General features: G+C 44.1%; 1 long non-coding RNA gene across 1 annotated transcript; it reads left to right on the forward strand.

Annotated features, from left to right (window-relative positions):
* The first annotated feature begins 28,239 nt into the window (after nt 1–28,239).
* On the forward strand, nt 28,240–42,907 carry LOC141132884 (uncharacterized). The gene is made up of 3 exons (XR_012242976.1): nt 28,240–28,595; nt 40,206–40,303; nt 41,174–42,907. It is a non-coding gene; the product is annotated as an uncharacterized lncRNA (long non-coding RNA).
* Nucleotides 42,908–72,089: the final 29,182 nt, after the last annotated feature.

Raw genomic sequence — 72,089 nt, forward strand, 5'->3', positions numbered from 1 at the left:
CAAAAAGTTGGGAGGTATGAAATTGGCTATGTATTCACATAGAGCAGTGGTGGTCAATGTTCTCAATACATGGGGTCTCAAGTGTGAGGCCTTGGGTATGCTCAAGTGTGGCCTCCTGGGTTTGCTACAAGTGATAGCAGACATCCCAAGTCTCCCACGAGTTGCGGGAGTCTCCCACATTTGGCTGTGGGCTCATGGACACCGGCGAGTGCCTGGCGATCTCCCGGCTGGGCCTGTCACTCAGCCACACACAGAAGACAGAGCAGCCAGAGCGGCCAAATGGAGTACGGCCGCCACGGCCACTGGGGCTGCTCTGTCTTCTGTCTGTGGCTGAGTGACAGGTGGATGTGATGATGTCCCCGTCTGTGCGAGGTTCAGGACTGTAACAAAGTCCCACCTTCTAGATGGACGGAACACTGATCCAATGATACATTAATTCAGTGTGACATGTATCATAGGAGGCAGGAATTTGTTATAGTTGCCGCCGGGATATTCAAATCTGTTTCAGAGCTCTGTGTGATCAGGCTGTATTTCATGGGCACTGGTAAGGCTGTATTTCATGGGCACTGGTTAGGCTGTATTTCATGGGCACTGGTATAGCTGCATTTAATTGTCACTGGTAAAGCTGCATTTAATTGGCACTGGTAAGTCTGCTTTAATTTGTACTGGTATAGCTGCATTTAATTGGCACTGATCGGGCTGCATTTAATTGGCACTGGTAAGGCTGCATTTCATTGGCACTGGTAAGTCTGCATTTAATCGGGGGGGGGGGGGGGGGGCGTTGGCTTAGTTTTTTCAGGTTGGGCTGTCTGTGATAGTCAGAGAGTGCAAGCGTGCAACAGGAGATAACCAGAAACTAGAGAGATGCAACAGGAGATTGTCAATGACCATGGCCTTACTGCAAAAGATAGAGACTGCAGACAAAGAAAGCAAAAACAGGCGAGAGATGCACCAACCTATAAATTTTGGATGAACCCTCTGCACACTGCTATATACCCTTTCTAGCAAGCTTTTCAATTAAAAAAACAGGGGTTTTTAGTTCACACATATTGCAACACATGTTTAACCACTTAAGGACTACTCCATGTACATTTACTGCGGCAGGGCGACCCTTAAGTGCAAAATCACGTACCTGTATGTGATTCTCATGCACGGCTCTGGGGCACGCACACGCTCACGCTGTGATTGCACACAGCGGGAGCCAATCAGCGGGTCCGGTGGCTGCGATCGCTCTCATGAGAGATAGCAAGAACGGTGGTCTGCCTATGTAAACAAGGCAGACCGTTGTTCTGTCAGACAGGAAGAGAGACATCTGTGATTCCTGCTAATCAGGAACACAGGTGTCCCTCTTTCTCCAGTCAGTACATCCCCCACACAGTAATAAAGCACTCCCAGGGAACACAGTTAACCCTTTGATTGCCCCTGTTGTTAACCCATTCCCTGCCAGTGTCATTTATACAGTGTCAGTACTTTTTTTTTTTTTTTACCACTGATCACTGTATTGGTGTCACTGGCCCCCAAAAAGTGTCACTTAGTGTCAGATTTGTCCGATGCAGTGTCGCAGTCCCACTAAAAATCACTGATCGCTGCCATTACTAGTAAAAAAAAAAGTCCATAAATCTATCCCATAGTTTGTAGATGCTATAACTTTTGTGAAAATATGCTTTTTTGGATTTTTCTCACCAAAAATATGTAGCAGAATACAAATTGGCCTAAATTGATGAAGAAATTAGATTTTTATTTTTTTTTTTTTTTATTGAGAATGTTTTATAGCAGAAAGTAAAAACTTTTTTTTTCAAAATTGTCAGTCTTTTTTTTATTTATAGCGCAAAAAATAAAGACCGCAGAGGCGATCAAATACCACCAAAAGAAAGCTCTATTTGTGGGGAAAAATTGACAATTTTATTCAGGTACAGCATTGCACGAACGCGCAATTGTCAGTTAAAGCAACACAGTGCCGTATCGCAAAAAAATGGCAGGGTCAGGAAGGGAGTAAAACCTTCAGGAGTTGAAGTGGTTAAGCTGGCCAACTGGCCACGTATTACCTCTATGACCAGTCCCTGACCTGCTCTGCAAAATGGAGATGCTACAGTGGACACAATGCAAACATGCTGCAAACAGACATAAATTGGGGGAGAGCCACTAGGTTCAGGTCTGGTCACTGACCTGCAACGCAGCAGAAATAGGATATACCTGTGCATAGCTCCCAACTGCCCTGATTTTGAGGGACTGTCCCTGATTTGGAACAAAGTCCCTCTGTCACTCTTTCCTCCTCATTTGTCCCTCATTTTGGTCTGATCTATATAATTGTATATAAAATGCATTATTTATCTTTCAAAAAGTGTTTCCCAGTGCTAAGCCTTTCAACCAAATAGTAGTGGTAAAAAAAAAGCACTTGTGGGTATAACTAATCTTTTTTTTGTTAATTTATCCTTTAAGGGGGCATGGCAAGGGTGAGTGTCCTATGCCTACATACTTTTGCTAATAGGTGTCCCTCATTTCCATCTCAAAAAGTTGGGAGGTATGCCTGTGTTTAGATCCCAATAGCTTGTACATGTGTATAATCAATCAGGTAACCACGTGCTAACAACAGAAATTCTGGATGAACCCTCTGCACACTGTTCTATAGCCTTTCTAGCAAGCTTCGCAATAAAAATTAGAACAGGTCTGGGACTGGCCATAGAGGCATTACTTTGACGCAGTTGGCCAGCTTAAACATGTATTGCAATTAAAAATCCCTGTTTTTTTATTGCAAAGCTTGCTAGAAAGGGTAAAAACAGTGTGCAAAGGGTTCATCCAGAATTTCTAGTGTTAACATGTGGTCACACCCCTTTAGTACCTAATGGAGTATGTACATGTACAATAGGGTGACCAGATGTCCCGGGGCTGAGGACACTGTCCCCGGAGCCAGTCTGTCCCCTGATTGCAAGGGCGGCGCTAGGAGCAGGCCGATCCTGGCCTGGTGCTGAGGCGGGGGGGGGTCCACCTCGGGTGCCACACACTGGGGGGGGGGTGTCAGCTTTAATTTAAATCACTGTGTGCTCCCTGTCACACAAGTCCCGCCTCATGGTTTAGACAGGCAGCACACTTGTCCAATGCCGGGACATGTGCTTCTACCATAGGTCCATAGGTAGAAGCCGTTCCAGGAGCCGATTCAAATTAAAGCTGACACAGCGGGAGACGCCGGCCTGACACCCCCCCCCCCCCCCCCCCCCAGTGTATGGCACCCAGGGTGGACTACCCCCACTCTGCCTCAGCACCTGCCCAGGATCTGTGTGATGACTCGCATCTCCTCTCAGGTCTCCTGCACAGGTGAGGCCCCATTCCTGGGCACAGGTGAGGCTTTATAGATGGGCACTGGTGAGGCTTCATAGACGGGCACTGGTGAGGCTGCATTGCTGAGCATTGGTCGGGCTGCATAGATGGGCACAGCTGAACCCTGCATTCTTTATGTAGCGCACTGCTGAGCCCTGCATTCTTTATGTAGCGCACTCCTGAGCCCTGCATTCTTTATGTAGCACACTCCTGAGCCCTGCATTCTTTATGTATTGCACTCCTGAGCTCTGCATTCTTTATGTAGTATGCTCCTTAGCCCTGCATTCTTTAAGTAACACACTCTGCACTCTGTTTTTCTTTGTCTTATATTCATAACATTTGGTAGTCATATTTTAAAAAATTCTAAGAAGTATCTTTTTTTTATCTTTATTTATAAACAAAATGTGAGAAATAACGTATATATCATACAATCATTCCATAAATAGATACCACATATACTGCATGTATAATTTTAGGAAAATATGCTTATAAAATTGTTTACCATTTGCCAATAAAAAAAAAAAAAAAAAAAAGTCCCCGGATTTCATTTTAAAAATCTGGTCATAATGTACAAGCTAGTGGGATCTGAGCACATGTTTATCTTATTTCAGATGCAGCAGTCTAGTGTGGCATAATGAGAAGTGAAAAAAGTAGTGCGTTGTGGTGCACTACAATGCACATTTATTGGCAAGGTGCATTGGAGTGCCATTCAAATGTATTGCTTGAGTGTCACTCTTCGTTCATAGTTATGGTGGTTGTTCCTGAGGCTTGTGAGGCTTCAAACATTTATCTGCGGGCCAAAGGTTGTCTGTACTATTGAGGAGCTTACTCAGCCTAAAAAGGAGTCTGGTTCATACAAACAATCTTCAGTGTCACAGATAGGTCTTTGATTCCTTATACTTTGTATGCCTCTCTCCTTTTCCTTCTGTATTCACTTCCACTTGTGGGCTGCAATACCTATATAGGGTATCTTCATTCATCTAAATCTAAATTAGATTGCAGAAACTGCATGTTATTGGTCACTTTTCCTCACTTTTCCTACACATTTGACTTTGAAGGCTGATCATGCTATTGTACTGTGTTATTGCAACACACAGTAACACGTTACACTGGTTTTTGCGATGCAGTGCTATACATTCTGACTGGGACACCAATGCAACTTACCAGTGGATGGCACCACAAAGTACATTAATGCACCATGCATTGTAATGTGCTGTGTTATAAAAAAAATACTTAATGCTTCTTTTTTAGTGCATTAGACAGTCCATTAAAATAAATTTGCTCCCCTGACATAGCGCATGTTAATGCAAGGCATAATGCACACTAATGCACATGCACTAATACAGAGCAACAGTGTGAATGAAGCCTAAGGGGCCGATCTATAAATATTTTCACAAAAACAATTACACAGCTTTCACTCAGGATTTACACATTTTCTAATTTTATTTTCCTGGATGAAACTTGTGTGAAAACATTTAGAAATAGACCCCTGACTGATTTTTTTGCATCTTAAATGATTTCTTTCTTTGAGAAACTGCACATATGCTGAAGGAGACGGTTAGAAACTTCCGACCTGCAGCAAAAGATGGTCAGAGACTGCCGACCTGCAGCAAGAGATGGTCAGAGACTGCCGACCTGCAGCAAAATATGGTCAGAGACTACCGACCTGCAGCAAGAGATGATCAGAGACTGCCGACCTGCAGCAAGAGATGATCAGAGACTGCCGACCTGCAGCAAGAGATAGTCAGAGACTGCCGACCTGCAGCAAAACATGGTCAGAGACTGCCTACCTGCAGCAAGAGATGGTCAGAGTCTGCCGACCTGCAGCAAGAGATGGTCAGAGTCTGCCAACCTGCAGCAAGAGATGGTCAGAGTCTGCTGACCTGCTGCAAGAGATGGTCAGAGTCTGCCGACCTGCTGCAAGAGATGGTCAGAGACTGCCGACCTGCAGCAAGAGATGGTCAGAGACTGCCGACCTGCTGCAAGAGATGGTCAGAGACTGCCAACCTGCAGCAAGAGATGGTCAGAGACTGCCGACCTGCAGCAAGAGATGGTCAGAGACTGCTGACCTGCAGCAAGAGATGGTCAGAGACTGCTGACCTGCAACAAGAGATGATCAGAGACTGCACATCTGCAACAAGAGATGGTCAGAGACTGCACACCTGCAACAAGAGATGATCAGAGACTGCACATCTGCAACAAGAGATGGTCAGAGACTGCACACCTGCAACAAGAGATGATCAGAGACTGCACATCTGCAACAAGAGATGATCAGAGACTGCACATCTGCAACAAGAGATGATCAGAGACTGCACACCTGCAACAAGAGATGGTCAGAGACCATTTATTTTGCAGAGATTCAAGAGAACATTTTCAAAGACTACAAGCACGCTACAAGAGGTGAATAGAGACTTCAGATCTGGTAAATGAGATAGTCAGAGCTTGTAGAGATGCAACAGGAGATTGTCAGTGTTTATAGACATGCTAAAGAGATGGTGCAGATATGCTGAAAGAGCTATACAGGGTGAAAACATGCTACAAGGGTTGGAGACTGGTACATGCTTCAGGAGACAGTTTTAGACAGGAGACACAATCCTTTTTTTATTAGTCCTGGATAATATTTTTGTGACCGTGTATAAATACACAGTACTTATATAAGATAACTGTTTTTCTACTGATGATAGAAAAAAATATGCGTCTATAGCCACCTCTTTGGCTATGGTGTCTACTGTGCCTAGTGGTAAATATGGCCCCGGTCATACATTGTTTCAAGATTGCTGAATTGCAATTGCACACTGCAATTGTGCTATAATTATATAGTATATGAAACATAAATAGTAGGACTGTCATTGATGTTATAGGAGATTTACATGGCTGCCCATGATTCCTTACACCTATGTTTATATACAGTAATGAACCAGCATAACCCAGAATGACTCTAGAACTTTGATGCTTCTGCTATGGCGGGGGAATTCCTCCATTCACCTCATTTGTGTGGATCAAGGAATCCTGCTGGCTGAGCAATAAAAAAAGGAAACATTGATGACCAGCTTAAAGAGGTTGTAACCCTGAAACAAAAAAAGATTCTGTTCCTTTAAAACACGTTAAATTGCTTAGTGCCTAGGTGGTGTCACTTGTCCCTTTGTATGCTGTAAAAACCTGGTTTATCCTGCATGTTCCTGTGTCCCCCTAGGTGTGCTGACCATGGTAATCATGGCTGCTGATCCATGATACCGTGGTCAGTTTAAGTGCCTCCATCAGCCTGCAGTCTCTCCCTCCCCCCCACCCCCCCTACATGTCAGCTCCTAGTGTGTGAGCCACCCTTCCCCCTCCCCCCGCTTTTCTATGTGGTAGTAAATTTAGTGCTCACAATTACTGCCAGCCTCTCTGTTATAACAAGATATAGTATACCAAGGGCTCAAAATTTCAAGTCCTGAGCTACTAGCCAGGCCTTAAGGGTTACTCGCCACCAGTTGCCCCACCCAACCCCTACCATGCCCCGCCCCTAATCCTGCCCCTAAACACGCCCTCATAAATCATCTCATGAAGTGACACTTAAATGTTTTATGCAGAATTAAGTTACAAAAATAAATATTAGCAACAACTTTATCAGTGCTCATCAGTGCCCATCAGCACAGCTTCACTAGTGCTCATCAATGCAGCCCCACCAGTGCCCATCAATGCAGCGTGTCTAGTGCCCATCAATGCAGCATAACCAGTGCCCATCAATGCAGCCTGACCTGCGCCCATCAATGCAGCGTAACAAGTGCCCATCAATGCAGCCTGACTTGTGCCCATCAATGCAGCCTGACTTGTGCCCATCAATGCAGCATAACCAGTGCCCATCAATGCAGCATGACCAGTGCCCATCAATGCAGCATAACCAGTGCCCATCAATGCAGCATGACCTGTGTCCATCAATGCAGCATAACCAGTGCCCATCAATGCAGCATAACCAGTGCCCATCAATGCAGCATAACCAGTGCCCATCAATGCAGCCTGACCTGTGCCCACCAATGCAACATAACCAGTGCCCACCAATGCAGCATGACCTGTGCCCATCAATACAGCATAACCAGTGCCCATCAATGCAGTGTAACCAGTGCCCATCAATGCAGCATAACCAGTGCCCATCAATGCAGCATGACCTGTACCCATCAATGCAGCATGAACTGTACCCATCAATGCAGCATGACCTGTGCCCATCAGTGAAGCGTAACCAGTGCCCATCAATGCAGCGTGACCAGTACCTATCAATGCAGCATAACCAGTGCCCATCAATGCAGCAGCAGCATGACCAGTGCCCATCAATGCAGCATAAACAGTGCTCATCAATGCAGCATAACCAGCGCCCATCAATGCAGCATGACCTGCGGCCATCAGTGCACCATGACCTGTGCCCATCAATAAAGCATAACCAGTGCCCATCAATACAGCGTAACCAGTGCCCATCAATGCAGTGTAATCAGTGCCCATCAATGCATCCTGACCTTTGCCCATAAACGTAGCATAACCAGTGCCCATCAATGCAGCATGACCTGTACCCATCAATGCAGATGAACTGTGCCTATCAATGTAGCATGACCTGTGACCATCAATGGAGCGTAACCAGTTTACATCAATGCAGCATGACCAGTGCCCATCAATGCAGCATAACCAGTGGCCATCAATGCAGAATAACCATTGCCCATCAATGCAGCCTCACCTGTGCAGAGGAAGAGGCGAGCCGGATCATCACAGAGCAGGGGTTGCCCGCTGTAACAGCTTTCATTTGAATTGCCCGTTGTTCTCGGGGCTCACCGTCACACAGTCCCGCCTCCTGGCCTGGTGCTTTTGATGACGTCACACATCACACATTTTTTATTAAGCACATTATTAGAGCCTGAGGCTCTAATTGGCTTTAAAAAAGGGTGGGCTCAGAGCACTGCGTCCTGAGCCCACCCAGTTGTGGGACAATAGCAAATTAACCACTTGACGACCGCCTCACGCTGATATACGTCAGCAGAATGGCACGGGCAGGCAAAATCACGTACCTGGTATGTGATTGCCTTCCCGCGGGCGGGGGGTCCGATCGGACCCCCCCCAGTGCCCGAGGCGGTCGGCTTTGGTCTGTGAGCGTTCAGAGATGAGGGGGAGGCCATCCATTCGTGGCCCCCCCCCTCGCGATCGCTCCCAGCCAATGAGAATCTTCCCCTGCCTCTGTGTAGTACACAGAGGCAGGGGATGTGATGTCATCTCTCCTCGGCTCGGCAGTTTCCATTCCGGTGCCAAGGAGAGAAGACTGCAATGTGAGTGCACTAACACTACACACACAGTAGAACATGCCAGGCACACATTACACCCCCCTTTACCCCCCTCCCCCCCCCGATCACCCCTCCCCCCCCCCCCCGTCACACTGACACCAAGCAGTTTTTTTTTTTCCTGATTACTGCATGGTGTCAGTTTGTGACAGTTAGTGTGGTAGGGCAGTTAGTATTAGCCCCCTTTAGGTCTAGGGTACCCCCCTAACCCCACCTAATAAAGTTTTAACCCCTTGATCACCCCCCGTCGCCAGTGTCACTAAGCGATCATTTTTCTGATTGCTGTATTAGTGTCGCTGGTGACGCTAGTTAGGGAGGTAAATATTTAGGTTCGCCGTCAGCGTTTTATAGCGACAGGGACCCCCATATACTACCTAATAAAGGTTTTAACCCCTTGATTGCCCCCTAGTTAACCCTTTCACCACTGATCACTGTATAAGTGTTACGGGTGACGCTGGTTAGTTTGTTTATTTTTTATAGTGTCAGGGCACCCGCCGTTTATTACCGAATAAAGGTTTAGCCCCCTGATTGCCCGGCGGTGATATGCGTCGCCCCAGGCAGCGTCAGATTAGCGCCAGTACCGCTAACACCCACGCACGCAGCATACGCCTCCCTTAGTGGTATAGTATCTGAACGGATCAATATCTGATCCAATCAGATCTATACTAGCGTCCCCAGCAGTTTAGGGTTCCCAAAAACGCAGTGTTAGCGGAATCAGCCCAGATACCTGCTAGCATCTGCGTTTTGCCCCTCCGCCCGGCCCAGCCCACCCAAGTGCAGTATCGATCGATCACTGTCACTTACAAAACACTAAACACATAACTGTAGCGTTCGCAGAGTCAGGCCTGATCCCTGCGATCGCTAACAGTTTTTTTGGTAGCGTTTTGGTGAACTGGCAAGCACCAGCAGCCTAGTACACCCCGGTCGTAGTCAAACCAGCACTGCAGTAACACTTGGTGACGTGGCGAGTCCCATAAGTGCAGTTCAAGCTGGTGAGGTGGCAAGCACAAGTAGTGTCCCGCTGCCACCAAGAAGAAGACAAACAGGCCTGTCGTGCCCATAATGCCCTTCCTGCTGCATTCGCCAATCCTAATTGGGAACCCACCACTTCTGCAGCACCCGTACTTCCCCCATTCACATCCCCAACCAAATGCAGTTGGCTGCATGAGAGGCATTTTTATGTCCTCCCGAGTACCCCTACCCAACGAACCCCCCCAAAAAAGATGTAGTGTCTGCAGCAAGCGCGGATATAGGCGTGACACCCGCTATTATTGTCCCTCCTGTCCTGACAATCCTGATCTTTGCATTGGTTAATGTTTTGAACGCTACCATACACTAGTTGAGTATTAGGGTCTCCCAAGATGCCATCACATTTTGAGAGACCCGAACCTGGAACCGGTTACAGTTATAAAAGTTAGTTACAAAAAAAAGTGTAAAAAAAAAAAATATATATATATATATATAAAATAAAAAAAAAAATAGTTGTCGTTTTATTGTTCTCTCTCTATTCTCTCTATATTGTTCTGCTCTTTTTTACTGTATTCTATTCTGCAATGTTTTATTGTTATTATGTTTTATCATGTTTGCTTTTCAAGTATGCAATTTTTTATACTTTACCGTTTACTGTGTTTTATTGTTAACCATTTTTTTTGTCTGGTACGCCATTCACGACTTTGAGTGGTTATACCAGAATGATGCCTGCAGGTTTAGGTATCATCTTGGTATCATTCTTTTCAGCCAACGGTCGGCTTTCATGTAAAAGTAATCCTAGCGGCTAATTAGCCTCTAGACTGCTTTTACAAGCAGTGGGAGGGAATGCCCCCCCCCCCCCCCCACCGTCTTCCGTGTTTTTCTCTGGCTCTCCTGTCTCAACAGGGAACCTGAGAATGCAGACGGTGATTCAGCCAGCTGACCATAGAGCTGATCAGAGACCAGAGTGGCTCCAAACATCTCTATGGCCTAAGAAACCGGAAGCTACGAGCATTTCATGACTTAGATTTCGCCGGATGTAAACAGCGCCATTGGGAAATTGGGAAAGCATTTTATCACACCGATCTTGGTGTGGTCATATGCTTTGAGGGCAGAGGAGAGATCTAGGGTCTAATAGACCCCAATTTTTTCAAAAAAGAGTACCTGTCACTACCTATTGCTATTATAGGGGATATTTACATTCCCTGAGATAAAAAAAAAATGAAAGGAACAGTTTAAAAATAAGATAAAAAAGCAAAAAAAAATAAAGAAAAAAAAAAAAGCACCCCTGTCGCCCCCTGCTCTCGCGCTAAGGCGAACGCAAGCATCGGTCTGTTGTCAAATGTAAACAGCAATTGTACCATGCATGTGAGGTATCACCGCGAAGAGATCGTGGGCAGTAATTTTAGCAGTAGACCTCCTCTGTAAATCTAAAGTGGTAACCTGTAAAGGCTTTTAAAGGCTTTTAAAAATGTATTTATTTTGTTGCCACTGCACGTTTGTGCGTAATTGTAAAGCATGTCATGTTTGGTATCCATGTACTCGGCCTAAGATCATCTTTTTTATTTCATCAAACATTTGGGCAATATAGTGTGTTTTAGTGCATTAAAATTTAAAAAAGTGTGTTTTTTCCCAAAAAAATGCGTTTGAAAAATCGCTGCGCAAATACTGTGTGAAAAAAAAAATGAAACACCCACCATTTTAATCTTTAGGGCATTTGCTTTAAAAAAAATATATAATGTTTGGGGGTTCAAAGTAATTTTCTTGCAAAAAAAAAAATGTTTTCATGTAAACAAAAAGTGTTAGAAAGGGCTTTGTCTTCAAGTGGTTAGAAGAGTGGGTGATGTGTGACATAAGCTTCTAAATGTTGTGCATAAAATGCCAGGACAGTTCAAAACCCCCCCAAATGACCCCATTTTGGAAAGTAGACACCCCAAGCTATTTGCTGAGAGTCATGTCGAGTCCATGGAATATTTTATATTGTGACACAAGTTGCGGGAAAGAGACAAATTATTTATTTATTTTTTTGCACAAAGTTGTCACTAAATGATATATTGCTCGAACATGCCATGGGAATATGTGAAATTACACCCCAAAATACATTCTGTTGCTTCTCCTGAGTACGAGGGATACCACATGTGTGAGACTTTTTGGGAGCCTAGCCGCGTACGGGACCCCGAAAACCAAGCACTGCCTTCAGGCTTTCTAAGGGCGTAAATTTTTGATTTCACTGTTCACTGCCTATCACAGTTTTGGAGGCCATGGAATGCCCAGGTGGCACAAAACCCCCCCAAATTACCCCATTTTGGAAAGTAGACACCCCAAGCTATTTGCTGAGAGGTATAGTGAGTATTTTGCAGACCTCACTTTTTGTCACAAAGTTTTGAAAATTGAAAAAAAAAAAAAAATGTTTTTTCTTGTCTTTCTTCATTTTCAAAAACAAATGAGAGCTGCAAAATACTCACCATGCCTCTCAGCAAATAGCTTGGGGTGTCTACTTTCCAAAATTGGGTCATTTGGGGGGGGGGGTTTGTGCCACCTGGGCATTCCATGGCCTCTGAAATTGTGATAGGCAGTGAAGAGTGAAATAAAAAATTTACACCCTTAGAAACCCTGAAGGCGGTGATTGGTTTTCGGGGCCCCGTACGCGGCTAGGCTCCCAAAAAGTCCCACACATGTGGTATCCCCATACTCAGGAGAAGCAGCTAAATGTATTTTGGGGTGCAATTCCACATATGCCCATGGCCTGTGTGAGCAATATATCATTTAGTGACAACTTTGTGCAAAAAAAATAAAAAATTGTCACTTTCCCGCAACTTGTATCAAAATATAAAATATTCCATGGACTCAACATGCCTCTCAGCAAATAGCTTGGGGTGTCTACTTTCCAAAATGGGGTCATTTGGGGGGGGGTTGTGCCATCTGGGCATTTTATGGCCTTCAAAATTGTGATAGGTAGTGAGCAGTGAAATCAAAAATTTACGCCCTTAGAAATCCTGAAGGCGGTGATTGGTTTTCGGGGCCCCGTACCCGGCTAATCTCCAAAAAAGTCCCACACATGTGGTATCCCTGTACTCAGCAGAAGCAGCTGAATGTATTTTGGGGTGCAATTCCACATATGCCCATGGCCTGTGTGAGCAATATATCATTTAGTGACAACTTTTTGTCATTTTTTTTTTTTTGTCATTATTCAATCACTTGGGACAAAAAAAATTAATATTCAATGGGCTCAACATGCCTCTCAGCAATTTCCTTGGGGTGTCTACTTTCCAAAATGGGGTCATTTGGGGGGGGGTTGTACTGCCCTGACATTTTAGCACCTCAAGAAATGACATAGGCAGTCATAAACTAAAAGCTCTGTAAATTCCAGAAAATGTACCCTAGCTTGTAGACGCTATAACTTTTGCGCAAACCAATAAATATACGCTTATTGACATTTTTTTTACCAAAGACATGTGGCCGAATACATTTTGGCCTAAATGTATGACTAAAATTGAGTTTATTGGATTTTTTTAATAACAAAAAGTAGAAAATATCATTTTTTTTCAAAATTTTCGGTCTTTTTCCGTTTATAGCGCAAAAAATAAAAACCGCAGAGGTGATCAAATACCATCAAAAGAAAGCTCTATTTGTGGGAAGAAAAGGACGCAAATTTTGTTTGGGTACAGCATTGCATGACCATGCAATTAGGAGTTAAAGCGACGCAGTGCCAAATTGGAAAAAGTCCTCTGGTCTTTAGGCAGCCAAATGGTCCGGGGCAGAAGTGGTTAATATTCACTATTGTCTTCCTAAATTCTCCTCAGGACGCTCTTCCTGTTTGGCCGGGAGGAGAAGCAACGGCACAGCTCTTCCTTTCTCCTGCCTCCTAAGGTAAGGCCTCTGATCGCTGCTCTCCCATCCATCTCCCGTTGGGGGGGGGGGGGGGCCTGGTGTGGGTTGATGAATTCCCTTCCATCTCCCACGTGGGGTGTTGATCGCCGCAGTCCTGTCCATCACCTGCGGGGTGGGGGCGTTAGTTTGCCCCCTCCCCCCCCCCCCCCAAAAATATTGATCACCGGCCGCCACTGGCCATCAAATAACCAAAAAAAAGACTTGCTTAATGCTAAATGCTTAATCTAAATGCCCTTTTTTACTCACTTTATATCAGATTACACTCCAGTTCCCAAATGGACGCTTCCTATTGGATGTCCAGTCCTATCAGGATTCAGAAGAGGAGTCTGCTGCGGTGACTCCATTGTTAGGGGACAGGAGGACGCAGGCAGCACTGAATTAGCAGTCCCCTGTAGTCAGAAATGGTGCAAGTGAGGTATCCCAACAGGTGAATATATCTTTCTTAACAAGGTTAGGTTTAAAAAAAAAAAAAAAAAAAACTGTACAGGATGAGTTAGAGGTGGTGAAATGGGAGTTATATATTTGCTCAAAGTCAAGCTTTAATACATGACTGGGAAAAATGGGGGGTTATGATTTTTTTTTAAAAATCACTGACGCTGCTCTTTTTTTTTAAAGCCTACCCCACTGGGACTGATGATTCAGTTTTGTACGCATGCTGGTAAACTGTATCTTTTGCTGTCTTTTACCCATCTAGCCATCAATGCCCAGCCCAAATTGAAACACCAGTTTTGAGTGGTGTTGACCTTGGGCTTTAATTCAAGCTGTACATCTTTTTTTTTTTTTTCCAAAATTTCTTCTATGGATATTTCCAGAATAAAGTAAAATAAAATTATGCTGCATTTAATTGATTCTGAAATAGACTTTCCTCTGCTGGAAGCCTGGTATAAAATAATCAGTAGCTGCAGGATTAGGAGAGGAGAAAACTGCAGCGCAGGCAGAAAATACAATAAATCCAGTATAGGAAAAGAGGAGATTTTGTTCGAAGTAACACAGAGTGTGTCTGGGAGACACAGAACTGGGCTATCTGCATTCGCCTGATAAGACAGCCAGAGAGGGAATAATTCCCTTCTTATTGTAGAGGGGAACAGCATTGCAGATCCTTCCATCATTCAGAGCATCTCTTTCACAAGATGTCACATTTCTGCAGCCTTTCTGTCCTTGTGTCCAAGCCAGAGCACGATATTATGCTGCTTGTTTTATAGGGAATGGATGGGGATTTCAGTCTTCACTGTAAAACTGTCAGGACCTACTGCAGGTATGCAGCATCCAATATAGGCTTGTTTATCGCAGCTCACAGTCCAACAATGGCAGACTGGGTCCCTTAATGAAGGCTAGGAGGATGGATAGAAATATTGGGAGCTGACTTTTATTCAAAGGTACAGGCTTCACGGCTGTCATTCTGATGCTTGTTTCAAAACCTAGTGAGGCCTGACAAATAAAAAGCATTACTTTTAAAGCTGAAATCCAGGAAAGAAAATTTTAGAACAGTGAAGTAAAATGACCTTCAAACTGTCACCAAAGCTGTCCCCAAAGTAGCAGTAGTTCTCTTCTGCCACTAGATGTCCTCAGGCTTCTGGGTTGAATAATGTCCAAGGTCATTAAAGTGTTACTAAACCCACAACAGTTTAATCAGTCTGTATATGCAGTAATGCATGCTTGTTTTATTTACTGTGAAACCAAAGGGGTTAATCCTCCGCATTGTGTAAAAAGGTTGTTTCCTGTCCTCTCTGATCCTCCCCTTCTTTTACTGTCCCCAATCCATCTGTTGATAGAACAGAATCCCACAAGGCACTCTGCACATGCTCAGTTTGGCATGTATTGCTAGTGAGTTTGTCTTTTTTTTTTTGGGAGGGTACATGTGATGAGCACAGCGCCAATCAGCACTGCACTGTCCGGAACTCAAGGTATTGTGCAGTGCTTCCCAGTCTTTTGTTAAATAAGTTGGCTACGCAGTTACTACCAATCATTTATTGCTATGATAATTGCAGCTCCTGATTTCTATAGATTGTATGCCTATGCAATTGTACCATATAATGCCTTGTGTTCTACTCAATAAAAATCTATTTTGTTGATTAAAAAAAAATCAGCACTGTTCAGACAAAGGGTCAAGAGTCATGCAGCTTCATAGAACAGTCAGAGGAGAATGAAAAATATGTCTACAAGCTTTAACCAGTGCTCAACTGGACACTGATAGAAGTCACAAGACTGCTATATACTGCTGATGACAAAAGGTATTTAGCAGTTTATATTTACTAAAATAATTGCATTTCCATGTTCTGTGTACTGTGGGAGACCAGATCTATTGAATGCAGGGTTTTAGTAACACTTTAAGTTCACTTCCTGTGAGCCCAGGCTGTCATGGATCTGCTTCCTGGGGTTTTCACGTTATGCAAATGAAAAAAATTAGACTCAATGTACTACTGCAATAAATGGCACATGTCATGCCATATGGTGTGAGTTCAGGTAAAGCGAAATTAAACCCTTCTATCCTTTACATCAAGGAAGCTGCTTTTAGTTAAAAAGGTTCGTCAGTCTGTGTGGTTGCTGACTTTTAATAAAAAGACACCTACTCAGGGATCCAAGGCTGTCCTCACTCGGGCAGGTTCTTCATCAGTCTTCAGGTCCCTGGTGCCGCCATGTTTACCATGGGAAACCAGTTGTGACTGCTTGCGGCTTCACAGCTGGCTCCCTACTGTGCATGTGAGTCGCACTGCACTTTGTAAATGGACCCATAGCCTTTTTGGACCTGTGACGTGTCCCAGGAGGTTGCGGGGGAGTGGGGTAGGAGTTTAAAATTCTACTCCCTTTCTCTCCATGGGGATACCACAAAATTGGGACCATGTCCCTATGTAGCTCTACCCCTGCAGGAGCCACTGTAATGCAGCCAGATTTCCCTAGAATCAGTGCAGAGGCAACCAGGCACCCAGCAACATTTCACCATTTCTAGCTCAATAATCAGTCTATGGTTGGTCATTTTTTTGGATTTTTATTTTTTAAGAACTTGGGATGGGAAGGGGTGGTATTGTATACCCCAAATTTTCTATTTGCTTGTATGAGGACACTTCACTTTGCTCAGTATCTGTGACTAGTCTGAATGCAGATTCAAGTACAGGAAGCATTACTAAATCCTCTCTTTGGAAGCTAACCAAGCCAGGAATTCTATAGACTCATATCTCAAACTATTTATAAGCCTCTTCAGCGAACTACTGGGCACACCTTCCCAGGGATTGGCTGGAACACTATAAATATTAAGGCTGAGATTTGGCTTGCCCAACCCACTATGTTCCAGAAGTCTTAGGGAGATAGGGGAAAGCAATCAAACCCATCATTTGTGAGACCCAGAGCAGCCAAAAGCAACCAACAACTGCTCCACTGACTAAAGAAGAACCAAAAATAATTAAATTTGCCTAGCTTCCTAGCAACATACAGTAACTAAGAGAGTACTACGCCTATGTATACTAAGTCCACAGCATTAAGCTTCCATCACCAAGTGACAGGACCTGCAGCTGAAGGTCAAAGGAAACAAGGTGTTTCCTTTAGTATACCAGTTTCTACCCAATGCCCCTTCTATAGCTCTGCACAGATGGTCACGCTCCCAGATGACATACTCATTTTCAGGCTTCCATCACTACTCACATAATGGGACTCTGTCAATGCTTTACATACCCCACTACATCCCCCCCCCCCCAGCCACTGTGAGATGCCAGCTGGACTGTTTTTCCCCCTTCTCGTAGCCGCCACACTGGAGATCAGAGTAACTGTGCTGGACAGAGGGGAGAAATGTAGCTGAAGGCTCTGTTTAATCCCCCACTCGCCCCCCTCCCTCATCCTGTCAGTAGCAGTAGTGGCGAGACTGACGGGGAAATGGATGGAAAGTGGCTGCTCATTTTTTCTTTCCTCCCTTCTGGTGATGCAAACAAGCAAACTACATTGAGATATGTAGTCCTCTCACGAGCACTACAACTCACAGAGAACCCTGCTTGAAGAGGAGGGGAAAGCAAGAAGTTTGCCCAGGCAAATTCCACTGGAGGAGTTCAGTGGAATGGAGGCAGAGAGTGAGCCCATGCTGCGGGGTGCAATCCCAAAGAGACTGCTACTGTGCAATTGAAAGCCAGACCGTGCAGAGCTATGACCTGAGTGTGGAGAGCTGGAGCCACTGCCAGGATACAGACTTTGCTGCACTGTCTACCGAAGTTGCCACGGGCAATCCAGAGTAAGGAGATACCAAACCAGTGGCACCACTGCTGCTGTGTCACTGGGACAGGTAAGAGGGCCTTTCCGGCCATTGCTAAATACCACCACTAGGGACTGTTATATTAGGAACTACCTCACCAGCTACCTTATAGCTATAGTTTTGCCTGCATGCCTTGTTGACTGCCTTCAAGCGCACCAGTGGTTACTGGGCCCCAACATTTAGCCATCTGAAGAGTCAGGACTAAAGACTGCCCTTAAACGTTGCTATCCAGAGACCTTTTTTCCCTTTGCTTAGTTATAGAGGTACCGCTTAGGAGACGCTGCACCATACCCCAGTGCACTCTAAATCAGTGTATCATTTCTACTGGATTTAATGATTATTTACATTGTTTACTACTGATTTGCTAATTCACATATTGAATTCAGTTAGTAGTATAGAACCCGATCCTAGTTACTTTGGCGTAGTTTTACCAAATAGATATACTTTATTGTCATTGTATACATACAACAAAATTTTTCCGTAGTTATTACTCTGTCTAGCAGACTGTGTTCAGTTTTACCTGTGTGCTCATTTATGTTCCACTGCCATTTATCCCAAACCTGTATCGATAGATTAAGTGCATTTATCACTAAAGTTTCTAGTAGCAACCCATGCCCAGGTAATAGGCGTGTATATTTGAGGCTCTATACATGCTTGCAGTGATTTTTATTCAACCAGGTGTGTCAGAGGGGCTGAGGTTGTTCTTGGAGTTGAGGCATAGAACAGAGAACCCAAAATTACCAAGCGGCTCCTTTTGGAGTGGTGCTACACACTGAAATATAGATTGTAGGGCCAAAAAATAGTGAATGTGTATGGATTATTTTTAGAGAATAAAGATATCGTTTTGTGTCACTTTAATACTTCCACTGGTAACATTGTCACCAGGACAGGAAGTGAGGTCCTCCAACTGGGGCCTATTACCACAATAATTTTTTTTTTTAGTAGAGTAAAGCAAAGCTAGATCTCCCATCACTTTCCCCTCGCTTCCTTTCCCAGCGGTAATGTTGTTGAGGGAAAACTCCCAGGGACACAGTCAACGGACTATGAGAAAATAATGCAAAGTATATAGAATTGTATATAGTTTCCTGTTGAAATATTTCAATTACTCAAATATTTTATGTATTTTTAATATCTATATTACTTTACTTTGTATTATTTGCTTTCTAGTAAATAAGCTGATAGTTCAGTATAAATAATGAAAGCAGTAGGTTAGGCCTCATACACACTGAGTGTTTGCTCAGCTTCTCTAAATGCCTTTTCTCATAGTGCATAGTCCGGACTAGGTGAGTTGTTACACAGTCAATATTCCTTTAGGATAAATTATTTGATTTAGCCTCTAAAGTGGTTGGGAGAGTCCGGTGAAACCGGTCAGGCGGTTTTTCGTGACCAACTCTGATACAATATCACCCTGAGGATTTGAAGCATGGGATAACCGGTAATGACTAAGCATTGAATTTGATGAAGTACCCGAGGACCCGATAAGTACCTGTTCATAATTTATCTTATTGGAATATTGACTGTGTAACAACTCACCTAGTCCGGGCTATGCACTCAGCAAGGACCCCATGGGATTCTGATTGGTAGCCCAGTGCTTTATAGACTGTGATTTTACTTTTAGTGCGAGAGAGGAAGGGAGTCTAGGATATAGAGTGATCCTACTGTTGAATATATGAAAGACATTTTACTTTAACATCTTGTTCCTGACGTTTGAACCTCCTCTAGACCAGGGTTTCTCAACTCCAGTCCTCAAGGTGCCCCAACAGGTCATGTTTTCAGGCTTGCCATTAGTTTGCACAGGTGATTTGATCAGTTTCAATGCCTTAGTAATTACCACAGCTGTTTCATCTGAGGGAAATCCTGAAAACATGACCTGTTGGGGTGCCTTGAGGACTGGAGTTGAGAAACACTGCTCTAGACCACTATTACCAGCTTCCTGATACGTTTAATCCAGTGTTTGATTGCTTTCACCACTGCCATCATCATTGCAACATTCATGTTTTCTGTGGATCACCTCTAATTCTTTACCTTACAGGACAATTTTGTCCACTGCCAGGGTGTATTATTCCATCTATGTCTCTTCCTCCAAGCAGCCTAGTGCTTATATAGAGGACATTATATACAATGAGGACGGAAAGTATTCAGACCCCCTTACATTTTTCACTCTTTGTTATATTGCAGCCATTTGCTAAAATCATTTAAGTTCATTTTTTTCCTCATTAATTTACACACAGCGCCCCATATTGACAGAAAAACACAGAATTGTTGACATTTTTGCATATTTATTAAAAAAGAAAAACTGAAATATCACATGGTCCTAAGTATTCAGACCCTTTGCTGTGACACTCATATATTTAACTCAGGTGCTGTCCATTTCTTCTGATCATCCTTGAGATGGTTCTACACCTTCATTTGAGTCCAGCTGTGTTTGATTATACTGATTGGACTTGATTAGGAAAGCCTCACACCTGTCTATATAAGACCTTACAGCTCACAGTGCATGTCAGAGCAAATGAGAATCATGAGGTCAAAGGAACTGCCTGAAGAGCTCAGAGACAGAATTGTGGCAAGGCACAGACCTGACCAAGGTTACAAAAAAATTTCTGCTGCACTTAAGGTTCCTAAGAGCACAATGGCCTTCATAATCCTTAAATGGAAGACGTTTGGTATGACCAGAACCCTTCCTAGAGCTGGCCGTCCAGCCAAAATGAGCTATCGGAGGAGAAGAGCCTTGGTGAGAGAGGTAAAGAAGAACCCAAAGATCACTGTGGCTGAGCTCCAGAGATGCAATCGGGAGATGGGAGAAAGTTGTAGAAAGTCAACCATCACTGCAGCCCTCCACCAGTCGGGGCTTTATGGCAGAGTGGCCCGACGGAAGCCTCTCCTCAGTGCAAGACACATGAAAGCCCACATGGAGTTTGCTAAAAAAACACCTGAAGGACTCCAAGATGGTGAGAAATAAGATTTTTTAGTCTGATGAGACCAAGATAGAACTTTTTGGCCTTAATTCTAAGCGGTATGTGTAGAGACCAGGCACTGCTCATCACCTGTCCAATACAGTCCCAACAGTGAAGCATGGTGGTGGCAGAATCATGCTGTGGGGGTGTTTTTCAGCTGCAGGGACAGGATGACTGGTTGCAATCGAGGGAAAGATGAATGCGGCCAAGTACAGGGATATCCTGGACGAAAACCTTCTCCGGAGTGCTCAGGACATCAGACTGGGCCGAAGGTTTACCTTCTAAGACAATGACCCTAAGCACACAGCTAAAATAATGAAGGAGTGGCTTCACAACAACTCAGTGACTGTTCTTGAATGGCCCAGCCAGAGCCCTGACTTAAACCCAATTGAGCATCTCTGGAGAGACCTAAAAATGGCTGTCCACCAACGTTTACCATCCAGCCTGACAGAACTGGAGAGGATCTGCAAGGAGGAATGGCAGAGGATCCCCAAATCCAGGTGTGAAAAACTTGTTGCATCTTTCCCCAAAAGACTCATGGTTGTATTAGATCAAAAAGGTGCTTCTACTAAATACTGAATACTTAGGACCATGTGATATTTCAGTTTTTCTTTTTTAATAAATCTGCAAAAATGTCAACAATTCTGTGTTTTTCTGTCAATATGGGGTGCTGTGTGCACATTAATGAGGAAAAAAAATGAACTTAAATCATTTTAGCAAATGGCTGCAAAGAGTGAAAAATGTAAGGGGGTCTAAATACTTTCCGTCACCACTGTATAATGCATACAACATAATAGCATTTATGGTTTTTAAATACAACCATAGAGGTGGTCACATTCTTTTAGCAATGTATGTGTTTTGTCATATGTGTGTTTTTACATGTAGCTTTCTATAAGCTGCAAAGTCCATACCCCGCAATGGACCCGAGCAACACATCCCAATGCAGCACACCACGGACCGGTCCATTGCCAGTAGACATTCCCACTTGTGGTCAGAACAAAGGAATGTTCACCTTATAGGTGCGTTTGCTTTACCTCATAAAAAAAAGTAAAATTAAAGTATTTACAGGCGGTTGAGTCAGCCTTCTAAATTAAGGCAACACACCCAAATAACTTTGTGAGTGCCATCAATGTTTATAAACGTTGGCTCTCAGATGAACTCAGTAAACAACGCCTTTACTCGCTGGGGAACCTGGAAATGGGAACCTGGAAATGGCATGTATTACATTACTTCTGGGTTTCTGCTTTCACTTTTCCTGCTGTGGCCAAGGAAGAGCATAATCTGTGCTCCATTAGTTTCAGTGGGGGGCAGGAGAGACATCAGGGGTCTACTAGACCTCTGATGTCTTATTAAGGAGAACCTGTCATTCTAATGTACTTAGGGGGCTATTTTAACACTGCCCCGATGTACACGCACATACGTATGTACGTACAAAAACAATGATTACACACATATGTTATATACCACACCAGAGTAACTACAATAAATCTAGGGCCATCATTCATGGTTAAGTCTAAACTATTCTTCTGTGAGCGCTTTTAAAGCACTTATGGACAAGTATGGGTACTGAAGTTTGTCACCGTTTCATTGGCGCATACAATTTTAGGGCTTGACATGTTGGGTGTCTATTTACTCTGTGCAACCTCATTTTATATTGTAGCGCACCCCCTAGGATTCCCCACTTTGCACAGCCAGGCACACCAAATTTTCACAGGCACGCCAGGGACAGAGAACAGTCCATGACTTTGTTTTTGTTATTTAATATTAAGGGTTAATAACTTGGATAGGGATGGGAGCCTATGGGATGCTCACTTGACTCTAGCAGAACTTCAGGGACATTCTTCCTATATACAGCTCCAACATCTTCTTCCATCACACGCTTGCAGATCCCAGCTGAATCAGTGTTTGGTACAGAGCTCTCAGTCAGATGTTTGAGCGTTGACCCATTACAGGCAGGAACCCGAGGTCCCTTGTAGGGTAGCAGAAATACAGTGAAACAGCTTGCAATTTCCCTCCTGTGGCTACTGATCCCAGCACCACCTCTTCCGCACTGCCAACCCACCTGGCTGCAACTGCCCCTTTTTTACTAGCCCTCCAGACTAGCTTCTGCACCACAGTCCTTCAGACTGACACTCACCAGCCCACCAGGCTGACTCTCAGGAGATCACCCAATAGTGCTGACCTGCTCCTGCTGTCCTCTCTCCTTGCTCTCGTGCCTCCAGGAAGAGCTTTCTCTGTGTTTTATGGCAGGATCCTTCTAGCACCTGAGCCCCAGCCCAAGGTACCCTCCCAGACTAGAGGGCACCCTTGAGGGCCACCGACAGCCTCCTTAGCACTCCATCTTCCACCCGACTGCCCTGCTGGCATGGCTCATGCCTATTTATGAGGTAAGTTCTGCCCCCTGCCAGCCCAGTCCTGGGGATTGGCTGAGGCCTCATAAATATTCATAGCAATCCCTCCTAACCTCCACCCGCTATGTCAAGAACATTCTCTAATGTCCTAGAAAACGGGGAGGCACCAGAGAGGCTGCGTCATCCAACCCTGAGTCACTGAACCCTGTCCTAGGTTCACAGCTGTGGCTTAGCCCTGAGCTGAACTAAATTTTTCTACACTAACAAACAAAACTACACTAACAAACCTACATTAACTCTAGCACACACTAGAGGGTGCTACAATATTTTGCCAAAAATTGGGTAATATATTGCATTTTTGTGCACTAAATCCAAGGAGTACTTTTGGACTTTCAAGGAGCAATAACTACACAGAAATGATGCATCTAATTTCCTGACTACCTATCACATTTTTGGAGGATCTGGAGCATCTGAACAGTGGAAACACCCACACAATTACCCCATTTTGGAAAGCAAACACTCCAAGTTATTTTTTAAGAGGCATGATGAGTCTTTTGAAAATGTCATTTTTTGACACACGGTTTTGGAAAATTCAGGAAAGAAGATAAATTTTTTTTTTTTTTTTTTCACAGTTGTAAATTAATAAGATCTTTTTAACACACATCATAGGCATACTTAGAATTACAACCCAAAATACATTCTGCTACTCCTCCCAAACAGTGCCAAATGTGGCAGTGGGGGGGGGGGGGGGGTGCAAATAAGCGGAGCTTCCCCTCTTGGGTGGAGATCCGCTTTAATTCCTGCATCTAATTTCCTGCCTACTTATCACATGAGGGTTCAAAAATTAACCATGGGGGGTTTTTGGCCTTTGATTGAGACAATGAATGTTCATCCTCAACTTCAATTTTTAGACTCCAGGCAAAAAACCCTACTTTCTCAATTTATGTCCAAACTCCCTTCAGCTTCAAAGTTTAAATAAAACGTCACCTCCTTTGAAAGAGAATGCATGGCTATCACCCCACTTAAACATTTTATTTCGCTTATGTATGATATTATAAACGCTCCTACCATTACCTTCAAACCACCTTTTATTACTAAGTGAGAAAATGACCTGCAATTATCTTTTACTTGACAAAATATATTTATTTTCTCACAAAATCTCCATAAGTAACAAATATCAGGAACTGAACTATAAGATTCTGACAAGATGGTACTTGACCCTGGCTTAAACTTAAACCATATATACCCACTCTCTTCTAACAATTGTTGGAGATGTGGAAACTCACTCAGAGACATTTTACATGTTTTTTGAACATGTGATCAACTTCAATATTTTTGGGCTGAAGTAAGGAGAATTTCTCAAAATTTACAATGCACCAAGTCCCATTAGAAACAGCCTGTTTACATCTTCATTCCATACCAGGGAAGACATATAAACAATCTATTCTACCTCACCTTTTTCATGCGGCCAAAAGCTGCACACCTGATCTTTGGAAACAAAATCGACCCCCATCAATTGCCATGTGGTTGACTAAGGTCGAAGATTTACACAGGATGGAGGACCTTATCTATTCTGATAGATGTACTCAAACAGTTTTTAAAGAAGTGGTTTTATTGGCACGAATTTACATTCTCTGCAGAATATAAATCAATTCTAAACCAATCTGAGACTACGTCCCCTTCAAGAAACCCATTATGACACTGAATAGAAGATTTTAAGCCAATTTTCTACTTACCGCCCTCTTCCCCACCCTCTTGTTCTAATTTCCCCCCCCTTTTTTTTTCATCCATGAATATGATACAAATTATCCTTATTAAATTAATTTTCTAATTGTCAAGACTTCCTACACACAAGTCTATTTGGTTCAGGTCAACTACATAATTATACTTTAAATATGTTAAATTTCAAAAGTATATTTGGACACTTTCTGATGATTGTTACATGGCTTTAAAATTTTAAATGTATATTTTTCAACATTGTACAAACCCTCTTAAAACATAAATAAAGAATGTATATAAAAAAACCCTGAAAGTTTATCTGCTTTAATTTTGCCTTACTCCTGCATTTTTAAATACGAGCAATGCAAGTATCTATAGTTGACCTGTTATCTAACTCTTGCAGTTCCCGTGCAGCAGGGCTGGAATGTGAGAGGAAGAATTAGTATAAAGAGCAAACCGGTGTATATGATGACAAGAAGCATGCTGATAGGCAGGCGGAGGTAGCAGACTAACAGAAAGGTGTGCTCATCACTGTGTAGCTTCTGCTTTCACTGGCCAGTCACAGGCTGGGACGGGTCCAGGACAACCTGACTCAGATGAAGTGAATTGAATCATGCTAGCCATTAAACAGGACATCTATGGGCAGAAAAAAGGTACTGCGGGGGGGGGGGGGGGGGGAATTTTGCACTGTAGGTGAAAAATACAGCATAGAGTAATTTTCTTATTTTATCCTTTTAATTGGCTATTCATTTTTAGCTTATTTTCTGATTGGAATTCTCCTTTAAGGGCACCCTTCAAACCACATTAAAACTTGAACAACAACAATAATAGTATAGTAATAAAAATAATAATAAAGGGCCAGACCTCTTCTTTTTGTGTGCATCTGAGCAAATGACCATTTGTATTTAAGGTGCTTTATCATTATTACAAAAGAAAGCCACAAACAGGCTGATAATCAGGCAGAAAAGCAATCTGGGACATGATGTACAGTTAACAATAAACCATATTATGTAGAGCCTCTCAGTAAGCAGAACTGTCATTCACTATTCTGGCTTCCAAAGCCGCAAGCACAAAGCCAATCCCCCTCTGTAAATGTTAGCCGCCATTGATTAGATTTTAATGAGCACTAAATTCACCACTAACGTCTTTTAATGACATTTGCAGTGTTTGTTTACCACCAGGGGGCGCAGAGCTCTTTTCTTGGAGGCATTAAAATTTAGATATCAAGGTGAGATGTTGAGAAAGAGGAAAAGAAAAGATGTAAACATTCAGGGCCCACTTACATTGTTGCATCTTAATGAATGCATTCCGACACGCCGTGCTGGGGTTTCCCTATAATAAAGATGGTGTCTGTTCAAAATATCAGTGCTGCAGTGCAGCAGGTTTTTATAAGTCAATAGCAGTGCATCAAAACGCACATAACATGCGTTTTTATGCATAGTTAGCAAGTATTAACAAGCTTTGGGCTGTTAACCCCATCCTTGCCAAATTCTAAATTCAAAAATGCATTTAAAACAAAGAAGTAGACCCTCCCTAATCTCCATAAACTCCTGGAGGAGTATGGGTCCCTATAGGGATACAAGGTTAAACCCACTAAATCAGAAGCCCTCCCAATCAATTTTCCTCCCTCGGATGTGCTCCGTCTGTAAAGGATAACTTTACATACATGTGGAAATCCCATGCCATTAAATATCTGGGGGTGTACCTCACCCCCCGATACAAATCCCTATACGATGCAAACTTCAGACCCCTATTCGTGTCTATACGGTCCCTTCTGTCTAAATGGAGACATTATCCAATATCCTGGTTTGGATGCATTGCCTCGATTAAAATGACTATATTGCCTAAACTCCTGTTCTGCTTTCTGACTCTCCCAGTGCCTAGCCAATCTGCTCAGCTCAGAAAACTCCAGACTGACCTCCTAAATTTCACATGGAATTATAAACCACACAGAATAGCCCGCTCCATAATGTTTGCCTCCCAAAATGATGGAGGTTTGGCCTTTCCACACCTCCACCATTACTACTATGCTGCTCAATTGAAAGCTATAGCATCCTGGGTTACCCTTCTGGCCTATAACCGCTGGACCCAAATAGACAAATTATGGCTAGCTCCCATCCACCCGAACAACCTACTATGGAACTCCAATGCCGATGTCCCCCCCACCTCCCTATTACACACTATGAACTTACTAAGAACCATTTGGAGACAACTAAAGCGCAAAACTCCCCTACAATCTGAGGCCCCCTTAGTTACGGCTTTCCTCTACAACCCTAAATTACTCAACAGCTTAACCTTCCAGATGATATCTCCATGGTTGCAGAGGAACCTCTTTCATTTTGGACACTTGGTGAATCCGGTGTCTAGGGTTTTATTACCTTTTAACAAACTCAGAACTAAGGATGAGCTCCCCCGTAGTGCCTTCTTTGGCTACCTCCAAATTCGGCACTATGCACTTACCATCACCCCAACCCTTCAATGCTCTAAGCCATCCCCATTCGAATGCTTAATCCTATCCGGCCCTACACAGAAAGGACTGACTTCAGACATATATAAACTCTTAAACTCCTAATGATATGGTATCTCAGGGGAAACAGATACATAGAACAATGGTCCACTATATGGTTTTTGGCTGCCAAAAGCTCTATGTGCACGCTCTACAAAGAGAACACATACAAGGTGCTCTTCTATTGGTACCTAACACCATCTTGTCTACACCCCATATATCCATTGGCCTCGGATCGCTGCTGGAGATGTCTCAAGGACTGGGGCACGTTATTCCACATCTGCTGGAGTTGTCCAGCCCTCCAGCCTTACTGGCATTCAGTCCAGGGACTGCTCCATCAGCTGTTTGAGGTAGATATCCCTCTCTCTCCCAAGTTTTTGTTATTGCCCCCCCCTCCCAAATTACCCAGTTTAGCCAAAAAATTGGCCACACATATATTAACGGCGGCTAGATGTCTAGTGGCCCTTCAGTGAAAACCCCCGACACTACCTGATCTTTATGCCAGAATGAAGGACGTGGAGGTTATGGAGTCCATGTCGGCTAGGCTGATTGACCGGGTAGACCGACACACGGCAACATGGGATCCTTGGCACCAACGAATAGATCCACCTTGATTCCACGAGACCCCCCCCCCCATGCTCTGTTTACCTTGAGCACTTGGAGCCCAGGAGAGACAAGACCAATTGATTGGAGCTTTTCTATATCTCTTTCCCTCTCTTTTCTCCTCTTCACTCCCCCCTTTTCCTCTTTTTCTTTTTTTTGTCTTTTTTTTTTAAATCTCTGGAAAAGCAGGCCACGCAATCATAAATTACAGAACATGCTAATGGAATGTCTGACAGAGAAGCTCTCACTGCTATTTCTCCAGCATTGTGTCCTTCTGCTCTATAGAGCTGTAACCTAGCTAACTATGCCATTAGACTTTGTGTCAATCCTGATGTATCATGGCCGCCTATACCCTCTCCAGAGTTGTTTGTTATCGCCACCTCTCTTTCCTCCCTCAACTGTGTTTTATACCTTTGTATTGAAAATGCTAAAATCTAATAAAAAATAAAAAAGAAAGAAAACAAAGAAGTCTATGTGGCAGTAATGCACATGTAGACAGGTTGAAATGCATTTAGTTTCCAGCAGCCTGCCCAGGCTGGAGAAAGGGTTAAGCGCTTTTGGCCTAGTTCCCGGGCTTCCTGATTTTGACGGGCCCATCTGTGTTATATAAAGAGGAGGACTGCTAAGATCGGCGTTAGTTGGTGAACAGCGGGAGTAGTCCTGCCCAGTAGTCCTGCTGGGAAGAAGACACTGGGAACCATGGACAGTATCCAAGTCAAGGACAATGCCTATATGGACTCTCACCTCACGGAGGTATGCCTGGGCCAATACATCATGTTAGTTAGGATTAGGGAAAGGACATTGTTCTTGCTGTATTATAATGCCACATTTCAACTGTAAAGTTATGTTAACCATTCTGAGCCTGGTTAACATAACGAAATAGCGAAACATGTAGCACTGGATGTAGCACTTTACAGAAAGTGAAAAAAAGGAATGTTAGGCTTTTCCAAAAAATAGCAGTGTCTGCATTTTTTATTTACAAACTCAAACATTTACTGTATAAACTGAAAATGCTTGAAGATTTAGCTTTCCTGTGAATCACTGAACTAATATTTAATTGTATAACCACTGTTTATGAGAACTGCTTCACATCTGTCTTGCATGGAGTCGACCAACTTCTGACACCTGTAAACAGGTATTCCAGCCCAGAATGATTGCACTACATTCCACAATTCCTCTTCATTTCTTGGCTTTACCTCAGAAACAGAATTTTTGATGTCACCCCACAAATTTTCTATTGTATTAATGTCCAGGCATTGGGCTTGCTACCCCATAACGTTAATCTTATTGATCTGGAACCAAGATGCTGCTCGCTTACTGGTGTGTTTGGGGTCGTTATCTTGTTGAAACACCCATTTCAAGAGCATTTCCTCTTCGACATAAGGCAACATGACCTCTTCAAGTATTTAGATGTATTCAAACAAATCCATGATCCCTGATATGCAATAAATAGGCCCAACATCATAGTATGAGAAACCTCCCCATATAATGATGCTTGCACCACCATGCTTCACTGTCTTCACAGTGTACTGAGGCTTAAATTCAGTGTTTGGGGGTCGTCTGACAAACTGCCTGCAGCCCCTAGACCCAAAAAGAACAATCTTGCTTTCATCAGTCCACAAAATGTTGCGCCATTTCTCTTTAGGCCAGTCAGTGTGTTCTTTGGCAAATTATAACCTCTTCAGCACGTCGTTTTTTCAATAATGGAACTTTGCCGGGGCTTCTTGCCGATAGTTTGGCTTCACATTGACATCTAATTATTACAGTACTCACAGGTCATTTTAGACCTTCTTTGATCACCCTGGAGCTGATCTTTAGCTGAGTCTTTGTATTCATCAATTCTTCGATCCATTCACATGGTAGCTTTTCATTTTCTTCACTTTCTGGTCTTGGTTGCCATTTTAAAGCATTTGAGATCAGTTTAGCCGAGAAGCCTATCAGTTTCTGCACTTTTTTATATGTTTCTTTGTATGTTTTCCCCTCTCCAATCAACTTTTTAACCACTTCAGCCCCGAAAGATTTGGCTGCTCAATGATCAGAGCATATGGCACTGCATCACTTTAAGTGACAATTGCGCAGTCATGCGACGCTCTACTCAAACAAAATTGATGTCCTTTTTTTCCCACAAATAGAGCTTTCTTTTGGTGGTATTTGATCATCCCTGCGGTTTTTATTTTTTGTGCTATAAACAAAAAAAGAGCGACAATTTTGAAAAAAAACACAATATTTTGTACTTTTTGCTATAATAATAAATATACCCAATTTTTTTTAAAAAAGCGATTTTTTTTTCTCAGTTTAGGCCGATATGTATTCTTCTAAATAATTTTGGTATAAAAAAAAAAAAAAAATCGCAATAAGCGTATATTGATTGGTTTGCGCAAAACTTATAGCGTCTACAAAATAGGGGATAGATTTATGGCATTTTTATTATTTTTTTTTTTTTACTAGTACTGGCAGTGATCTGCGATTTTTATCGTGACTGCGACATTATGGCGGACACATCGGACACTTTTGGCACATTTATGGGACGATTATACAGCGATCAGTGCTATAAAAATGCACTGATTACTGTATAAATGTCACTGGAAGGGAAGGAGTTAACACTAGGGAGCGATCAAGGGGTTAACTGTGTTCCCTGACTGTGTGTTCTAACTGTAGGGGGAGGGGACTGACTATAGGAGATGACTGATCGTGGTTCCTAGCTATTAGGAACTCACGATCTGCATCTCCTCTCAGAACAGAACAGGGATATGTGTGTTTACACGCACACGTCCCTGTTCTGCCTCTCGTACCCGCGATTGCTCGTGGCCGGCGGTCGTAGCAACCGCCGGTCACGAGCATCGGCACCCCCATGCGCGTGCTATCCCGCTTAAAGGAGCTGACATATAACTCCGATGGCTCGTGGGAACGTGCCGACCTGCCACAGTATAATGATGACGGCTGGTCGGCAAGTGGTTAATCAAAGCACGCTGTTCTTCTGAACAATGTCTGGAAGGGCCCATTTTACTTAGATTTTCAGAGCAAAATGCACTATACCCAGCATGCACAACATTTTCTGCCTTGTAAAGTATAATTTTTTTTTAGTTAAAAATAACAAACATGTTATACTTACCTGCTTTGTCCAGTGGATTTGCACAGAGCATCCTGGATCCTCCTCTTTTCGGGTCCCTCGCCGGCTCTCCTGGCCCCCTGTTGAGTGCCCCCACAGCAAGCAGCTTGCTATGGGGGCAGCCGAGCCGCAGCTCCCTGTGTCCATTCAGACACAGAGCTGTGGCCTGGCCCCACCCCCTTTCTCTCCTTATTGGCTGACATTGATTGACAGCAGCGGGAGCCAATGGCACTGCACTGTTGTCTCAGCCAATGAGGAGGGGAATCCGGGCAGCCGAGAATCCTACAACATCGCTGGATCTAGATGGACCTCAGGTAAGTATTGGGGGGGGGGGCTGTAGAGGGCTGCTGCACACTGCATAGATTGCATTAAGATAAAAAACCTTCTGCGTTTACAATCACTTTAAATAAGAGGCACATGTTCGACTTACTAGTAAATTATTTGTCATGGAGAAATATAAAATGTATACCAAAAACAGTGATTAATCTGGTTAATGATGTTGGACTGCTATTATTTTGAACACAACTCTACTTATGCCTCCTGGAGCAGGGTCCCTCCATGTTTAGCTAACTACTTAGTGACACTTTCCTTGCCTTGCCTAAGGGAACTAGTTTTGCATGAGGCATAGGCAACTATTAGTTACCCTTGACTGAGTAGCCAATCAATGCCTTTGCCATGCAAAGAATCCACCTTCAGCCCCCAGGAGTAAGCAGAAGTGTCTGTAAAGCAGTGATTAGACTTACTTGGAAGAACCTTGCAAAAGGAGATAGGCATTATTGGTTGAACTTGTGTCTTTTTCATCCTGACCAACCATGTTACTATGTAAGTGGATTGAACTGTTATTTCTTATAACAGCATCAAGGAAGAGTGGCAGATGCAAATTGAACTGTTGACTTTAAGGAGAAGTAGGGCCAAAGCTCTTTTAGCCCTACTTCTACTGCAGGTCACAGGAGTGCACTTCGTTCTGCACTACTGTGACCTGTTTTCAGCTGACAGCGGGTTAAAGCCCACTGTAAGCTGGTGTCACTCAGCCAGTCCAGACTATGGAAAGATCTGGAAAGATCCACCCAGATTCCTGGACCAGCAATTGGCTCAGCCTCTCAGCATGCCGCCAGGAGACTGAGCCAGCCACTTCCGTCCCCTCCGCAGCCCAGTGCTCCAGTCAGCCATGGAGGGGAAAAGCAGAGAGCTGGTGACTGACAAACTGAATACCAAGAACTGAGTGATCGGCTGTTTCTTTTTGATCGCTCAGTTATTGGTGTAGAGCCAGCAGGGGGATAGCGGCAACTGTGATTGGTGCTGCAGTCATCTAGGTGCATATAATTGTTTATTTGTTTGCATCCCAGAAATTCTCTTTTAAGATCTGCTTTAAGGCTGGGTTCACACTGATGCGAATTGGATGTGGGTTTCCCCCAATCCAATTCGCATGATAGTAGAGTGTGACCGACTCTCAATGGAGTGGGGTCGGAATTGTAGAAGGGTCCTGTGCGTCTTCTGGTCCGTTTCAGGCACGAATTCAGCCAAAAATTTTGGACCTGATACGGTGAACAGACACGCACCAGACCCATGCTGTGAGCCACAGCCGCAGCTAGTGTGAACCCAGCCTAAGGCTTGGTTAAAAGTATCTTACCAATATGTACATTTCTATTAAAGGGAATGCTTTACAAAATTGCATTAGCTGAAGACTGAAATGGAACAGTAATTTTTAGTGGCGTTGAAGTATAACCTGGCTTTTGTAGTAGGTGTATATTATGTTTTTTGTGACAGTGGAGTTTTTCTTTAATAATGAATATTCAAAATGCATATGCCAAATGAAAACCTAATGGAAGCACTGTACCTTGTATACATGATAAGCCATTTTACAGCTGGCCGGCATATACCAGTCTTGGTTCTTTGTTGATGTGGCAGAGTTCCTGAAGCCGTCACTCTTGCCCATCCATGGTCCCCAGTTTGGTGACAGGAGGTTGGCTCTGTGTCATTGTTGCATTGTGGCACACAGTAAATAATGAACAAACCGCTCACTCATCTCCCACCAGGAGTCTAGGGGCAGACATGAGCGAAGGCTTCAGGAACAGTGGCATTTCAACAAAGCTTTGTGTGGGCGGACAGCATATAAAGTATCCTATTATGAATAAAGGTACAGAATTATTATCTGGTAGTTCCTGTAAAATACAATTATCCTTTAAAGTGAACCTGTGGCCAGACTTTGGACATTCAAGTATTTACATATACTTAATAAGCTATAAATAAATGCAAGTCCTCACTCACCTCTGTAGCTGCAAGAATCATGGAGCAATTCACTTTAGTGAGCTGCTTACAGTATGCATTAGAAGTTGCAGCAAGTCAGACAGAACCTTATTTCCTGGCTAGAGGATGTCCAACATTATCTAATCCTTTCCTCCTCAGCCTGTGTGTCCCTGTCTCATCCCTCTTGTTCATTGGATTTCAGTTCCTTCAATTATTGAAGTTCAGTATTACACATGGACATTACCTAGGGTGGTCTGCATGCAAATACAGTTTGCCTAGGAATGCCCACCTGTCCATGGAGGAATGACATCTATCCATGGAGGCAGGATGATATGTCTGTAACTCAGCCTAAGTGAAGCCCACTGGTTGCATCAGAGCTGAGGGCCCTTGAGAGGAGTACTGAGGCAGGGTGCTGGGATATTTTCAGAAAGTAATGTACCCTGCTGGCCCCTCCCCCCATCCATGATCTACAGTGCCATTAAAAAGTATCAGCAATGGAAAGTGGATGTCCAGGGAAAACATCAAGGAAGACCCCCTCTTAGGTGGCCTATCCTTCTGGCAAAAACTCTAGCTAGCTCACTTTATAGGATCACAGTCCCCCCCCGGCACCCTTTAGTAGAACCTTGACTACCTTTGAGCTACTTTGCTCGGAACAAGAGCCAGTGCGTCATATGGTGTCGTTGGCATACCAATTGCTCATTGCTCCCCCCGAGGAGTTCAGACCCCCCTATATTTCTAAGTGGGAACGAGATTTGGGGCTTAAGCTAACCGAGAGGCAAATGGAGAGGTTGTTTTTCTTCACATATAAGACCTCCATGTGCGCTAACCACCAGGAGGCAGGGTTTAAGGTCCTAACTCAGTAGTATTACACCCCAGCAGGATACATCGGATGTTCCCTGAGAGTTCAGACCTATATTGGAGATGTGGGGAGGAACCAGGGTCTCTCCTCCACGTCTTCTGGTCATGTTGCTCCCTGACCCCCTTTTGGACTGCAGTCCACCGCATTATCCAGAAGTTTACGGACCGTGAACTGCCCAGGACACCCGCCTTCATCCTTTTACATCACCATGAAATCCCGAGCAAGATATATAAGAAATCCATTATTAGTTAAAAATGAAAAAACTGCGCTTAGGATAAGCCTACATGGTAACAAGAAAGGTTGCTGCCTCCCCTAAACAGAGCACTCGCAAGGGGTGCCCCGATACGTATTAGAAGATGATAGAGTGGGGTGATTGGCGCTACCTAGAAAACCCTAGATGCTGCTGCATAATAGGTAAAAAATCCACAAGGGATGTTTATTATATGAAATGTTACACAACTGTGCCCATAGAATCTAAGTAGGGCTATAAGATATATATTTGTTAAGAAAAACTTCCTGACAATATGAGCCGTACACAATGGTTAGGATAAAGGGGGTGTATCATATAGGCCTAGATACCCAACTTATGGCTCCAGGTAATGGAATGGTGTGCAGTGGGGGAAAAAAACTGGTATGGCAAATAGAGGCTAAGTATATAGATGAAATATACGTACAAAAAACATCAGTGCACATACATCAATATAAGCTATCACATCTATATAGGAATAAGACATCAGCCAAACAGGACCCCGCAACAGGAGTTCAGCAATCAGCACGGTGGCCCCTAGACAGTGTGGTTATCAGCAAAAAAAAACAAAAAAGCCTATAATATGCAAGTCAGGATGATGTGTGATAGTCCCATATACTATATATAGTGTAGACACTATACGGCGTGGGGGTCCCCCCAAAATCCATACCAGACCCTTATCCGAGCACGCAGCCTGGCAGGTCAGGAAAGGGGGTGGGGACGAGCGAGCGCCCCCCCTCCTGAACCGTACCAGGCTGCATGCCCTCAATATGGGGGGGTGGGTGCTTTGGGGGAGGGGGCGCCCTGCAGCCCCCCCCACCCCAAAGCACCTTGTCCCCATGTTGATACATGGTACCCCTACCCATTCACCTGGGTAAAAAAGTGTCAAAAAAAAACACACTAGACAGGTTTTTTAAAGTAATTTATTAGGCAGCTCCGGGGGTCTTCTTCCGACTTCTCCGCTCTCTCTGGCCTCTTCTCCCACCGTGTCATGTCAACATCGGAAGAAGAGAAGAGGGGAGAATACGACGGAGAAGACCGGGCCACCACTAGCAAGAGAACGGCAAAAGAGCAGAAGATAGCGGAGGAGCCCGGCAGAAGAACCGGAGAGCGGGAGAAGGACCGGACACCGGGAGAAGAGGCCAGAGAGCAGGAGAAGGACCGGACACTGAGAGAAGAGGCCGGAGAGCGGGAGAAGAGGCCGGAGAGAGCGGAGAAGTCAAACGAAGACCCCCGAAGTTGCCTAATAAATTACTTTAAAATACCTGTCTAGTGTGTTTTTTTATTGACACACCAGGCAGGCTGTATGTAAGTTCAAGCAGGAATCTCTTTTATTGGAAAATACAGGCTTTTATACACTCAAAGTGGAGGTACAGCCTCCTGCTCATATTACTCTAACAATACAGCTGTAATCTAATTAGCCTAATTAACATGAGCTAATTAACTAATCCCTTTAGACAGCCTAGATGACTCAGACATGACTGTTAGGCCAGACTGGCCGTCTTGTAGTTCAGAAAATCCAATCAACATTATCACAATCAACATAGACTCTTCTTCACACAATAGCAGAGTTAATTAACACAAATAACAATGGGGATCTAATGACTCTTAGATCCCATAGTAGACTTATTTACAATACACATTTTAGCAGACAATAGACAGACAGGTGTTGTAATTTACATCAGCACCTCCTAACAGTATCTGTCCCAGCATTATGAATCAGCCACTATTCCAATATGGCAAATCCAGGGTCCCCAGACATACAGCTCACAAAGAGCACCGTTCCCCCAAATGCAAGGGCCCTCGATCGATCGGCAAGAGGCTAGCATACAGTCCCCTCCAAAAGTCTCTTTCCCGGCTAGGTCTGTCACATTTCTCCCCTTTCGGCAGGAGACTAACACAGGAGGAGACCCCAGACGGGTTGACTCCGAAGTTAGTCAGTAGTTCCAGTCCTCTAATGCCTGTACCCACACAGTACCCCAAACAAATTGTTCCAAACAAAGCATTACTCACCCAGCCAACCTCTGCCTCTCTCAGAGAACATATCTGCCGCTGGGGAGAGGCCTGGACTGGCCCTTCTCCCTGGAGTCCTTTCTGCCGCTGGAGAGAAGACAGGGTGTCTGGGCTCACTCCGTCATGCTGTTGGGGATCTGGGCCGACTGCCCAGCATCCCTGGGGTATATAGGTGGAGACTGAAGTCCCATCCACCTTCACAGGACATCCATGCTCTGTTAGTTGAGAGCAGAGTCCAGCAGTACTCAGCCCTGTTGCCAGCCCTTCTGCTGGAAACCCCACACCATCTGCTCCGGCTAACTGTTGGGGAGGGACGACGAACACCTCCTCTCCCTTCTCCCCCTGTATCCTGATCTGCTGCTGGGAAGTGACTACCTCCTTCTCACCCTGAGCCTCCGGAACCGCCGCAGGTGTAGGGCAGAGATCTTGGACCCTCTGTCCGGTTGCCAGCACTTCAGCTGGGGAAGTTCCTTGTGACTTCACAGATACTTCTGTTGGTGCTGGGCAGAGCATAGTGAAGTTTGGCCCTAATAACAGCTCCTCTTCTGCTGGAGGCTCACCAGGTTGTTCTTCCTTAGCAGAAAAGTCTATCAAATCCCCTGTCTCTGCAACTGGTGTCTGGGGATAAAGGTTCACCATCTCCTCTCCGTGGAACCCAGAAGATGCTATCAGTGCTGGGCAGAGGTTAGCAGAGCTCTGCCCTGTTGTCAGCACTTCAGGTTTGGGGACGGCAATCTTCAGATTTTCCACTGCCGATTCTCTGGCATTCTGCTGGACAGGCACATTCCTCCATCCAAGATCATCCAATGCAGAAACAGGTTCATCAAGGTCAGTCAGCAATTGCTGCATCCGCCATAAGACCTCCCCCTCCATAGCTGCAGGTGCAGGTTGGCAAAGCACACCGTTACTCTGCCACATTGTCAACTCTTCAGCCAGGATTTCAGAGTTGTCAACTGGTATTTCATGATAGTCCCAGGCAAAGGGAGCACCACCCTGCTGCTGAGCAGAGTCTAACAGCTGTTTGTAGGCGATCTCCAACTCCCATTCCTGAACGGCCAGAAACTCCAAATCTTCCAGTGCCCAGTGCACTTCTGAGACATTCAGTCTCCGCTCTCTGTGCTCCATTATTTCCTCCAAACGCCACTCCCGATCACTTCCAAAGTCAGGGTCCCTGGACAGCCTCCAGTATAACAATCCCAGGCCATCGTAGTCAAAGCCTTCCGTGGGGCTGTCATCCGCTGTCCATGGGCACACTTGGGCTACATACCAATGGAGGGCTCTGTAGCTCTCGTCCAACCGCATTTCTGCCCGGATCAGCCTGCTTAACTCGGCTGTCCACTCCTGGTTCGGCTGTTCCCCCAAAAACAGCATTCGCACTTCATACTGCGACCAGTACCTCACATGGACGGAGGGGAAAACTTTTCCCTGGTGTCTCTGCTCACGAGCTAGCGCTTCCTTCCAGAGCGCACAGCGGATAGAATCAAACCATCCTAGCAGGACCTGCTCTGATACTGGTCCTCTGTGCTGTATCTCCTCTCGCAACCTCCTTCTGAATTCCTCATCCATGGTGGATGGTATTTCTCCTCTCCTGCTATCCTGCTACCTTGGATCCAGGTGATGGTTTGGATGTGTTCACGGCAAGGAAGCACGATCCCACCATTCCCTCCACGGCTCTCAAGTACGTCTTTCAGCGTGGCTCTCCTGCAGGCTGGTTTGGAGTGTCCCAGTAACTGGAGAGCAAATCCCACTGCTGCCACCAATGTAACGAGCCCCTTTGCTCGCTCAGTTCCACTCTCCCGACACTCCTCTGCAGCTATTGAATCAGATTGCAACGTCTGATGGTTCAGTCATCCAAGGCTCCGGGATTAGAACTACAGCTATGTGCCGTTCTAACCCAGTTGTGATAGCTCAGAACAAACACCAGGCAGGCTGTATGTAAGTTCAAGCAGGAATCTCTTTTATTGGAAAATATAGGCTTTTATACACTCAAAGTGGAGGTGCAGACCTCCTGCTCATATTACTCTAACAATACAGCTGTAACCTAATTAACCTAATTAACATGAGCTAATTAACTAATCCCTTTAGACAGTCTAGATGACTCAGACATGACTGTTAGGCCAGACTGGGCGTCTTGTAGTTCAGAAAATCCAATCAACATTATCACAATCACTCTTCTTCACACAATAGCAGAGTTAATTAACACAAATAACAATGGGGATCTAATGACTCTTAGATCCCATAGTAGACTTATTTACAATACACATTTTAGCAGACAATAGACAGACAGGTGTTGGAATTTACATCAGCATCTCCTAACAGTATCTGTCCCAGCATTATGAATCAGCCACTATTCCAATATGGCAAATCCATGGTCCCAAGACATACAGCTCACAAAGAGCACCATTCCCCCAAATGCAAGGGCCCCCGATTGATCGACAAGAGGCTAGCATACACTCCCCTCCAAAAGTCTCTTTCCTGGCTAGGTCTGTCACAAATGGGTAGGGGTACCATGTACCCCATACTCATTCACATAGGGTGGGGGGCCGTGATCTGGGGGCCCCTTTATTAAAGAGGGCTCCCGGATTCCGATAAGCCCCCCACCCACAGACCCTGACAACCAACGGCCAGGGTTGTCAGGAAGAGGCCCTTGTCCTCATCAACATGGGGACAAGGTGCTTGAGGGTGGGGGGCCGCAGGGTGCCCCCCCAAAGCACCCACCCCCCCATGTTGAGGGCATGTGGCCTGGTATGGTTCAGGAGGGGGGGCGCTCGCTTGTCCCCACCCCCTTTCCTGACTGGCCGGGCTGCGTGCTTGGATAAGGGTCTGGTATGGATTTTGGGGGGACCCCCACGCCGCTTTTTCAGCGTAGGGGGTTCCCCTTAAAATCCATACCAGACCTAAGGGCCTGGTATGCCCTTGGAGGGGAACCCATGCCGGTTTTTTTATTTAAAATTTGGCGTGGAGTTCCCCCTCATGATTTATACCAAACACAGTGCCTGGTATTGGCAGGGATCCAAGTCGGATCCCTGCACCAGTGTGATTCCGGCTCACAAGGTGTCAATCTCGCCGATAAAAGCGGCGAGATCGACACAATATCAGACAACAATATAGAAGTTGACCAAAGGTTGGTGGTAAAGAGCTGAAAAACCACGTGATTTGGTGAAAGTTGGCTGAAAAAGTCCTGCCGTGTGTATGCAATACAAATTGATGGCCAACGCCCTTTGTACAAAAATCCATGGGAAAGTTTGTACAAAGTCCTATCGTGTGTATGGGCCTTTAGAAGGAAACCTGAGTCTGCAAAAGACTTGAGACTGGGGCAGAGGTTCACCTTCCAGTAGGACAACAACCCTAAACATAGGCCAGAGCTGCAATGGAATGGTTTAGTTCAAAGCATATTTATTCGTAATGCCCTGTACACACGATAGGATTTTCCGATGGAAAATGTGTGATAGGACCTTGTTGTCGGAAATTCCGACTGTGTGTAGGCTCCATCACACATTTTCCATAGGAGTTTCCGACACACAAAGTTTGAGAGCTTGCTATAAAATTTTCCGACAACAAAATCTGTTGTCAGAAATTCCAATCGTGTGTGCACAAATCCGACACACAAAGTGCCACGCATGCTCAGAATTAATTAAGAGACGAAAGCTATTGGCTACTGCCCCGTTTATAATCCAGACGTACGTGTTTTACGTCACCACGTTCAGGACGATCGGATTTTCTGACAACTTTGTGCTACCGTGTGTATGCAAGACAAGTTTGAGCTAACATCCGTCGGAAAAAATCCATGGATTTTGTTGTCGGAATGTCCGATCAATAGCTGCTGTCAAACATTTCCCCTTACTTTGGGGAGACTTTCTCCTAATTCCTGTGATGTCACTGTTATAGAAGTCAGAAGTCAGAAGAAATCTCCGTAACAGAAGCACAGACAACAATAAAAATCTGGACAAGAAGGAGGAGTGGTAGAAAGCTGGACCCTATTGTACGTGAGTATCACAATCTGGTATTGTGGTTCTTTTTTAAAACAGTTCTCAGTTGTGCAACCCTATTTTCTGCTACAAACGTTAAATAAAAAGATGCCAGTCACCCTAACCCTTCCTTTCTGTCCAAATTATTGGATGCAGTTTGGGTTCTATGGACAACTCTGAGCACTAAGAAATATATCAATTAGTTACTGCCAATGCTATCCAGGAGTATAACATGTCAACTTTTAAATTTAAGCCCCATTTCACACTGCTGTGACTTTTATCTTGCGATTTGCGACACAAAGTCGCATGGCAAGTCAAAACACTTTCATTTCAATGGGTGTCGTCTTTTTCAACAGGTTTTACACAGTGCTTGTTAGTAAGACTGTAGCCTTCTCTCACATGATTCTGTACAATGCACCTTTTCTCTCTGGGAACTATAGAGAGTGATGCTTAGAACCCAAATACAACTTTTATTTTCTAATGGACTGCTCAAGGCCTTTAACAAATAAAGGATACAGGCAATCATTAATTATCAGACAATCACACAAGGTGAAGCCTATTGGTATTGACACTTGTGGCTGGTGCACCCCAGCTCACTGATTAGATCATCTTAGCTTTTGGATTTCCTCAATTTATTGCTAAAATTCTCAAAGTGCATCTCCAGTCAAAACTTTTGCGTCAGAATTAGAACCTCTGTTAATTTGCTTAATTCTCTCAATTTTCACATTGGGGAGGTTTCACTTAAAGTTGAACTAAAGCCACTTAGTTACAAGGCTAACAGGAGTAATATTTGCTCCTGACAAAGATCTGGATAAATTCGAAGTGTACATAGACCTACAAAAATGTATTAGAAAATTAAACATTAAGAATTTTTTTGCCTCCAAACAGGAAGGACAGACAAGAACAATCAGCACTAAGTTCAAACATTCGCAATTAAGGAACAACTTCACATTTAACCCTAAGACAAGAAATAATGAGAGTCTAGAGGTTTTCAAAAAGATGGTGGAGGAAGATATCAAGAAACTAAAGATAAAGAAATTCAGAAAAGAAAAAATATGAAATACAGTAAAGGAAATAGGGAAGAAGGAAGTGATTATCCGCCCAGCAAGCAAAGGGGAGGATTGGTGATCCTCAACAAAAGTGAATATGTGGAAGAGATGAAAAGGCTTTTAAATGTGGAAGACACTTATAAGAAATTGAAAGGCGATCCAAAAGGGGAGTATGAAAAGAAATTAAAAGCATTTGTCAAAAAAGGGAAAGAGAAAAAGATCCTATCTAAGAAGGAAGCAAGATACTTGGTTCCAGAGGCAGCTAAAACACCAATTATTTATTATGTACCCAAAATTCACAAAGACCAAAAAAGGCCTCCAGGAAGACCCATAGTAAGTGGTATAGATTACCTCTTTTCAAGACTGGGAGAATACCTGGACACGTTTTTAAAACCTTTGGTATCTGAAGGTAAATCTTATCTGAAAGACAGTAGACAATTAATCTCAAAAAGCACCATCACAACGGCACAAGAAGACTTTCTAGTCACGATCAACGTGACTTTCCTATATACTAATATTGTACAGGAAGATGGAATAAGCAGTGCAGAATGGGCATTCTGCACTGCTTATCTACAACAGGATCAAATCAATTACATTTTAGAAGGTCTAAGGATGGTTATGAGCAATAATTATTTCTGGTACAAGGGAGAGCATTATATCCAAACAAAAGGAGTGGCGATGGGGGCCAAATATGCCCCCAGTGTAGCGAACCTATTTCTTAACAGATGGGAAAAAGAACAAATATATGGCGTCAGAAAACTGTACAGACAGTACATTGACGACATAATAATAATATGGGGGGTACAGAAGAAGAGTTCAAGGAATTTCTTTGATGAAATAAATATGAAAATATCTATGGTATTCCATTCACAGGAGGATAGAGCAAACAAAGCATCGACTTTCTAGACTTACAAATATTCAAAGAAGATGGAGAGCTACATACCAAAAAGTTTTTCGAGAAAACAGACTAATGGATATATTCCAACCAACAGTTGTCATCACCCTAATGGGTAGGAAACATACCAAAAGGACAACGGATGCACATATGTCGTAACTGCAGCAACCTCCAAGATTATGAGAACCAATCTAATACACTTATTGACAGGTTTGTAGAAAAAGGGTACAAAAGAAAAAATCTTGAAACCCTAAAAGGAAAGGTCAGAACAATGGATAGAAATATCATGATAGAAGACAAAAAAGATAAGAAAAAACAGTATTATGTTTATGTTTATCTTATTCCATTTTTACTTTTAATCTCTACCTTTAATGATTTATATTTCATAAAATATTTTTCTGTTCCATATGCCTCCCTAGTCACAGCCAGACATGCTTCCTGTAGGTTTTAGGTACACAAGACATCAAATGATGGTATAATAGATGATACTATGAATTTTAAATATCAGATAGCATTGTTACACACATTTATCCAGCATTGCCTTATGCATGTGGATGGGTAACAACATTATTGGGAGGGATCTCCCCCCCCTCCACATGTATGGGCATAGTTTTGCATATGTATTTCTATATATTAATATGTGCGTTTGGGACACATAAATATAGATTTTTATTTATATTTCCTGTAATTCATCTCTCACTGATTAAGGGGTCAACATTTTAAACTGATCACTTCATTTTAAATAGCCACAGCTGTTTCTATTATTGTATCTATTATTGTTTTAGCATACGGTGTCCCCATGAGCAACTTGCATTGATTGTTGCAAAGCCAGTCCGTTCCAGGTTTTAAATATAGTTAGCTAAACAGTTCTGCCCATTGCCCATAGAAGTATTGGCTAATACGGATTAGGAACATAATAACATTATCACAGGCGCAGTTTATGTCTGTCCACTGGCGGACTAACCAAAAATGGCCGTGATCATATGACCACCAATTAGGGATCACCTCATGCTATTTAAACCAGATGGTGTAGCAAGATGGCGCTGCTCCTGATGACGTCTTAGTGACGAAACACGTAGGGTAGAGCTTCCAACGTCTTTGCATCACTTGTCTCTTTTCTACATGTGGGAACTGCGGAGGGAAAGTTAAAGGACAATCATACATCTTATACTGCAAGCACGGAAACAATTAGCTGACACAAGAAAAAATCTTGTTTGCTACACAGTGGCAGATACTGTGAAAGCGAAATACCCCTGCATGGGGTGAATGGTTCAGGTGAGTGCAGTACCTATAGGGTACCTAAAGGAAGCACTGAGCACAGATTTGAAGAGCACCTGTCACTTTTTATCCATACACATTATTATTTGTTATGATTTTTGCTTTTTTCTTTAAAATTAACTATGGACTATTTTTGAACACAGTGGGGGTTATTTACTAAAGGGAAATCCACTTTGCACTGCAAGTGCACTTCAAAGTGCACTGAAAGTGCACTTGGAAGTAAAGTCGCTGTAGATCCGAGTGGGACATGCAAGGAAATGATTGGATAAAATCAGCAGAGCTTCCACTCATTTCAGATCTACCCCTTAGAATTAGAGCGACTGCACTGCCAAGTGCACTTGCAGTGCACTTGTAGTACAAAGTGGATTTGCCTTTCATAAATAACTCCCAGTATATATTACATATGTTTGCTTAGATTTATTCATAGGAGTATCACTCAGGCACATATTTGAAGGGCACTAGTCACTTTATGAAAAAGGTTTTTATATATATTTTTTAGTAAATGCACTTTAGTTTGTATATATATCCTGATTTCTTTGTATATGAAATTGACTTTTATGAGCTCCACTGAGGCAACATTTAGCAGAGCAATTGTCACTTTAAATAGGAGTATATAACATCGCTGCACAAGCGCATTGGTAGCATTTGCACATATTTGGTTCACACTAAGCACAAGACACTTTGTTTATTTTTGTTTTTGTTTTTATTTTCATTAAATTTTTGTACTAATATACAATGGAATCGCTTTAAAGTCTTACAGGGGCATGTAATATTGCACCCTAGAACAGCGCCATCTCTACCTCCTCATATTCAAACATTTACTTTTACATTCCACTCAAGTGGTTGTACGGGTAGAAGCAGCAGTTCTCCTCCTTGCCCATTCCTCCATAAGCACAGGGCCACCAACACTTTTGACAGGAGTAATGACAGCGGCAGTGATTTTGAAAAGCAAGTGTAGGATCCTCTAAGCTTGCACATCATGAACGATGGGAGGGGCGCAGTTTAGCTTCTTTTCCCTGGGCGCTGGGTGACCTTGTCCTAGGACTGCAGTAGAGACACTAGTTCTGGTGACAGCCAAGGACTCCGTCACTTTGGAGGGATTTTCTCTCATATCCTGTTTTGGCTATGGAACAGGATATCAAGGGAAATCTCCTCAATGGGACACAGATGGCAAAAAAATGGAAAATTGTATCAAATACTTACCGTAATTTTCCTTTCCTGACGTCAGTACATGGCAGCATACATATGATATAGCTCCACCCCTATATCCACCCACAGGATCTGTTTAGCTCTATAAAAGTCTGACTGAGAGCTACCTCCCCCATTCTCCGTATAAAGCACAAAGATCAGAGGGAGGGTTCGTATGCTGCCATCTATTGGCACCAGGAAAGGAAAATTACAGTAAGTATTTGGTACAATTTTCCATTTTCCTGACACCAACATGGCAGCATACATATGATACATAATGAGCTTTTTAGAGGGAGGGTTTAATGCTGCAAACTTAGTCTTTGACAATAGACATAGAAGCTTGGATAGTTTTACTCCCAAACTCGACTGTAGTAAGCGCTGCTGGATCCACTCTCTAGTGTTTTAAGAACGTATGATGTGATGACCAGCTAGTAGGGATGAGCTTCGACTCGAACATCGGCTGTTCGATCGTTCGCCGAATTGCGAACGATATGGGCCGTTCGCAACAAATTCGTGTGGCGCGTCACGGCCCATAATTCACTGCGGCATTGCAGTGCATTGCTGGCTGATGATTGGCCAAGCATGCACTATGACCCGCATGCTTGGCCTATCACAGCGCCATCAGTAGAGAGAGCTGTAATTGGCCAAAGCCAGGGTGGCTTTGGCCAATTATGGCTCAGGGGGTTTAGAACATGCCCCACACTATATAAGGCAGCCTGCACGGCGGCCCTGTGTAGTATGTTCCGGCGTGCTTAGAGAGAGAGAGAGAGAGAGACAGTGTCATTTCATTTGAGTTAGCTAGATTAGGCAGGACAGTCAGTGAGTTAGCTGCACTTACAGTGTATTGTGTATATATATATATATATATGCATCCCAGGTGTTTATATATATATATATATATATATACACATATACATACACACATACATACACACACACACTGTATTCAGTTTAGCTAGATCCGTTCCTGTTATCTTCCTACTGACAGGCAGGCTTTTCTTGTTACAGTATTTACAGCTACCTGAAGAAAATTGCTGGTGTTCTTTTGATCCTATTAGTACCACAGTCAGGCAGCTAGACTATTTACAGTTAGTGTAGTGCGTCCTCCTCACAGTGTTCAGTTAAAGCTAAAAGTTAGTTTAGCGTGACTTCTGCACAGTGTTCAGCTAAAACTACAAGTTAGTGTAGTGCGTCCTCCTCACAGTGTTCAGCTAAAGCAACAAGTTAGTTTAGTGTGACCTCTGCACAGTGTTCAGCTAAAGCTACAAGTTAGGGTATTGCGTCCTCCTCACAGTGTTCAGCTAAAGCTACAAGTTAGTGTAGTGTGACCTCTGCACAGTGTTCAGCTAAAGCTACAAGTTAGTGTAGTGCGACCTCTGCACAGTGTTCAGCTAAAGCTACAAGTTAGTGTAGTGCGTCCTCTGAACAGTGTTCAGCTAAAGCTACAAGTTAGTGTAGTGCGTCCTCTGAACAGTGTTCAGCTAAAACTACAAGTTAGTGTAGTGCGACCTCTGCACAGTGTTCAGCTAAAGCTACAAGTTAGTGTAGTGCGTCCTCCTCACAGTGTTCAGCTAAAACTACAAGTTAGTATAGTGCAACCTCTGCACAGTGTTCAGCTAAAGCTACAAGTTAGGGTAGTGCATCCTCCTCACAGTGTTCAGCTAAAACTACAAGTTAGTGTAGTGCGTCCTCTGAACAGTGTTCAGCTAAAACTACAAGTTAGTGTAGTGCGACCTCTGCACAGTGTTCAGCTAAAGCTACAAGTTAGTGTAGTGCGTCCTCTGAACAGTGTTCAGCTAAAACTACAAGTTAGTGTAGTGCGACCTCTGCACAGTGTATAGCTAAAACTACAAGTTAGTGTAGTGCGACCTCTGCACAGTGTTCAGCTAAAGCTACAAGTTAGTGTAGTGCATCCTCACAGTGTTCAGCTAAAACTACAAGTTAGTTTTTTGTGAGCTCTGCACAGTGTTCATTTAAAGATACCTGTAGAAGGTTGGTGGTGTTTTCCTGATCCTATCACTAACGCAGGCAGCTAAATAAGCTACAAGTTAGTTTTTTGCAAGCTCTGCACAGTGTTCACCTAAAGCTACCTGTAGAAGGATGGTGGTGTTTTCCTGATCCTATCACTACCGCAGGCAGCTAAATAAGCTACAAGTTAGTTTTTTGCAAGCTCTGCACAGTGTTCACCTAAAGCTACCTGTAGAAGGTTGGTGGTGTTTTCCTGATCCTATCACTACTGCAGGCAGCTAAATAAGCTACAAGTTAGTTTTTTGCAAGCTCTGCACAGTGTTCAGCTAAAGCTACCTGTAGAAGGTTGGTGGTGTTTTCCTGATCCTATCACTACTGCAGGCAGCTAAATAAGCTACAAGTTAGTTTTTTGCAAGCTCTGCACAGTGTTCAGCTAAAGCTACCTGTAGAAGGTTGGTGGTGTTCTCATACTACAGGCAGGCAGTTGATTTTGCTAGCTGCAGTATCATATATATATCTATATCCCAGCTTAGTGCAGCGACAGGCCATTAGTATGTCTGGAAGGCCAACAAGGAGAGGCAGACAGTCACAAGCCAATAAAAGAGGGCAAGCAGGCTCTGTGTCTAGAGGCAACAGTGATGGCCGTGGAGACGGTGCATCCTCATCAGCACGTGGCCCTGGGACACACTTGGCCTTTTTTTCGGCAGCTGGCCGTGTTGAGACGCAACATGCGGAAGACTTGGTGAAGGCAGTAACATGAGCACGGACAGAGGGGGTGCCCAAGAAGGACAACAATCTGGCAGTCATGCTCCCCCTGCTGCAGCATACTGCCAGGTTTGCTCCAGTGATGAGGAGGGAGGGGATGATGAGGTCACTGACTCAACGTGGGTGCCTGAGAGGAGGAGGAGGCACATCACCAACGAGGCAGGATGCCCTCCAGGGGCCAGCCTAAGGGCAGCACACTGACTGCATCACACCCCAAAGCTCCACATGTGCAGGGCGCTGCTGTCTCTGCGCATTATTCCAAAAGTTCTTTGGTGTGGGCCTTTTTTGAGACGAGTGCATCAGATCGCACCGCTGCTATTTCAACATATGTCTCAAGCGTATCTCGCGTGGCCAAAACATCTCCCGCTTGGGCACCACATGCTTGACCAGACATATGTTGACCTGCCATGCAGTTCGTTGGCAAGCGTATCTAAAAGACCCACACCAAAGAACAAAGAGGACCTCTCCTTGCTCCTCATCAGCTGAGATCTCCAACCCCACTATACCTTCAGTCCTCTCTGAGACCTGCACTGAGAGGAATGAAGGTGTAGAATTAGGTGTGTCATAGCCAAGTGCTTGTGGGCAATCTGCTTTCGGTACACCGAAGTCAGATTGTACCAGGCAAATTTTCCTGCCCCAGCTGCTGCACCGCCGAAAGAAGTTTGCTCCCAGCCATCCACATCCCCAGCGGTTGAATGCTAGCTTGGCAAAATTGCTAGCACTTCAACTGCTGCCTTTTCAGTTGGTAGACTCTGGCCCCTTCCGTGAGTTTGTGGAATGTGCGGTTGCTCAGTGGCAGGTACCCAAACGCCACTTTTTCTCACGGAAGGCGATTCCGGCTCTCTACCGGCATGTGGAAGGCAATGTCTTGGTCTTGCTGAACAGGGCAGTCAGCGGTAAGGTGCATATTACCGCTGACTCATGGTCCAGCAGGCATTGACAGGGATGTTACCTAAGTTTCACCGCACATTGGGTGACTCTGCTGGCAGCTGGGAAGGATGCAGGACAAGGTGCAGTAGTGCTGGAGGTTGTTCCGCCACCACGCCTCCAAAATGCCACTACTAATGATTGTGACACACCTCTCTCCTCCACCCCCTCCTCTTCTTCCTCCATGGCCTCTTCCTGTGCTTTGTCCTTGGAACCAGCGGTGCTCCGTAGCCGTTCATGGGGCTACGCAAGTATGCAGGCCAAAAGATGCCATGCGGTGCTTGAGCTGGTGTGCTTGGGGGACAGGAGCCACACTGGGGCAGAGGTTCTGTCAGCTCTGCAGGGGCAGGTTCAGAGGTGGTTGACGCCACACCAACTTAAGGCAGGAATGGTGGTTTGCGACAATGGCACCAACCTCCTCTCTGCCCTCCGACAGGGACAAATGACCCATGTGTCCTGTTTGGCTCACGTCCTTAACTTGGTGGTGCAGCGGTTCTTGGGCAGATACCCGGGCTTACAGGATGTCCTGAGGCAGGCCAGGAAAGTCTGTGTGCATTTCCGCAGGTCATATAATTCCAGTGCTCGGCTGGCAGACCTCCAAAAGGAGTTTAACCTGCCCAGGAACCGCCTAATCTGTGACATGCCCACCAGGTGGAACTCAACGTTGGCCATGCTGCAGCGGCTGCACACGCAGCAGAGGGCCATCAATGAGTACCTGTGCAACTATGGCACCAGGACAGAATCAGGGGAGCTTGTTTTTTTTCCCCACACCAGTGGGCCATGATCAGGGATGCATGCACTGTCCTGTCACCATTTGAGGAGGCCACGAGGATGGTGAGCAGTGACAGTGCATGCATCAGTGACACTGTCCCCCTTGTCCACCTGTTGGAGCACACACTGCGTGGAATAATGGACAGGGCACTTGAGGCAGAAAGAGGCAGGATGAGGACTTCCTTAGCTCTCAAAGCCCCCTTTATCCAGACAGTGTTCCTGCGTGCCCGCTGATCACACAGGAAGAGGAGGAGGATTGTGTCAGTATGGAGGTGGAGCCTGGCACTCAGCATCAGCAGCAGTCTTTAAGGGATCAGTCCCAAGAAACACATGGACTTGTACGTGGCTGGGAGGAGGTGGCTGCGGACCATGTCATCCTTAGTGACCCAGAGGACTCCGGACCGAATGCCTCAGCAAACCTACGCTGCATGGCCTCCCTGATCCTGCAAAGCCTGCGTAAGGATCCTCGTATTCGTGATATCAAGGAGAAGGACCAATACTGGCTGGCAACCCTCCTTGATCCACATTACAAGGGTAAGGTTGAGGACCTTATCTTGCCGTCGCAGAGGGAGCAGAGGATGAAACATCTTCGGGAGGCCTTGCAGAAAGGTCTGTGCAACATGTTCCCAGAAACTGGGAGGTTACAAACTCCTGTTTCTGGACAACGTGTTGCTGAGGCTTCGGTCAGTCAAAGAAGTAGCGGTGGAGAAGGTGGCAAGGTGACTGATGCGTTCAGACAATTTTTTAGTCCGCAGCCCCAAGGTATGATCGGTTCCAGCAGCCATCGCCAGCGTCTGTTTTACATGGTGCAGGAATACCTAGGGGCAAGATCTGACTTGGACACCTTTCCCACCGAAAATCCTCTGGGTTACTGGGTCTTGAGGATGGATCACTGGCCAGAGCTTGCACAGCATGCAATTGAGCTACTGGCCTGTCCTGCATGCAACGTTCTTTCGGAACGCACAGTGCTGCTGGAGGCTTTGTAACCGATCACAGGGTGCGTCTGTCCACTGACTCGGTCGATCAACTGACCTTCATAAAAATGAATCAGTCTTGGATCACCACCAGCTACCAAGCACCTGATGCTGATGTAACCGAATAATTTTTTTTTAAATCTCAGATCCCTTCAAAGACTGCCTATGCTGATGCTGAGTGACTATCCTGAGTAATTATCCTCTTCCTCCTCAATGATCACGCTGATAGCTTGTAAGAAAATTTTTGGTTCTGGGCGCTGCCACCAGTACCTAAGGCCAAATTTTTCAGCCCCTGTTTAACAGGGGCGTGTAATTACAATTTTTGATCTAATATTTCACAGCAGGGCCCGTTTCTGCGCCCACCAAGAGCAAGTGAGGACTTACAGTGTTGTGGCACCAGCACCACCACCACCAAAGGCCCAATTTTTCTGCCCCTGTTCAGCAGGGGCATGTAATTACAATTCTTGATCTAATATTTCACAGCAGGGCCCTGTGAGGGCTTACAGTGTTGTGGCCACAACAACACCGAAGGCCCAAATTTCTGCTGAGTATATAGGGCAGGCCCCTACTTTCAAACATCCAACTTACAAACGACTCCTACTTGCAAACGGAAGGAGACAACAGGAAGTGAGATGAAATCTACCCCTAGGAAGGGAAATTCTCTCCTGTAAGTGTTAATATGGGAAAAACATTTCTCCTTTCCACTGATGCTTTATCAATCAATCAATCCTTGTTTCACAAAAAAACCCAAATTTTCAAAAAACATTTGTCATTGGGACAAAAAGTGAGAACATCCTAACTCTTGTAACCCCTGCCTTTCAATCTCCAGGCCGCTAAGGCCAATCGTGATGGTTCCAGGTTTAGGATTTACCAGCAGAGTGATCGGAGGGCACACGCTGAGATCCATTGCCAGAGAGAACCATGGTCTGCGAGGCCAGTATGGTAACACTGTGATTTTCAGGATTAAATAAATTGGAGGGAAGGCATAGGCCAGTTGCACAACCCAAGGATGGGTCAGTGCTTCTGTCCCCTCCGATAATGGATGAGGGTAGCGTGAGAGGAACCGGCTCACCTTGCAGTTGGTTGATGAGGCAAAAGGATCCAGTTGCGGACACCCCTATTCGTGGATGATCTGTTTGAACACTTCGGGGTGAAGGGACCATTCGTTGGGATCCTTGAATTGTCTGGATAGGCGATCCGCTTCCAAGTCCTGACAGCCTGGAAGATATATGGTCCTCATAATCTGGGAGATATTGTTGTGCCAATGTCATGATCGGTTCCACCTCTCTTAAGAGGGATTGGCTGTGCGTCCCGTCTTGTTGCTGTATGTAGGACATTGCTGCTGTGTTGTCCAGATGGAGCAGGACTGAGTGACCCTGTATGTGAGGCAGCAAGGTGGCCAACGCCATGAATGCTGCTCAAAGTTCCAGAATATTGGAAACTAGGCCCTAAGTGTAAATTTCCCCTCTGCCCTGGATCTTGAGTTGTTTGCAGGTGGCGCCCCACCCTGCTGCGCTGGCATCTGTGCTAACAATGATCCTTGGCTGTAGCCCTAATGGACGCTGCTGTTTAGCATTTCTAGTTTCGTCTACCACCAGAGACTCTGGCATCTCTGGCTGGTGATCCTGATTGGCTGGGCTACACAAACTCTCTTCCACTGCATCAGGAAGCCTTGTTGGAAAACTCTGAGTTTCCAGTGAGCCCAGGGGATCATCAGGATACATTAAGCCATCGTCCCAAGAAGACTCATGCACTGGGATGCTGACATCACTGGTGCAGCCAATACCTGTTGGAACTTCTCCCTGATTTTGGGGCGTTTCTGAAGTGGCAAAGAATCTTTGGCTGCCTAAGTATTGAATTGGGCCCCTAGGTAGACCATATTCTGTGTAGGTTCCAGCTGGCTCTGGTAATGCCTGTCCCCCAACGCAAATCTGAGGAACTGCTGGTATGACTGAAGGATCGGGACATGCTGGTAGGCATCCTGCAAGTCCACTGAAATCCTCCAGTCTTCTGGTTGAATAACCTGGATTATGGTATGTAGAGACTCCATCATGAGTCTCCCTATCCGGATAAATTGATTCAGCCTCTTGAAGTCGTTCTGGAGGCTGCCGTGTGAACAGCCAATAATGGCTTTGTGCCACTGTGGACTGAATCCGCCATTTTTGGCAGTGGTCTTGCCAGAACTGGGTCCCTTTGAGCCACCTGGCTCAAACCGTCTCCTGGACAGGCCCGGAGTTGAAAGGGCTTCTGGGTATCTGAGGGAGCCGCAGGGGCCTTAGCTCTCTGCGATCTTACAAAGGTTGACGGTGTACCTCTTAAACCCCTTCTGGAGTCCTTGAATGGGCGAAAGCCTCCAAAATTCCAGTACCTGTTTGGCGCTCCTCTGGATGGTTGACCCCTCTGGCATCTGGACTTTTGATCTTGGTGCAGAAGACCCGATTTTCCTCCTGTAACCCTGGAGATGGTAGTCTCCAGTTTTTTGGCTAAACAGCACCTTCCCATCAAAGCAATTCTGCTTTGAGGATGGGTCAGCCGCCCAGGGTTTTAGCCACAATGCTGTTTTGGCTGTGACTGAGCTGAGCATGGCTCTGGAGGACCATCAAATAATGTCTATAGCTGCCTCACCTGCGAAGTCAGGCCGAGAGTTTTATCTCATCAAGAGCCTTGATGATTTTTTTCTTTTGGCAGCTGTTTTTTGATTGTATACTCCAAGTTCTGCACCCACGCTCTCATAGCACTTGCTATGGATGTTAAAGCAACGGCGGGCTTACAAGCACCACCTACTGCGAAGTAAAACTTGCTTAAGTCCATGTCAATGCATCTATCAAGGATATCGCAAAAGGAGGAAGAGTCTTCCATCGGATGTGTCACATTCTTGGCCAGTCTGGTGACTGCCAGATCCACCGTTGGTGGGTTAGATAAAGGAGTCGCATCCATCCTCCGTGAGTGGATACCACTTCTGCAACCTATTGGTTGAGGATTTTCTCTCCCCCTTCTCCCATTCCTCCTGAAACAGGCCTCCTATTTCTGTCATAAGAGGAAATGTTGCCACCTGTTTCTTTAGGTACCTCCTATGGAACCCAAAGGCTTGTTTACACTTGCAGCAGGCTCTGCTATTGCACTTCAAAACAATCTGTGCTTAAGTCACTTTTCAGAGGCATTTGACATTATCACATAGAGGGGACAAGTGTGCAACTCGCATGGTGGCGGCCCATTCACTTGGTTGCCCTACGTGTGCAAAAAGAAGCCCCTGTTCCTATTTAGGGGCAACAAGCTTCGCACAATGTTTTTTAAGGTGTGTTCTCTCACGGGGCAATCATAGCAGAATCGCATCGCATTTGGGGTACCCTGAAAGGATAAAGGCACCTAATGCGTGTTTTGTGCAGTGATTGTATGGTGTGTGATAATAGGTTTCCTCCTTCTTTGCAGGAGGTTCCGGATCCTCCCATTCCAGTGCAGATTTTACTGCCTTAATGAATGGTGGTATCAGCGCAAAATCAAAGCCTGAACCTTCAGGATCCTCTACCGAGGAGGAGGCGATATCTTCTCCCTTTGCCTGGAAGGTTGGCTGTAATACTGGGTCTGGCAAAGAAATCAGCCCACCTAATCTGCTGGGCTGGAGTAACCCCTGAAGTGCCTGGTACCCCTCTAGTTAGAGGGGATTCAATGGCTTGGTTTAGACCTGGTGCAGGGCCCACACTGTTCATCCGATTCTGTCAGGGAGTCACAGACTACTTTTTTGAGCAAGGTTGACACCTGCTAACTCTCGTACTCCTGGTCTCTGGTAAGCTGCCTGAAGCAGTGGCTGCAAAGTAGCTTTCCTTGCATAGGGTCATTTCCACATGACCAACATTTGCCTTTTGGGCGCTGAGCCCTCGGAGGAGAAGCCTTGTGCTTTCTCTTAAGCGTATATTTGCGCCCTTTGTGCCCTCTGCCAGGACTGGAGGAGTTACTTTCTGCTAATTGCCAGCTCCTATCTCTCCACAGTAACTCATCTGTTGATGATATCCTGCTCGTCAGTCCTGCCTACTTAACCTCCCTGGCGGTATGATTATTTCGGATTTTAGGTGCTGAAAGCGGTACAATTATTTTGCATGGAAATTTGGCGTTTTATATTGTAGGTCTGTAAATCTTAACAATAACACACTTAAATCTGTCCAAACCAGAGTCTAGTAGATATCCCGGGTATGATAAAGTTTGAAACACAAAAACATAAAATTATAATATAATAAATAAAAATAAAATAATTAAAAAAAAAAAAAAATAGTAATAAAATAAATTTCCCCACAATTCACTATCGCTCAATTCTGCAAGTGTTCTAATTTACTATCGCTGTTTTCTAGCTGGTCTAAAGCCACTTTTGACGTAAAGGGACACTTTTTGGTTGCTATGGACAATCTCCAGTTTCCAGGCAGAAAGAACAGTATATATCATATAAAACTGCATGCAGGGCATGGGCCAAAGCACTGGGGACAAAAGGGATGTGAAATCATTTCATACAGTACTGTAATCTGTAAGATTACAGTACTGTATGTGTTATGATTTTTACTATTTTTTGAATTTGCCGCCAGGCTCCGCCCCCGTGCGTCGCGCCACTCGCAGGGAACGGAGCCTGGCACGGAGAGGCTTCGGAGGAGGACGGAGCCCTCGGACACTGCGGGTGACATCGCAGGATCCCGGGGACAAGGTAAGTAAAGCCGCCCCAGGATCCTGCAATGCGATCCCGAGTGTGGCTCGGGGTTACCGCTAATGGTACTGAATTTTAACCCCGAGCCACACTCGGGAAAACCGCCAAGGGAGGTTAAGCCGCCCAGTCCAGAAGAGCTCTGCCTTCGCCTTGGTCAACATCACATAATCTCCTGCGATTCTGTTAAAGATTTGTTTTGCTGACATCCCTTCTGGCTCCAGATCCTGCTTGCTGTTCCACTACATTGATCCCTAACCTCTGGCTTGGCTGACTATCCGTTCCGGTTACTGAACTTTGGCTATGTTTTGACTACGTTTGTTCTTTTTACTTTTATTATTAAACAAGTGTGATTTAACTGTACTTCTGTCTCGGCCTGATTTCATGGTTTCTGACAGTAGGCGAAGGCCATGAATTCAGAAGATGCAGTCAATCCATTTGTTGGTAATATTTTTTCCCAGATTGGATGAACTGGATCACCGCATGAATCAGTTTGCCATGGCGTTACAAATGCTCCTGAGTCGCACGGCTTACCTGGAATCTCCCACCCAGTACAACCTATGTTGCAGGCTGACCCTGCTGCTCCTCCATTCTCTGGGCAGGCACCCGCCTCGAGTATTGCCTCTATAAAGGTTATGTCTGGTTCCGCTCTGCTTCCCCAATGCAGAGGGTTTCTCAACACGGTTTAGATATACTTTGAGATGCTGCCCCAGGTGTTTCCCACAGACAGAAGCAAAGTAGGTTTTGTGATATCTTTGCTTTCTGAGAGAGCCTTGGCCTGGGCAAACCCTCTATGGGAGACGCAAAAACCTGTCGTCTTGAGCTACCCTGAGTTTGTGGCTTCATTTAAAATGGTATTTGACGTTCCCTCCCACTTCGCTTCTGCTGCCAAGTGACTCATGTCCATCGAACAGAGTACGAGAACTATAGGGAGCAGAGAGAAGTGGATTATTACAGTGCCACAAACAACTCAATACAATATGATCAGAATAAAAAAAAATTGTAAATTTTTATTACAATTGATTAAAACATTCATGAGAATCATATATATTAAGGGAGCATAATACAGTGCATTGTTGACCAAAAGGATGATGGTAAATTACAACAGCAGGTCAATTTGCCCCTGCTAGTTTCGCCAAAAGCATTGGCTTCATCAGGGGAATAGAACATGACATAAAGCAGTTGTTGCTCTAAGAAGAAAAGAAACACATATAAACATTAGTTTTAAGTGAATGAAAACATCAACACTGTGTGCATCACTAGACAATTGTGTGGTATAGAAAGACAAGTCCGGACCCCTCCCAAACAACCCATCCCCCAGGTGGAACGTCATCTGATGGAAAGTAAACCAAGCATGCACAAAGAATCACCCCAACATACCCTAGAAACCCAACGGGGCAATGGGAATGCGGTCCACTGTCAAGGGGGCAGCAACCCTACACTGCCAATATATGGCTGTAGAGGGCTAAAGGGGAAGCCTCATAAAAGCTGCAAAGAGATAAACAAACATAAGGCTATAAAAAGCTCAACTATAATATGAAAAAAGGGCAAAAATGCCTCAGTACATACCAGAATGCAAAGTTTAGTGTCACACACGGGGCGCTGTTGAGACCAATGAAGTATAATTAGTCCATAAGGGGCAAATATGCTGATGGATTGACAAGAAGTTAACTAAATGGGAAAAAGGGAGGATTTGTTTAAACGAGAAACAGTGATAGAAAAAAGCAAAAATATACAATTATAAAAAACATATGCCAGCAGACTTCGTAAAGACACCTCAATGAAAAAGGTTTGGGGCTTACCCTGGAATCTGGGATCAATCAGATACAGTCCAGGGCTACTGCAGGCTTAGACAGGAGGTAAGCACCAGCAAAAGGATATTCACACAGATATTGTGCAAAAACCTAATTAATGGGACAAAAACATATCCCAATGAATGATAGTGCTGGTCAACTTCCATCCGGAACTACAGGACCAGTCTTTCTTTTGCTGGCATCTTGGGGCGCTGCTCTGTTGGACTGTCCTCTTGGAGGTAAACATTTATCCTGGCAATCTTGTTGTTTCTCTTGGCTGTCCTGTAGTTCGGGATGGAAGTTGACCAGCACTATCATACAGCTTTTATGAGGCTTCCCCTTTAGCCCTCTACAGTCATATATTGGCAGTGTAGGGTTGCTGCCCCCTTGACAATGAACTGCATTCTCGTTGCCCCGTTGGGTTTCTAGGGTATGTTTGGGTGATTATTTCTGCATGCATGGTTTAGTTTCCTTCTGATGGCGTTCAATCTGGGGGATGGGTTGTTTGGGAGGGGTCCGGACTTGTCTTACCTTACCGCACAATCGTCTAGTGATGCACACAGTGTTGATGTTTTCACTCACTTAAAACTAATGTTTATATGTGTTTCTTTTCTTCTTAGAGCAACAACTGCTTTATGTCATGTTCTATTCCCCTGATGAAGCCATTGCATTGGAGAAACTAGTAAGGGCGAATTGACCTGCTGTTGTAATTTACCATCATCCTTTTGGTCAACAATACACTGTATTATGGTCCCTTAATATATGTGATTCTCATGAATTTTTTAATCAATTGTAATAAAAATGTACTATTTTTTATTCTGACCATATTGTATTGAGTTGTTTGTGGCATCCCCTCTTCTCTGCTCCCTATTGTATTCAATTATTGGGATGAGGTGCCTTATCTATTAGGGACATACCAACCACTATTTCTCTTTTTTTTCCTAGAGTACGAGAACTGTTGCCGACTACGCCATTGAATTCCATACTCTTGCAGCAGAGGTTGCATGGAACAATGAGGCCCTCGTGGCTGCTTTTTCTCATGGTCTCTAGTATACCATCAAGGATGAGATAGCAGTCTGAGATATACCCACTGAGCTGGAGAAGTTAATCACGTTTGCCATCCTCATTGACTCCAGACTCAGAGAAAGACTCTCTTTTAAGGAGCACTTGCGGAAGCCTCCTTTACGTTTGACTCCGAGCTTTGCAGTCCCACCCATGCCTCCCTCCCCTCCCATGCCTCCTGGTACCGAGTCGGTCAATGAAGGTGAACCCTTGCACTTGGGTTTCATGCGTGTGTTGCAGACGCACTTTCTCGAGTTTTCATCCGCAAATCCTCGTCTCCTGCTGGTGCCAGTTTCTTCTTTGTAAAGAAGAAGAGTGATGAACTGAGACCTTGTATTGATTATAGGGGTCTCAATCGTTTCACGATTAAGAATGCCTATCTGATTCCGTTGATTACGCCTCAAGGGAGCAACGGTTTTCATGAAGCTTGATTTGAGAGGAGCATACAATCTTGTGAGGATTAAGGAGGGCGACGAGTGGAAAATTGCGTTTAATACCAGAACAGGCCATTATGAGTACCTCGTAATGCCTTTTGGCCTTTGTAACACCCCGGCAGTTTTCCAGGAATTTATTAACGATGTCCTCCGAGGTTTGTTGCAGTTATGTGTGGTAGTTTATCTCGATGATATCCTCATATTTTCCAAGTCCCTGGAGAGCCACCACAGATGTCTGTCATGGGCTTCAGAAACTAAGAGACAACAATTTTTATTGTAAACTGCAGAAGTGCGAGTTCCATCGTGAACAGGTTAAATTCCTGGGTTATGTCATTTCTACTGCTGGTGGCCCGACCCATGGGTTTACGTCCTCTGCAGCGTTTCCTAGGCTTTGCCAACTATTATTGGAAGTTTATTCGTAACTCCTCATCTCTGGTCAATCCCCTGGCTGATATGACCAGGAAGGACGGTAACACACAGAGTTGGTCTCCGGAGTCCATTAAGGCCTTTGAGAGTCTCAAGGCTGCCTTTGTTTCTGCTCCTGTGTTGGCACATCCTGATCCTACGTTACCTTTTATCCTTGAGGTTGATGCTTCTGAGACTGGTGTTGGCGCCCTTCTGTTTCAACGTCCTACCTCTGAGAGCGCTATGCATCCGTGTGGCTACTTTTCCAAGAAATTGTCACCTGCAGAGTGCAATTACGAGAACAGCAATACAAATCTGGACAAGAAGGAGGAGTGCTAGAAAGCTGGACCCTATTGCACGTGAATATCACAATCTGGTATTGTGGTTCTTTTTTAAAACAGTTCTCAGTTGTGCAACCCTATTTTCTGCTACAAACGTTAAATAATAAAAAGATGCCAGTTACCCTAACCCTTCCTTTCTGTCCAAATTATTGGATGAAGTTTGGCTTTTATGGACAACTCTGAGCACTAAGAAATATATCAATTAGTTACTACCAATGCTATCCAGGAGTATAACATGTCAACTTTTAACCTTAAGCCCCATTTCACATTGCTGTGACTTTTATCTTGCGACTTGCGACACATAAAGTCACATAAAGTGCAACAAATAAAGGATACAGGCAATCATTAATTATCAGACAATCACACAAGGTGAAGCCTATTGGTATTGACACTTGTGGCTGGCGCACCCCAGCTCACTGATCAGATCATCTTAGCCTTTGTATTCCCTCAATTTATTGCTAAGATTCTCAAAGTGCATCTGCAGTCAAAACGTTTGTGGCAGAATTAGAACCTTTGTTAATTTGCTTAATTCTCTCCATTTTCACATTGGGGAGGTTTCACTTAAAGTTGAACTAAAGCCACTTAGTTACAAGGCTGACTGGAGTAATATTCGCTCCTGAAAAAGATCTGGATAAATTTGAAATGTACATAGACCTACAAAAATTAGAAAATTAAACATTAAGAATTTTTTTGCCTCCAAAACAGGAAGGACAGACAAGAACAATCAGCGCTAAGTTCAAACATTCGCAATTAAGGAACAACTCTACATTTAACCCTAAGACAAGGAATAATGAGAGTCTAGAGGTTTTCAAAAAGATGGTGGAGGAAGACATCAAGAAACGAAAAAGATAAAGAAATTCAGAAAAGAAAAAATATGGAATACAGTGAAGGAAATAGAGAAGAAGGAAGTGATTATCAGCTCAGCGGGCAAAGGGGAGGAATGGTGATCCTCTACAAAAGTGATTATGAGGAAGAGATGAAAAGGCTTTTAAATGTGGAAGACACTTATAAGAAATTGAAAGGCAATCCAAAAGGGGAGTATGAAGAGAAATTGAAAGCATGTGTCAAAAAAAAGAAAGAGATCCTATCTAAGAAGGAAGGAAGATACTTGGTTCCAGAGGCAGCTAAAACACCAATTATTTATTATGTACCCAAAATTCACAAAGACCAAGAAAGTCCTCCAGGAAGACCCATAGTAAGTGGTATAGATTCCCTCTTTTCAAGATTGGGAGAATACCCGGACTTTCTAGTCATGATCGACGTGAACTCCCTATATACTAATATTGTACAGGAAGATGGCATAAGCAGTGCAGAATGGGCATTACAAACTCAAACCAATCTACAACAGGATCAAATCAATTACATTTTAGAAAGTCTAAGGATGGTTATGAGCAATAATTATTTCTAGTACAAGGGAGAACATTATATCCAAACAAAAGGAGTGGCGATGGGGGCCAAATATTCCCCCAGTGTAGCGCACCTATTTCTTAACAGGTGGGAAGAACAAATATATGGCATCAGAAGAACTAATCTAAAACTGTACAGACAGTACATTGACGACATAATAATAATAATATGGAGGAGTACAGAAGAAGAGTTTAAAGGAGTTTCTTTGATGAAATAAACCAAAATATCTATGGTATCTCATTCACAGGAGGATAGAGCAAACAAAGCATCGACTATCTAGACTTACAAATATTCAAAGAAGATGGAGAGCTACATACCAAAAAGTTTTACAAAAAAAACTGACTGTAATGGATATATTCCAACCAACAGCTGTCATCACCCTAAATGGGTAGGAAACATACCAAAAGGACAACGGATGCGCATATATCATAACTGCAGCAACCTCCAAGATTATGAGAACCAATCTAATACACTTATTGACAGGTTTGTAGAAAAAGGGTACAAAAGAAAAAAATCTGGAAACCCTAAAGGGAAAGGTCAGAACAATGGATAGAAATATCATGATAGAAGACAAAAAAGATAAGAAAAAACAGTATTATTTTTATTTTTATGTTGATCCTATTCCATTTTTACTTTTAATCTCTACCTTTAATGATTTATATTTCATGAAATAATTTTCTGTTCCATGTGCCTCCCTAGTCACAGCCAGGCATGCTTCCTGTAGGTTTTAGGTACACAAGACATCAATATCAGATGATACTATGAATTTTAAATACCAGATAGCATTATTACACACATTTATCCAGCATTGCCTTATGCATGTGGATAGGTAACAACATTAACTGATCACTTCATTTTAAATAGTCACAACTGTTTCTATTATTGTATCTATTATTGTTTTAGCATACGGTGTCCCCATGAGCAACTTGAATTGATTGTTGCAGAGCCAGTCCATTCCAGGTTTAAAATATAGTTAGCTAAAAAGTTCTGTCCATTGGGCGTATTAGAAGTATTGGCTAATACGGATTAGGAACATAATAACATTATCACAGGCGCAGTTTATGTCTGTCCACTGGCGGACTAACCAAAAATGGCCGTGATCACATGACCACCAATCAGGGATCACCTCATGCTATTTAAACCAGATGGTGTAGCAAGATGGCGCTGCTCCAGATGACATCTTAGTGACGAAACACGTAGAGCTTCTAACGTCTTTGCATCACTTGTCTCTTTTCTACATGTGGGAACTGCGGAGGGAAAGTTAAAGGACAATCATACATCTTATACTGCAAGCACAGAAACAATTAGCTGACACAAGAAAAAAAATCTTGTTTGCTACACAGTGGCAGATACTGTGAAAGCGAAATATCCCTGCATGGGGTGAATGGTTCGGGTGAGTGTAATACCTACAGGGTACCTAAAGGAAGCACTGAGCACAGATTTGAAGAGCACCTGTCACTTTTTATCCATACACATTATTATTTGTTATGATTTTTGCTTTTTTCTTTAAAATGAACTATGGACTATTTTTGAACACAGTGGGGGTTATTTACTAAAGGCAAATCCATTTTGCACTGCAAGTGCACTTAAAAGTGCACTGAAAGTGCACTTGGAAGTAAAGTCGCTGTAGATCCGAGGGGGACATGCAAGGAAATGATTGGATGATAAAATCAGCAGAGCTTCCACTCATATCAGATCTACCCCTTAGAATTAGAGCGACTTGCAGTGCACTTGTAGTGCAAAGTGGAGTTGCCTTTCGTAAATAACCCCCAGTATATATTACATATGTTTGCTTAGATTTATTCATAGGAGTATCACTCAGGCACATATTTGAAGGGCACTAGTCACTTTATGAAAAAGGTTTTTATATATATTTTTAGTAAATGCACTTTGGTTTGTATATATATCCTGATTTCTTTGTTCATGAAATTGACTTTTATGAGCTCCACTGAGGCAACATTTAGCAGAGCAATTGTCACTTTAAATAGGAGTATATAACATCGCTGCCCAAGCGCATTGGTACCATTTGCACATATTTAGTTCACACTAATTTATTTTCATTAAATTTTTGTACTAATATACAGTGGAATCTCTTTAAAGTCTCACAGGGGCATGTAATATTGCACCCTAGAACAGCACCATCTCTACCTCCTCATATTCAAACATTTACTTTTACATTCCACTCAGGTGGTTGTACTGGAAGTAGCAGTTCTCCTCCTTGTCCATTCCTCCATAAGCGCAGGGCCACCAACACTTTTGACAGGAGTAATGACAGCGGCAGTGATTTTGAAAAGCAAGTGACTGCTCCGTGTAGGATCCTCTAAGCTTGCACATCATGAGCGATGGGAGGGGCGCAGTTTAGCATCTTTGCCCTGTGCGCTGGGTGACCTTGTCCCAGCACTGCAGTAGAGACACTAGTTCTGGTGACAGCCAAGGACTCCTTCACTTTAGAGGGATTTTCTCTCATATCCTGTTTTGGCTATGGAACAGGATATCAAGGGAAATCTCCTCAATGGGGCAAAAAAATGGAAAATTGTATCAAATACTTACCGTAATTTTCCTTTCCTGATGTCAGTACATGGCAGCATACATATGATATAGCTTCACCCCTATATTCACCTACAGGACCTGTTTAGCTCTATAAAATCTGACTGAGAGCTACCTCCCCCATTCTCCGTATAAAGCACAAAGATGAGAGGGAGGGTTCGTATGCTGCCATGTATTGGCATCAGGAAAGGAAAATTACAGTATTTGGTACAATTTTCCATTTTCCTGACACCAACATGGCAGCATATATATGATACATAATGAGCTTTTTAGAGGGAGGGTTTAATGCTGCAAACTTAGTCTTTGACAATAGACATAGAAGCTTGGATAGTTTTACTCTCAAACTCGACTGTAGTAAGCGCTGCTGGATCCACCCTCTAGTGTTTTAAGAACGTATGATGCGATGACCAGCTAGTCGCTTTGCAGACTGTCTCCAGAGACACTCCTGCATGTGCCGCCCAAGAAGAAGACATTGCCCTGGTTGAGTGAGCTCTATCCACCTCCAGAGGATCTTTCACTTCCGCTCTATATGCCTGGTGAATAGTAGACTTGTGCAATTCTTTTCGTAATGAATCGAAAGTGCATTCCTGAGAACTGAGTGAGAAGGGTGTTGTATTGTATTTGAGCGGGGGAGAAGAGATATTGTCATTGTGTGTGTTAATAGATTCAATAAACAAACGACTTTCCAAACTACGAATCATTATCACGAATCAATATACATACATATCAAATTTCAACTAATATGAAAGAAATTATAGCGGATATAACAAATACATTCGACATGATTCGAGATTCAGTATAACGAATATCGACACTCTACGAATAATAATGAATTATCCAAAAATGAATTAACGTAACATAACGAATATAACAGAACTAAATTATGTTTTTTACGAATGACAACGAACAGAAACTAAATGAAATGTCCCGTTGTGCACACGTCTAGTGAATAGTTTTTACTATCCAGGCCAAGATGGTTCTGGCTGAGGCCTCTTTACCTTTAAATTTTCGGTAGGTATGATGAAGTCTGTCAGAAAATCTGAATGTAGAAGTAGTTTAGAGATAGCACAACTAAGGAAGACATATATAAAAAGAGACCAAAAAAGCTGCACACCCCGAAATAGATTTATCTAAAGGATTTTTGGATTCCCCAGTGGGGCTTTAAAACAGCACAGTGCAACATTACAAAAATCATTGATATTGGTATTATGAAAACAATTTATTGACAGAGTATCCAGTAAAGTCATGTTTATACAAGATCTGATCCAATGGTAAGTTCATATTCCATAAAACGGTAAAAATACAATTATAGTCCATAAAGCGGTAAAAATGTATTAACATTTCATTACATTGCAGTAAAATTCCGAAGCCCCGACGCGTTTCGACCTGTCTGTGGTCTCTTCAGGGGGCACATTTGAATCTATAAAATAGTACAAATAATCAGAAATTATAGAGATTTTTTAGAAAAATATCACATTAAATAGATCATGGTAATGCGTTTTACCGTTAGGGATGAAGAAGATGTTTCTAATAGGGGTATTAAGAGCCGTTGAGGGGTCTGAGTGGTACGCAGGCCATCCCCACCTGCCCAGACGGGGAGAAGGAGCCAGCCCCAAGGGGGCTTACAAGGAGCCACACTGGTGCACGCCCCCCCCGGGGGGTGAAGGAGTGCACACCTGCAACAGACATCCATTAGTAGCCATTATTCAAGTAGTATACTATTATTTAAGTCATCATTGTAAGTGTTTATCTTGAGTAGTATGTTGAGACCAAATGTGTGTACATATTTAAGAGTATTAATTGTGTTACATAGAGTAAAAATGTGAAAATAAAATAGAAAATAAAACAAAAATGAGTGGATAATCCAAATGAATGGGTGTTACTGCCAAACACAATATGGTACACAGGGAGTGCCCAGCGTGTGTGTGTGAAAGTGTATACTGTGGATGGAATTGTGAAATCCCTAAGGGAGTGCATGATGTGATGAAAGCATAGTGAAATGGGCCAAGTGTTGGCAGAGGGTGAAAAGTGAAAAACCAAAAACAAACACAAATGAAAATGTGAAAGCTGAAAAAGTGAGAGGGATAAGGGACCAGCCAAATATGACAGTGTGTAGATGATGTAATGTGTGAAATAAAATACTATGGTTAAAGAGAAGTTGGTTGAATAACCTGGATTATGGTATGTAGAGACTCCATCTTGAGTCTCTCTATCCGGATAAATTGATTCAGCCTCTTGAGATCGTTCTGGAGGCTGCCGTTTGAACAGCCAATAATGGCCTTGCGCCACTGTGGACTGAATCCGCCGTTTTTGGCAGTGGTCTTGCCAGAACTGGGTCCCTTTGAGCCGCCAGGCTCAAACAGTCTCCTGGGTGGGCCCAGCGTTGAAAGGGCTTCTGGGTATCTGAGGGAGCCACAGGGACCTTAGCTCTCTGCGATCTTATGAAGGTTGACTGTGTACCTCTTCAACCCCTTCTGGAGTCCTTGGATGGGCGAAAGCCTCCAAAATTCCAGTACCTGTTTGGCGCTCCTCTGGCTGGTTGACCCCTCTGGCATCTGAACTTTTGATCTTGGTGCAGAAGACCTGATTTTCCTCCTGTAACCCTGGAGATAGCAGTCTCCAGTTTTTTGGCCAAACAGCACCTTCCCATCAAAAGGCAGTTTACAGCAATTCTGCTTTGAGGATGGATCAGCCGCCCAGGGTTTCAGCCACAATGCTGTTTTGGCTGTGACTGAGCTGAGCATGGCTCTGGAGGACCATCAAACAATGTCTATAGCTGCCTCACCTGTGAAGTCAGGCCGAGAGTTTTATCTCATCAAGAGACTTGATGATTTTTTTCTTTTGGCAGCTGTTTTTTGATTGCATACTCCATGTTCTGCACCCACGCTCTCATAGAGCTTGCTATGGATGTTAAAGCAATGGCGGGCTTACAAGCACCACCTACTGCAAAGTAAAACTTGCTTAAGTCCATGTCAATGCATCTATCAAGGATATCGCAAAAGGAGGAAGAGTCTTCCATTGGATGTGTCACATTCTTGGCCAGTCTGGTGACTGCCGCATCCACCGTTGGTGGGTTAGATAAAGGAGTCGCATCCTCCTCCATGAGTGGATACCGCTTCTGCAACCTATTGGTTGAGGAGGATTTTCTCTCCTCCTTCTCCCATTCCTCCTGAAACAGGCCTCCCATTTCTGTCATAAGAGGAAATGTTGTCACCCTTTTCTTTAGGTACCTCCTATGGAACCCAAAGGCTTGTTTACACTTGCAGCAGGCTCTGCTATTGCACTGCAACACGATCTGTGCTTAGGTCACTTTTCAGAGACATTGATATTATCACATAGAGGGGACAAGTGTTCCCACAATGCAATTTGCACGCAGTGTTGCAACTCGCATGATGGTGGCCCATTCACTTGGCTGCCCTTCACGTGCAAAAAGAAGCCCCTGTTCCTATTTAGGGGCAACAAGTTTCGCACAATGTTTTTAAAGGCGCGTTCTCCCACGGGGAAATCATAGCAAAATCGCATCGCATTTGGGGTGCCCTGAAAGGATAAAGGCACCTAATGCTTGTTGTGCAGCGATTGTATGGTGTGTGATAATAGGTTTCCTCCTTCTAGGGAGGAATCCTCCCTTTCCAGTGCAGATTTTACTGCCTTAATGAATGGTGGTATCAGCGCAAAATCAAAGCCTGAACCTTCAGGATCCTCTGACGAGGAGGAGGCGATATCTTCTCCCTTTGCCTGGAAGGTTGGCTGTAATACTGGGTCTGGGAAATCAGCCCACCTAATCTGCTGGGCTGGAGTAACCCCTGAAGTGCCTGGTACCCTTCTAGTTAGAGGGGATTTAATGGCTTGGTTTAGACCTGGTGCAGGGCCCACACTGTTCATCCGATTCTGTCACTGGTTGTCCGAGATGACCAGAAAATTCGGCCAGGGAGTCATGGACTACTTTTTTGAGCAAGGTTGACACCTGCTAACTCTCGTACTCCTGGTCTCTGGTAAGCTGCCTGAAGCAGTTGCTGCAAAGTAGCTTTCCTGGCATAGGGTCATTTCCACATGACCAACATTTGCCTTTTGGGCGCTGAGCCCTTAGAGGAGAAGCCTTGTGCTTTCTCTTAAGCGTATATTTGCGCCCTTTGTACTGGGCTCTGCCAGGACTGGAGGAGTCACTTTCTGCCGTGGAAAAATCCTGACGATCCAGAGGGCCTCTGGACATCCTAGAGCGGGAGTGTGAGCGGCCGGGCCTGTGTCAGGGCTCAGCCCTTCCTTCTCTAAGCTGGCCACTCAGCTATCGGCTAATTGCCAGTTCCTATCTCTCCACAGTAACTCAGCTGTTGATATCCTGCTCGTCAGTCCTGCCTACTTAAGCCGCCCAGTCCAGAGGAGCTTTGCCTTCGCCTTGGTCAACATCACAGAAACTATCTCCAGTGATTCTGTTCAAGACTTGCTTTGCTGACATCCCTTCTGGCTCCAGATCCTGCTTGCTGTTCCACTACATTGATCCCTAACCTCTGGCTTGGCTGACTATCCGTTCCGGTTACTGAACTTTGGCTATGTTTTGACTACGTTTGTTCTTTTTACTTTTATTATTAAACAAGTGTGATTTAACTGTACTTCTGTCTCGGCCTGATTTCATGGTTTCTGACAGTAGGCGAAGGCCATGAATTCAGAAGATGCAGTCAATCCATTTGTTGGTAATATTTTTCCCAGATTGGATGACCTGGATCACCGCATGAATCAGTTTGCCATGGCGTTACAAATGCTCCTGAGTCACATGGCTTACCTGGAAACTCCCACGCAGTACAACCTATGTTGCAGGCCGACCCTGCTGCTCCTCCAGTCTCTGGGCAGGCACGCGCCTCGAGTATTACCTCTATAAGTGTTATGTCTGGTTCCGCTCTGCTTCCCCAGCGATTTGGGGGTGATCCAGTCCAATGCAGAGGGTTTCTCAACAAGGTTGAAATATACTTTGAGATGCTGCCCCAGGTGTTTCCCACGGACAGAAGCAAAGTAGGTTTCGTGATATCTTTGCTTTCTGAGAGAGCCTTGGCCTGGGCAAACCCTCTATGGGAGACGCAAACACCTGTTGTCCTTAGCTACCCTGAGTTTGTGGCTTCGTTTAAAACGGTATTTGACGTTCCCTCACACTTCGCTTCTGCTGCCAAGTGACTCATGTCCATCAAACAGAGTACGAGAACTATAGGGAGTAGAGAAGAGGGGATTATTATGGTGCCTCAAACAACATGATCAGAATAAAAAATAATACATTTTTATTACAATTGATTAAAAAAATTCATGAGAATCACATATATTAAGGGAGAATACAGTGTATTGTTAACAAAAGGATGATGGTAAGTTACAGCAGCAGGTCAATTCGTCCCTACTAGTTTGGCCAAAGAATTGGCTTCATCAGGGAAATAGAACATGACATAAAGCAGTTGTTGCTCTAAGAAGAAAAGAAACAAACACATATAAACATTAGTTTTAAGTGAATGAAAACATCAACACTGTGTGCATCACTAGACAATTGTGCGGTAAGGAAAGACAAGTCCAGACCCCTCCCAAACAACCCATCCCCCAGGTGGAACGCCATCTGATGGAAACTAAACCATGCATGCACAAAGAATCACCCAAACATACCCTAGAAACCCAACGGGGCAAGGGGAATGTGGTCCACTGTCAAGGGGGCAGCAACCCTACACTGCCAATATATGGCTGTAGAGGGCTAAAGGGGAAGCCTCATAAAAGCTGTAAAGAGATAAACAAACATAAGGCTATAAAAAGCTCAACCATAATATGAAAAAAGGGCAAAAATGCCTCAGTACATACCAGAATGCAAAGTTTAGTGTCACGCACAGGGGGCGCTGTTGAGACCAATGAAGTATAATTAGTCCATAAGGGGCAAATATGCTGATGGATTGACAAGAAGTTAACTAAATGGGAAAAAGGGGGGGTGATGGGAGGAGCAGACGTGTGAGGTGAGAGCTCCCTCACACACCCGGACCAGAGAGAAAGCTGCACCTGACATGCTTAATTAGAAGCAGACAGTCACAGCTTCAGCTGTTTTTTTGAACACAGAGACAGAAGGTGAAAGGAGCGGAGGAAGCTAAGGAACCATTGTGGGGGGAGTTGGAGGAGATGACCACTCGTAGGCGCGCAGCCCTTCAGCCAGTTGGGGGAGGAAGCAGGAGTGTGACTGGCGGACTGAGGGCGTACATGACGCCGCAAAGAGGGGAGAACATCGGAGGCATGGCAGGAGCAGGGATGCGCCGGTACGGAAGCCCTGATACTGGAGGATTTCAAGGGAATGCCGGTCGCGGCTCACCCATGCTACATACTGCACATATCCACAGCCCACAGAATTGGAGCCCACCAACAAATGGGAGAGGCAGGCAGATGTCTGGAGGGGGAGAGGAACGGATTGGAGGTAGTGGCAGTGGACATACAGCGCCCACCAAACTGGAACAAAGGAGCAGCCCACAGACATCCAAAGGTATGGAAGAAATTTGGTGGGGGAATGAACTTAAAAATGAACTTAAAAAAGGCAAGGAGGTACAATATGAGCTGGGGGACGCCCTGATAGAACAAAGTTGGAGATATCAAGGCCTCTTAAGGATATAGAGACACAAGTAGCCAAGAAATCGGGAACCACCCGAAAGTAACCCCAAATGAAAGCTCAAGTGATCCACTAATAACTGACACTCCATTAGCAGATCCAGAAGCAGACGACTAGGGCTACGCAGAGGTAGAGGTGGGACCCCTAGAGACAGATCATAAATTAGAAGAAGGAATAACATCTCATGCATTCCCTGCTGAGCTGATGGAAGGCGCTGCTAAGGAGTATATATTCCGCACAGAGGACAAGGAGACAGAGACAGAACCAGTAAGGAGCGGCAATGAACAGGACTTTAGAGATATTAGAGAACTGATAAGAGCATTACCCACAAAAACAGACATACAAGAACTGATATCCACAGTGGAGAGGTCATGTAAGCAAGCAGTGGAAGACCTCAGGGAAGAAATAGTGGCAGGGAAATAGAGTGGAAGTGCTGGAAGAAGGCCAAGATCAAATTAAACAAGCTATGGGAGAAGTTCAGGATATCATTAAACAGCAAGAAGATATGTTGAATATATATAGAGACCAATTAGATGATATCGAGAACAGGGACCGCCGGCAGAACATAAAGATACGGGACTTACCTGAGAAATATAATAATAAAGATCTGCTAGCAACAGTACAGAAACTTTTCTCACAGATTTTGGGGCCGAGCATGTTGGAACCAGTGGAAATAAATAGAGTCCACCGTATTAACCCTCTTGTAAAGCAGAATAAAGAAAGGCCAAGGAATGTGATATGTAAAATTCATAAATACTCCGTGAAGGAGATTATAATGAGGACGGTATGGGACACACCCTTAATTAAATTTGAAGAGACACAAATTGCTTTATTCCCTGACATAACACGCAGAACTTTAATGCAACGCAAAATGGTGCGTCCATTACTGGAAGCAATGCGGAAGGCTGAAATTAGATATAGATGGGGATTTCCTTTTGGATTAATAGCCACACGAGATGGGAAAATGGCAGTACCCCGTACAAAAGATGATTTTAAACAGTTTGTGGAGATATTGGACCTCCCGCTAATTGACTTTGCAGATTGAAAAAGAAACAATATAAATAGCATAATACAACGCCCTGAAGCTTAGTCTCAAGTTCCAGAGAAAAGTTGACAAAGTACTTAAATAAAGAATTTAAATAGAAATGTTCTGAGGAGGAGATGGGGGAGGGGAGTGGGGGGATGGGGGGGGGGGGGGGAACATCTTTTTTTTTACCCCCGCTTTTTTTTACCCCCCTTTTTTTACCCCCTCTTTTTTTTTTTTTTTTTACCCCGCCCCCTTTTTTGTTTTACCCCCCCCTTTTTTTCCCATTCCTTTCCTCCTCAGTGCCGAGCATAGAAAAATTGTAATAGAATGAAAAGGTAGCAGCTATATAAAAAAAATTACAAAGAATGGTCCCGGGTATAAATTAAGGAAAGGGTACCCTCAGTACAAATAGGTAGGTCCTGATGAGGGATTGGACAATCTGCATTAAGCAGAGGGGTGGGAGGGTGAAGGTAGGGCAGGGAATGCTCACGGGGGATTACCCTCCTGGTAGATGGTACACCCTAAGTAGCAGGGTGTTATGTTGTGGTAGATGTGGATTTTTAGATTTTAGTACAAATTCCCCAATAGAAAAGGAAAAGATAATAGTTGGCAATTGGTTAAAAAAAAGAGTAGATTTTGTATATTTTTGGAGAAAATAAAATGATGTATAACTCACTGAAGATTATGACATATAATGTAAGGGGGTTGAGTTCACCCAAAAAAAGGGGCCGCCTATGGCAGGAGGTGCGTCACCAGACGGTGGATATAATCTACATGCAGGAGATGTACTTCATGCCGGAATCGGTTCCTAAGCTACCGTTATCTCACTATAACCAATGGTTCCATACACTCTCCTATCGCAAAGGCAAGGGGCATATCTATAGCTTTTGGGAAAACATGACCATTGATTTCCACAGCAGTACACACACAGACCCAGAGGGGAGGTTTTTATTTATTAAAGGAACTTTGTATGGGTTTTGTTATACGTTTGCTTCCTTATATGCCCCAAATAATGGCATGGTAGACTTCCTATTGAAAACGTTAAGAAAGTTGGAGAAGTTCAGGGAGGGATGCGTAATTTTGGGGGGGGATTTTAATACTATTCTGGACCCTAAATTAGGTACTACATCAAGAAAAACAGTTTTCTCATATAAAGCACTTAAACAATGAAAAAAATATTTATGAAGTCTCCACCTGGTGGATGGTTGGAGGGTCTTTAATGAGAGGTTGAAAGACTATAGCTACTACTCAAAGGCCCATAAAGTAAATTCTAGATTGGATCTATTCATGGTGGACCAGTATTATCTGGAATATGTTAGAGCCGTGACAATAGAACCAATAACAATCTCCGATCATGCACCAGTGGTGATGAAGTTTCTTCCGGTATCTTTGAGTCAACGGGAGCGAATATGGCGATTAAATGAGTCATTGTTAGATGACGAGCAGATAGCGGAGGATATACGGAAGAAAATGATAAGTTATTTCGAAGAAAATATAGCAGGAGAGGTATCAGAACAAATGATATGGGAAGCCCACAAGGCCGTCATTAGGGGGGAGCTGATAGCTCATGGGTCGCGAGTTAAGAAAAAGAAAAGGAAGGAGATGGAGGATTTATTAAGAAATATACATGAGTTAGAGATCAAACATGAAAACAGTCTTGACCCTGAGGAAGCTAAACA

The sequence above is a fragment of the Aquarana catesbeiana genome, linkage group LG03, assembly GCF_042186555.1.
Source record: "Aquarana catesbeiana isolate 2022-GZ linkage group LG03, ASM4218655v1, whole genome shotgun sequence".
NCBI classification, from domain to species: domain Eukaryota; kingdom Metazoa; phylum Chordata; class Amphibia; order Anura; family Ranidae; genus Aquarana; species Aquarana catesbeiana.